The sequence below is a fragment of the Eleutherodactylus coqui genome, chromosome 8, assembly GCF_035609145.1.
Source record: "Eleutherodactylus coqui strain aEleCoq1 chromosome 8, aEleCoq1.hap1, whole genome shotgun sequence".
Lineage (NCBI taxonomy): Eukaryota > Metazoa > Chordata > Amphibia > Anura > Eleutherodactylidae > Eleutherodactylus > Eleutherodactylus coqui.
In genome coordinates this window covers 183,794,765-183,866,853 of record NC_089844.1, presented here as the reverse complement: position 1 = coordinate 183,866,853, position 72,089 = coordinate 183,794,765, and the positions used below count along the sequence as shown (strand labels likewise).

At 46.1% G+C, this 72,089-nt stretch overlaps 1 protein-coding gene across 1 annotated transcript; it reads right to left on the bottom strand.

Annotated features, from left to right (window-relative positions):
• Window positions 1-33,925: 33,925 nt before the first annotated feature.
• CFAP410 (cilia and flagella associated protein 410) lies at window positions 33,926-71,649 on the bottom strand. The gene is made up of 7 exons (XM_066577080.1): window positions 71,483-71,649; window positions 68,983-69,001; window positions 61,894-61,940; window positions 60,374-60,603; window positions 48,244-48,421; window positions 45,306-45,402; window positions 33,926-34,343 (listed from the first exon to the last, which is right to left on the bottom strand). The coding sequence occupies exons 1-7, from the start codon at window positions 71,557-71,559 to the stop codon at window positions 34,215-34,217; spliced, it is 777 nt and encodes a 258-aa protein (XP_066433177.1). The 5' UTR covers window positions 71,560-71,649; the 3' UTR covers window positions 33,926-34,214.
• Window positions 71,650-72,089: the final 440 nt, after the last annotated feature.

Sequence of the window (72,089 nt, the reverse complement as noted above, 5' to 3'; positions counted from 1 at the left end):
CACTGCTTGCAGGATTGCTACCTGGCTGGAGGTCCAGTACAGGGGTCACTATGACTACTGGGGCCACTACAGGGGTCACTATTAATACTGAGCCCACTATGGGGGGCAGGGGCATAGCTTAAGGCACATGTACAAAAGTTCAGCTTGGGCCCACCCTCTTACAATTTCCCTTCATATTTGGTGAAAAAAACTCTGAAAAGAACTTTATGCTGCATTGGTGTTTTAAGTGATCTATTAATGCAGCACTAGCAGCCAGGGATGATACTAGTCAGGGACATAACTATAGGGGATGCAGGGCATGCAGTTGCACCCAGGCCCAGGAGCCTTAGGGGGCCCATGAAGCCTCTCTTCTCTATATAGGCAGCCAAGTACTATGAATAAAGCATTATAGCTGGGGGCCCCGTTACAGGTTTTGCATTGGGGCCCAGAAGCCTCAAGTTACTCCTCTGATATGAGCGGTATGCTTTAACCCCCTTTCCTTACATACACACAGACACATACTTTTGTAGACAGATAAGACGGCATTCATGACACTGCGGGCTCAGATACACCAGCTCTGCCCTAGTATAACTCTAAATAATACATTTACAATATAATAGATAGCAGTTCTATGCAGTGATAGTGATTACAGTGCAGATACCTCCAGTGATCACAGGTGACATCTCTTCTAATTGGTGTTATTACCTTTCCCTTCTTGTAAAAACAATTCCTCTCTGCGCACTCTTATCATCCTGCTGCTCCTCCAATGCCTCTCAGTGCCTTCCTATAAAACAATGGTTGCTTTTCTATCCCAAACTGTACTGGTGTTCCATGTTGTACCCTACACAGAAGTAATGTCTCAATTAGAGATGAGCGAGCGTACTCGTCCGAGCTTGATGCTCGTTCGAGTATTAGGGTGTTCGAGATGCTCATTACTCGAGACGAGCAGCACGCGGTGCTCGACTCCATTACATTTCCTTCCCTGAGAAATGTGTGCGCTTTTCTGGCCAATAGAAGCACAGGGAAGGCATTACAACTTCCTCCTGTGACATTCCAGCCCTATCCCACCCCCCTGCATTGAGTGGCTGGCGAGATCAGATGACACCCGAGTATTTAAATCTGCCCCGCCCGCGGCTCGCCACAGATGCATGCTGACTAGAGATGAGCGAACGTACTCGGATAGGCACTACTCGTCCGAGTAATGTGCCTTATCCGAGTACCGCTGTGTTCGTGCTCAAAGATTCGGGACGCGCTGCGGAGCGGGGAGCTGCAGGGGAGAGCGGGGAGGAACGGAGGGGAGATCTTTCTCTCCTTCTCTCCCGGCCGCTCTGCCCCGCTCCCCGCTCCGACTCACCTGTCAGCAGCGGAGCGCCCCGAATCTTTGAGCACGAACACAGCGGTACTCGGATAAGGCACATTACTCGGACGAGTAGTGCCTATCCGAGTACGTTCGCTCATCTCTAATGCTGACAGAGATCAGGGAAAGTGCTGTCTTGCTGTAGCTGCTATAGGGAGAGTGTTGGGGTTCTTGAAGACGAATATAACACCTAACGGTCCTTCTTATGGCCACATCTGACTGTGTGCAGTACTGTTGAGGCTACTTTTAGCAGTGTTGCACAATTTTTATTTTTTTTTGTATATCGGGCGTGCAGACCATAGCGTCCTCAGTCTGCAGTCATTTTACATAGTATAGGGGCAGTACTGGTGAGGCAGGGACAGTGGTACAGGGAAAGAGGTATACTGGCTATATAGGCAGTGGGCTTTTTCAAAAAAATTGGGGAAAAATACTATATTTGGGCTGCCTGTGACCGTCTTCAGTTTACTGCGTGTCTGCTGGGGGTAGTAGTCGCTAATTAATACCCAGCTAAGCGTTACAGCAGGCTTGCGCATAATTGTTTCCTGGCTCTGCTGTGCCCGTTACATGACCGCCGTCATCCCGCCAGAGGGAAACAGTATACATAATATACGCTGCATACAGTGTCTGTCTGGTTTTTCACCTCACCATTTAAAAAAATAGAAGCAAAATACTTAAAGGGGTTGTCCGGCCATAAACATTAGATCTCATTACTTCTGTTTGCCCATTACCATGCACTTTGTAATATACATTGTGCATGGTAAATGAGGCAAACAGAAGTTATTGACTTACCTGTAGGGGTGCCCCCCCCTGTGTTGCTCCTCGGTCGTCCCTGGTTACGACAAGAAATCTTCTTTTCTTGTCGGGCCGGCTCCAGGTCTTGACGGGACGTCGGGGACGCGCTTCTCACTTCTGCTCTCTACTGCGCATGTGCAGTAGAACTTCAGCTGCTGGGAACCTCTCCCAGGGGGCGCGCGGCTGCTGGCATCTGTAAGGTAAGTGGACGGCCGGGCTCTCGCAGGGGGGGGGGAGGAGGCAGAGGGGGTGTGTGTGTGTGCGCTGCTGGTGGTGGCCGGGCTGTCAGGAGTCCCGGGGGGGGTGTAAGTGGACGGCCGGGCTCTCGCAGGGGGGAGAGGGGTGTGTGTGTGTGTTGCTGGTGGTGACCGGGCTGTCAGGAGTCCCGGGGGGGGTAAGTGGACGGCCGGGCTCTCGCAGAAGGGAGGGGGGGGGGGGGGGAGGGTGTGTGTGCTGCTGGTGTCGGCCGGGCTGTCAGAAGTCCGGGGGGGAAGGGGGGGGGGGGGGGCATGTGTATGTGTGTGTAGGGCATGCTTGGTGCTACTTTCACTTTCAATAGCCGACGATCGTCAGCTATTGAAAGTGCTGCTAGAGATCAGGATCTGCTCCTACAGCTCTGACAGGTGTAGCAGTAGATTATTTCATCTTCCCCAGCATGTTCCCTCATCACTGGAGGCTGTGACACTGCAGTGTCCAGTGATGAGGGGACATGCCGGGGAGATGAAGGAAACTCCTGCTAACAGCTGTCAGAGCTGTAGGAGCAGATCGCACTGCTCTCCCTGCTCTCTCATTACTTTGAATGGGGCCAGCCGGCTGCTGGCTCCATTCAAAGCAATGAAGCGTGCATGATGCCGGTCCTCCAGTCATGTGGCCGGTGTCATCGGGAGCGCGCACTGAGGAGAGAGAGGCAGCAGTGCATCATGGGAACTACCCAGCGGCGCCATCTTTGAAAAATCCTTCAGGCAAACTTTATAAGGTAAGAAAAGGAATAAAAAGGTGAGCAAAATATCGTTTTTCATGGTTAAAGCTGTAATGTGTGATGCTTCTCCACTACAGGGCATTCATTGGGGGAAAAAAAAATCAGTTTCGCCGGCGGACAACTCCTTTAAGGCCTAACACTGGCCTTTGGCCACTTGACTGGTTCTGCGCTGTGAATTCCAGTAGCTCAGTCATACGCACCTAGGTCTCACTACAGGCTCGCGCATAATTGTTTCCTGGCTCTGCTGTGCCCGTTACATGACCGCTGTCATGCCGCCAGAGGGAAACAGAATACATAATATACGCTGCATAAGGTGTCTGTCTGGTTTTTCACCTCACCATTTAAAAAATTCCTGGCTCTGCTGTGCGTTCCGTAAGCGAAGTCAGCCTCCAACCACAGGCCAATAAGCGGCACATTTAATTACAGCGTTCTGTTTCTGCTCTACTCGTAATACACCATGCTGAGGGGTAGGGGTAGGCCTAGAGGACGTGGACGGGAGCGAGGGCGCGGAGGCCCAAGTCAGGGTGTGGGCACAGGCCGAGCTCCTGGTCCAGGTGTATCGCAGCCGACTGTTGCGGGATTAGGGGAGAAGCAAGTTTCTGGGGTCCCCAGATTAATCTCACAATTAATGGGTCCACACAGTAGACCTTTATTAGAAACTGAGCAGTGTGAGCTGTCAGTGTGAGCTGTTGTGGATGGCAGAAAGTGCATCCAGCAATCTATTGACCACCCAGTCTTCTACGCCGTCCACAGCTGCAACTCTGAATCCTCTGGCTGCTGCTCCTCCTTCCTCCCAGCCTCCTCACTCCATGAAAATGACACATTCTGAGGAGCAGGCAGACTCCCAGGAACTGTTCTCGGGCCCCTGCCCAGATTGGGCAGCAATGGTTTCTCTCCCACTGGAGGAGTTTGTCGTGACCGATGCCCAACCTTCGGAAAGTTCCCGAGGTCCGGGGGATGAGGCTGGGGACTTCCGGCAACTGTCTCAAGAGCTTTCAGTGGGTGAGGAGGACGATGACGATGAGACACAGTTGTCTATCAGTGAGGTAGTAGTAATTTCAGTAAGTCCGAGGGAGGAGCGCACAGAGGATTTGGAGGAAGAGCAGCTGGACGATGAGGTGACTGACCCCATCTGGTTTGCTAAGCCTACTGAGGACAGGTTTTCAGAGGGGGAGGCAAGTGCAGCAGCAGGGCAGGTTGGAAGAGGCAGTGCGGTGGCCAGGGGTAGAGGCAGGGCCAGACCGAATAATCCACCAACTGTTTCCCAAAGCGCCCCCTCGCGCCATGCCACCCTGCAGAGGCCGAGGTGCTCAAAGGTGTGGCAGTTTTTCACTGAGCGTGCAGACGACCGACAAACTGTGGTGTGCAAGGTTTGTCATGCCAAGATCAGCCGGGGAGCCACCACCACCAGCCTCACCACCACCAGCATGCGCAGGCATATGATGGCCAAGCACCCCACAAGGTGGGACGAAGGCCGTTCACCGCCTCAGGTTTGCACCACTGCCTCTCCCCCTGTGCCCCAACCTGCCACTGAGATCCAACCCCCCTCTCAGGACACAGGCACGACCGTCTCCCGGCCTGCACCCACACGCTCACCTCCGCTGTCCTAGGCCCCATCCAGCAGTGTCTCTCAGCGCAGCGTCCAGCCGTCGCTAGTGCAACTGTTTGAGCGCAAGCGCAAGTACGCCGCCACGCACCCGTACAATAAAGCGTTAAACGTGCACATAGCCAAATTGATCAGCCTGGAGATGCTGCCGTATAGGCTTGTGGAAATGGAGGCTTTCAAAAACATGATGGCGGCAGCGGCCCCGCGCTACTCTCTTTCCAGTCGCCACTACTTTTCCCGATGTGCCGTCCCAGCCCTGCACGACCACGTCTCCCGCAACATTGTACGCGCCCTCACCGACGCGGTTACTGGCAAGGTCCACTTAACAATGGACACGTGGACAAGCACAGGTGGGCAGGGCCACTATATCTCCCTGACGGCACATTGGGTGAATTTAGTGGAGGCTGGGACCGAGTCAGAGCCTGGGACCGCTCACGTCCTACCCACCCCCAGAATTACGGGCCCCAGCTCGGTGCTGGTATCTGCGGCGGTGTATGCTTCATCCACTAAACCACCCTCCTCCTACGCAACCTCTGTCTCGCAATCAAGATGTGTCAGCAGCAGCACGTCGCCAGCAGTCGGTGTCGCGCGGCGTGGCAGCACAGCGGTAGGCAAGCGTCAGCAGGCCGTGCTGAAACTACTCAGCTTAGGAGAGAAGAGGCACATGGCCCACGAACTGCTGCAGGGTCTGACAGAGCAGCCTGACCGCTGGCTTTCGCCGCTGAGCCTCCAACCGGGCATGGTCATGTGTGACAACAGCTGTAACCTGGTGGCAGCTCTGCAGCTCGGCAGCCTCACGCACGTGCCATGCCTGGCCCAAGTCTTTAGTTTTGTGGTTCAGCGGTTTCTGAAAAGCTACCCACGCTTGTCAGACCTGCTCGGAAAGGTGCGCCGGGTCAGCGCACATTTCCGCAAGTCCAACACGGACACTGCCACCCTGCGGACCCTGCAACATCGGTTTAATCTGCCAGTGCACCACCGACTGCTGTGCGACGTGCCCACACGGTGGAACTCTATGCTCCAAATGTTGGCCAGGCTCTATGAGCAGCGTAGAGCTATAGTGGAATACCAACTCCAACACGGGCGGCGTAGTGGGAGTCAGCCTCCTCAATTCTTTACAGAAGAGTGTTTTCACTGGGGCAAATAAAGTCCAAAATGTTTTGTGCAACTCTTCACTGTTAGGACTCTAAAACGTAACGTTTAATTAACCAATTAAAATCTAAAATAGTGCTGACACAGACTGACACACAAAGTACATAAAAAAGATTATCTCTGAAGCTATATCTCAGAGAGTTTTTGAGTATGTAGATGCCACTATCTTTCTTTCTCGATATAGTGAAATATCAAAACAGATATCTCTCAGAGGCAACAAATGACTGTTTTTAAATGATGATACACTGATGGTCCCCAAGACAAAAGCTGTTTATACTTTGGTATTGTCACCAAGAAAACTCAGTCTATATTTGATCCTTTGGTCCGACGCGTTTCGCTCAACTCTTGAGCTCCTCAGGGACCTCTTATAAGTTTTAGGATATGCCTCTCGGGGTGTAATCCTAAGTGTTTGATGGCGAGATGGTAAGTATAGAGTTAGTCACAGGTGAGTATACATTTCGCGGATCAGATGTTGTCTGCGAAAATGCATAATACCTATTAGTATAGCAGCCAAACCTGGACTATTCAATGTTTGCCATGTAAAGTAGTCTCATATAGTTAGTGAGACAGTGTTACATGGAGACCCTCGCGTTACACGCATTACTGGGTGTACACACTGCTCGATCCACGGTATAAGGAGAACCTTTCCACTCTCATACCCGAAGAGGAAAAAGGTTCGAGAGTGATGCTATTCCACAGGACCCTGGCGGACACACTGATGGTAAAATTCCCATCTGACAGCGCTAGTGGCAGAAGGCGCAGTTCTGAGGGCCAGGTAGCAGGGGAGGCGCGGAGATCAGGCAGCATGTACAGCGCAGGCAGGGGAACACTCTCCAAGGCCTTTGACAGCTTTATGGCTCCCCAGCAAGACTGTGTCACCGCTCCCCAGTCAAGGCTGAGTCGGCGGGAGCACTGTAAAAGGATGGTGAGGGAGTACGTAGCCGATCGCACGACCGTCCTCCGTGACGCCTCTGCTCCCTACAACTACTGGGTGTCGAAGCTGGACACGTGGCCTGAACTCTCGCTGTATGCCCTGGAGGTGCTTGCTTGCCCTGCGGCTAGCGTCTTGTCGGAGAGGGTGTTTAGTGCGGCTGGGGGAATCATCACAGATAAGCATACCCGCCTGTCAACTGACAGTGCCAACAGGCTTACACTCATTAAGATGAACAAAGCCTGGATTTCCCCAGACTTCTCTTCTCCACCAGCGGACAGCAGCGGTACCTAAACAATACGTAGGATGCACCCGCGGATGGAAGCATCGTTCTCTATCACCATAAAAAACGGGGACCTTTTAGCTTCATCAATCTGTGTATTATATTCATCCTCCTCCTCCTGCAACCTCACGTAATCACGCTGAACGGGCAATTTTTATTAGGCCCACAAGGCTCAGTCATATTACTTTTGCAAACAATGTTTATACGTTTCAATTCTCATTCAAGCGTTGAAACTTGCACCTGAACCAATTTTTATTTTAACTGGGCTGCCTACAGGCCTAGTTACAAATTAAGCCACATTAACCAAAGCGATTAATGGGTTTCACCTGCCCTCTTAGTTGGGCATAGGCAATTTTTCTGAGGTACATTAGTACTGTTGCTACACCAATTTTTTGGGGCCCTCGCCTACAGTGTAATCCTAGTAATTTTTAGCCCACCTGCATTAAAGCTGACGTTACCACAGCTTTAAGGGCTTCGCCTGCACTCATGGTACAGCAAGGTGTGTGGGCTTGGCCTACACTTTTGCTACATAAATGTAACTGGGGCCTTGTCTATACTGCAACTACTGAAATGTGCAAGAGACTGTTATCTCCCTAAACTGCTGCAACGGGAATGTTACTGTGGCCTGTCTTGACTGCTACTACTACTGAAATGGAACTAAGACTGTGCTCCCCCTATACTGCTGCTAGTGATATGTTACTGGGGCCTGTCCCTAATGCTACCGCTGAAATGTTACTAATTCTGGGCTCTGCCTATACCGCTGCTAATGCTATGTCACTGGGGTGTGGAAACGGAGGCTTCCCAAAGACATGATGGTGGCGAGGCCATTTCCCACCAACGTGCTTACTGTTAAGGTGCATATAACCACGGACACATGGAGAGGACACGTGGCGCCTCAAAAACATCCCCCTCCTCCTCCAACAATGAAAACATTCTTGGCAAATAGCTTTGCATCGGTCCGTCTGGTGGCAGTCCAAGAATTTCACCTTTAACGACACAACAAGAGAGCCCCACCACCATCCCCCCGCCACGGCCCACTTAATCCTGGCCACATTCCGAAAACCAACTAAATAAAACCGCGCTACTAGGTCCGCAGTCGCCACCACATTCCAACCAACGTGCTTACTGTTAAGGTGCATATAACCATGGACACGTGGAGAGGACACATAGTGCCTCAAAAACATCCCCGTCCTCCTCCAACAATGAAAACATTCTTGGCAAATAGCTTTGCATCGGTCTGTCTGGTGGCAGTCCAAGAATTTCACCTTTAATGACACAACAAGAAAGCCCCACCACCATCGCCCCGCCGCGGCCCACTTAATCCTGGCCACATTCCCACCAACGCGGTTACTGTTAAGGTACATATTACCAGTCTGACTGGGGCATGCAGTGTGGGCTGAAGCCCACCTGCGTTTAATCTGACGTTACCTCAGCTGTGCTGGGCAATGCAATGGGATTTATTTATGTAACACCGGTGGCTTCCTGGGACCCACCCATGCTGTCGGACCACACGGAGTTGTACCTGCCTGTGTCTACTTATAAAGAACCCCAGTCTGACTGGGGCATGCAGTGTGGGCCGAAGCCCACCTGCATTTAATCTGACGTTAGCTCTACTGTCCAGGGCACTGCAATGGGATTTGTTTATGTACCGCCGGTGGGTTCCAGGGAGCCACCCATGCTTTGGGTCCACACGGACTTCACATTAGGGATTTGTACCTGCCTGTGTCTATGTATTAAAAAACCCCGGTCAGACTGGGGCATGCAGTGTGGGCTGAAGCCCACCTGCATTTAATCTGACGTTACCTCAGCTGTGCTGGGCAATGCAATGGGATTTATTTATGTAATGCCGGTGGCTTCCTGGGACCCACCCATGCTGTTGGTCCACACGGAGTTGTACCTGCCTGTGTCTACTTATAAAGAACCCCAGTCTGACTGGGGCATGCAGTGTGGGCCAAAGCCCACCTGTATTTAATCTGACATTAGCTCTACTATCCGGGGCACTGCATTGGGACAAACTACAGGAGCAATACAGCGCTAATGAGACGTGCACAGCTACACTAGCATTGGAGTCCGCTGTAGGCACGCGATTGCTGAGGGTTTGTGCTGAGGCCTATGTCCTGGGTGCAGTGAAAGTCCGCTTCCTGCCTAGGATTGCTGAAGCTGTGGGCCGAGGTCTATGTCGTGGGCGCGATGCAAGTCTGCCATGTTTGGCCGCTCAGATCAATTTTTTGTTCATGTCTTGGGCTTCCTAGAACCCACCTATGCTGTTGGTGCAAACTTAGTTCCCATCGCAGTGTTTGACCTGTCTGGCACAAAGACACTGACTGACTTGGGTAGAGAGCAGAGCGCTGACGGCTTTCCCCTTGCAGTGGGGATCGAGCTATGCGACACCTTGACAGAATGAATACTGTGTGGCACATGGATTCCCCATTGGTATGCCCACGTTTGCGGCTCCTGACGAAGGTGGCACAGGATTGGAGTTCTCATTGCTTCTGTACAGCATTGTGGGCTATCGCCCGCCCCTTTTAAAGAGGGTCGCTGCCTGGCCCTGCCAACCCTCTGCAGTGTGTGCCTCCGGTTCCTTCTCATGGCAGACGCACTTATAAATAGACATGAGGGTGGTGTGGCTATGAGGCCAGCGTGTAACATGAGGGCAGCTGAAGGCTGCGCAGGGACACTTTGGTGTGCGCTGTGGACACTGGGTCGTGCGGGGGGGGGGGGGGGGGGGTTGGGCAGCATGTTACCCAGGAGAAGTGGCAGCGGAGTGTCATGCAGGCAGTGATTGTGCTTTGTTGGAGGTAGTGTGGTGCTTAGCTAAGGTATGCCTTGCTAATGAGGGTTTTTCAGAAGTAAAAATTGTTTGGGGGGAAGGGGGCCCACTCTTGCCACTATTGTGGCTTAATAGTGGGACCTGGGAACTTGAGATGCAGCCCAACATGTAGCCCCTCGCCTGCCCTATCCATTTCTGTGTCGTCCCCATCACTTTCTTGGGTTTTCCAAATTTTCACAAATGAAAACCTTAGCGAGCATCGGCGATATACAAAAATGCTCGAGTCGCCCATTGACTTCAATGGGGTTTGTTACTCGAAATGAACCCTCGAGCATTGCGAAAAGTTCGACTCGAGCAACGAGCACCCGAGCATTTTGGTGCTCGCTCATCTCTAGTCTCAATACAGTAGAGTTATGTCCACACAGCAGAGTTTGCTGTGGAAAAATTCCCTGTGAACTTCACTTCTAAAATCTGCGCCTTTTGACTCGGATTTATGCATGAATCCACTTGCGAAATTTGCCGTTAACCCTTTGCAAACCAGTTTTGGATTCAGGGTTTCCCAGGGGGCTTTCTCTTTCTGCCATTATATAATGGCACCATCTGCTGGCTAGAGTCAGTACTGCAATATATAACATGCTGGAGAGGCCCCCGACGACAGAGCGGCCAGTAATCTACAGTAAGAATACCCTGCCAGACGTCTTCCGACATCGGAGCTGTACAGCCTTCAACCAGAATGTCTTTAGACGTCAGACAGTGGATTGGAAAGGGTTAATGGACTAAATCCGCATGTGGAATTTCAAAGCGTAAACGCCATGTAACGTCTGGTTGTGTAAACACCAGTGAGATTTGTCGCTTTAAAATTCCACACAAGGATTTTGCCCATTCCGTGTGCAGATCCACGCCGGATACCGTGGCAAAGGCAGCAGATTTTGACACGTTTCTTGATACCGACTTAACTGCTGAAATTTCCACAATCCAGTCTGCTGTGTGAACGCTCCTGAATGATACCTTCACATGCAGGGGAATTGCAGAAAATCTGTATCAATTTACACACCAAAAAACATGTCAAAGTCCGCACAAAATGGTATGGATTTGACTTAATTTTTGATGCTCATCTGCACCAAAATCATGCCCTTATAATTAACCCATAGTACCCACCAGAAGAACTAATTAACCTCCTGAGTCCTCCTCATTGTCAGGTGTGGCCTCCCTTCTGTGCACCCTCCCCATGCTCAGTGTGAACCCACTATGCTCCATGTAAACTCCTGCATGCTCAGTGTGGACTCTCATTCTGTGCTCCCCTTATGTGATCTCCCTTCTCCCTGATTTCACACAGCCCTGCTAAAGCTCGGACCAAGAAGATTACAGGCTGCTGTATTTCTCATGTTGCCACAACATAGCCTATCACAAAGCAACACGCTATGGAGGTCACTAGGACTACTAGGGGGGTCACTATTACTACTGGGACCACTAATGTAGTCACTGCGACCACTAACAGGGTTACTATTACTACTGGAGCCATTAAGGGGCTTAGTCTTACTATCAGGGCCACTAAGGGGGCCACTTACTACTGGGACCACTATTACTCTGTCACTTCTGCAGCGTCCGAGGAGCAGGCTCTCAGCCGAGGAGACAGCAGGGTAGAGAATTAACCTTGTCACGGCCTCCTCCCTAAGGGTGACTAAGAACCCGACCTCGTTACTAACTGGGAGAGATCACGCTTAGTAACCTGGGCTACCTTAAGTCCTGTTTTGTCACGATGATGCCAACGTTCCTTCTTCTTCGGTGGATCACCCAACTTGAATAAAGTAGTCCACACACAAAGAGTACTTTTCAAACAAGAACTGCGAACATTCGGTCCTGTTCCTTTATTTAAACATTTTGCAAATCAACAGAAGAACATTCTTGAACGTAGAAACTTGTACAGCACTGAAGCAGTGTTAGTAGCAGGCTTATATTTCTCGCCCACCTCCCTTTTACTCATGCAGTTGGGGTCTATCAAGGTATTACTTATCCACAGTTTCAGCTATCTGTAGGATCTCTCTCTCTTGGATGATACTCTCCAATGGACGGATTCTGAATCTCTTGCACACTTGCAGACAACATTAAGTAGACACTCACTTCACTCGCTTGATTTGCGGTTTCTCTGACTAAGGTACATGCGGTTCTTGCGCTCACACTCCTACACATATCCAACATGTCCTGGATTCCGCACCCCGTAAGCGCGTCTTCTACATGGAGGGTTCCTGGCATGGCTGAGCTCTAGCAGGAGCAGCAGACCACCTCTCCTCTTCCTCCATCTCTCCAGCTCCAACACCCACAACTAACTTCCTTCTCTACTAACTCACACTTCAAGACATCTCTCTCACAACACATCATGTGCACATGGACCAGTAGACAACTAGACAGATTGATACATTTTCCAGACAACACCAGACATTAGCAGACATTAACCCCTTCTTGCCAGCAGGTGGCAATACACATAACATTGACTCATACCACATTACAGAAAATGACAGAAGACATAAATTTAACAGACATTTACAAGTTCTAAAGGGGACCCCAAACTCTGGGCCACTACATTTCAGACAAGTCTCAATGGAATAAATGTGTGCTGAGTATCTTGTATATTGGAGTTTTCAATGCCTGTAAAATGATTGTGTTTTGCAGTGGAGGGGAGCAAGGGGGGCGCCATTCCACACTTTACCTCAGGTAACATAAAGGCTTGGGCTACCCCTGCGGAATAGCTGCAGAAATTATGAAACATGTACAGTACAAACCATGTGGAGAAAATTTCAAAAATTTTCTTCATGTGATGACTTTCCACGAAAAATCTGCAGCATTTCTGAAAACCTCAGCAGGATTGCGCTATAACTTGGGTAGCAGAAAGGGGGAGTGTGAAGAAACAAGTATGACTAAGAACTAACTGTATATAATTATTAACATAGTTTATATACAAATAAGGGAGATGTTCCATCTCCCTTACTTGCATATTACCCAGAGGAGCATGAATGGCCTTATAAGTCTCCTCACTCACCTTCTATGTGCTCTCCCTAAGGAGAAAAGATAGCGTTGCTAACAAAGTTAAAGGGCATCTGTCACCTACTCTTGAGGTAAGCTTATGAGCTGAAAGTAGGTGACCCGCTGAGTCCTGGGATGTAAGTCTTCTACCTACCTTCCCGGTGTCAGGTCTGGAAGCCGCTTCTCAGTGCATTAATCGGTGCAGCTAAGTAGTTAGTCAGTTCTAGCTTTACGATTGGTGGACTACTTAGCCTCACTGCTCAATGCACTGAGCAGCGGCTTCCAGCGCTCACACTGGAGGAACGAAGCCGAGTCCCCGGACTCAGCGGGTCAGCTACTTGCAATTCATTAGCTTAACTCATAATGGTAAAAGCAGATGACAGATTCCCTTTAAATGGAAACTTTTTGATGGCGGACAATCACCATCCACCGTTCTTGCTGTAAAATCACAGGCAGGTGCAGGGCGGAGCACGGCGGTGGCTTCTCTGTAACTTCCCTACATTATTCTGCATCATCTCAATGAATGAGTAAATAATTCCCAGGATATTCAGTAATCAGATTCCTATTGTTACTAAATGTGATGGAAGAAGTTAGAGGCTGAGTGATTGTAGGTTCTCGGCAGCCTCCTAATCACCGTCCTTGGGGATCTGTAATACGGAGCAGCGCTGTAGATATGGCGAGACGAGAAGCGCTGTCAGAAACCAACAAGGGAGAACAACATTCGATCATTTATCTCTGGGGCAGCTCAGGATATGAATCACGTCAGAGCTGACTGTCACTGGCATCTACACAGAAGTCCATAGAAATGTGATGCGGGAAGTAAACCATATTAGTGAGATCTTTTTAAAGTTTTCATTTACGCCGAGCAGCGCCATTCTTACATTACGCTGTCTTTATAATCACTGCACTCCAGGATAATAAAAATTGGTGATGGATGATAATTGGGCTCGGCAACACAGTGACCTGTAAAAAATAATTGCCACCTGTGAGTCAGCCGGGCCACAACCCGACATGCATTTAACTCACTTGCTCTGCTGTGATCAGAGTGAGACCCCTGACCGTCTGTGTTCCTGTATGCAGATGCCGATCCTTACACAACTGAACGGAGAAGTCATGGGTCACACTCTGATCACAGCAGCGGCTACTCCCGTCGCCACCAGGCCAGAACTACAGAGCTGGGGAGTTAAGTGCTTGTTGGGGTTTTGCCCGGCTAGGGGTTAATATTAATACTGAAGCCACTATGGGGGTCACTTTTACCCCTTAGGCCACTATTGTTACTGTTGGGGCCACTATTACTACTGAAGTCACTTATTGGGATCGCTATTACTACTAGAGCCACTATAGAGATAATTATTATTACTGGGGCCACTATGGGGTAACTATTACTACTGGGGCCACTATGGGAGTCACTATTACTACTGGGGCCATTAATTGAGGACACTATTATTGATAGAGCCACTAACAAGGACACTATTACTACTAGGGTCACTAATGGGGTCTCTATTACTAGTACTGCTCATCTAGATCAGCCGGGCAATAAAATTATCCAAAATCAAATCAGGTTAGTGGCGAAAAATCACAGGAAAGTCAAATGTCCTATAATGCGTGCTGCAGAGGTCAGTGTGCAGCCAATTAGCAGCCAGAGTGCCTCACTGGTGTCACCAAATGTGTCCTCTATTTTGCATATGCAGCAGTTTCATTGGACACCTGCATCACATGACCTAGCCATTAATAACATAGGCACACTGTAACCAGTGGCCAATTTTAGAGCTGAGCACAGGATGGAGAAGCTGCATCATGTTTCTATAACACGTGGTCTTTTGTAAGGGACAGATACTCTACAAAGGATATGGAGCATCCCATAGGGTGACTCTGGACACAGGGCATACGTTGAAGAGCTGGCAGAGTAGAGTGGACACTCGTCACTACGGCACTTATCAGACTCCTTCCTGGAGGGACAGACGTAGCCTCGGCCAGAGCAGCGCTGGGCCTCTTCCTGACACCTCAAGGAGAGGGATGGCTAATAAACATAAGAACGGGAGAAAGGGTTGTCACGGGTGACGCCACCGTTCCGTTACCCACCGGAATGATCCTCGGCTGTAAACAAAGGAGCCCCAGACTGTGTAATGTACCTCAGGTCCCTGGGAGCGGTCAGGGCTTGGCAAAACTTTACTGAATAACTTTGCAACACTACACGTCTTGAAATACTGGTGCAGGTAGACAGAAGATTCAAGGTCAGGGAGGAAGCTTAGGATAAAACTGGCCCTGCAGTCCCAGTTATCTGCTAGGCACTGCTCCTAGAAGGGGCACTCTCCAACGGAGGAGAGGGGTAGGGTCACTCCCTAGACAGAGGTACAGTACCTCTGCACAATGAATTTGGCCTTTTTGCTTTCACGCCCTCTCTTTCTCTGTCTCTCCTTCTTTCTATTCGGTTCCTGGCATTCGGATCCTCAGGGTACCTCTCTTCCTCTTCCATTCTTTTCACCACCTGAGGGTTGAAGGTACCCCCATATGGCCAGCGCTCTCTCTCAGGAACCCAGAAGAACAGAAGCTCTCTTCCCGCTCTCAGACACTCATACTTGTAATCACTCACATACCACATGACAGTGCATAGCTTGGTACATTTGCAGGCATCTCCCAGTCTCATGCAAACATTAACCTCTCATTTGCTGCAGCTGTGCAATACACATAACAAGATGACTAGACAACTTTGCACAGTGCATCTACAAGACACATGACATGTATGACACTCTCAGAGGGGCCAGCAACATAGACTTCTGGCCACTACAGATAGATTGCTGCTGGTGTGAAAGCTTGCATACCGGCAGAAAACCTAAACGAGGTTCTATTGGAGGGAGCAGAGAAAGTAGCTGCATGATGTTTATTTAACTATACGACAAGTAGTCTGTATATTGGGAGAGGGGATATTTCTGCTGCTGTTAATGTACATAGCCACAAAACAGACAGACAAACTAGGCTTTATCGTGGGGAATATTGCAGTTCTGTTTGTGGCATCAGACGTCGTTCAAAGTCATCGGTCTGGGCACTACGAATTATTTGTAAACCTTATGCAGCTAGCAGTGGGGTTTACAGAATTCAATTACACTGCACCAAACAGGGACACCTCAGAAGATACAAGCTATACTGCATGGCCTTCTGTTCTCACATATCGTGCCTCCCAGGAATTGCGGCTTATTTAGTTGGCGATGTTTTGTGCTAATATACATTCTGTGGTCCTCAGGGGGTTAAATCTTAGTGACTACTGTATGTAACTTCATGATGCTCAGAGTTCGGGTCAGGAGACCTGCAGTTGGGTCTGGACTTCCCCCGTATTTCGCACACATGAATACATAATACACTGGTGTGAGGCCGGCCTTGGTGCTCTTCTATATACACACTTAGGAAATGTTTTATGTCACACAGATCAGAAACTGCTGAATGCGAACTGAGAATTAAACAGTAATGTGGAGCCGATGGTTTCCCAATACATTAATCTTTCCGGTCAGTTAGGAGATTGGCGTTACGGTCCATTTACCAAGACAATCAAAACGGAGAGGCTGAGGATTGAAACAAATTACTGGAAGATGTTTATCAGCATTACCTTCAGGGAAGCAAGAAGTCATTGTCATCGGCTCAAGGAAGTCAATGGAATATTGACAATGAGAAACAGAGTAATTTCATTATGGGATCTTCTTCACTTCCTTGTAAAGTATTAAAATTAATGACTCCTCTCTAAGTTATCTATACCGACTGAATTCAGGCGTTGTCCCCCCATTCTGTCAGTCTTGAAACCAAAGAAAGTAAAGTCCTGGACTGTCGATTTCTTCACTGCGGATCTTTATGTTGCATTTTCTGTTTTTGGAGGTCATCATCACTTTCGTCTCCGTCTTCTTGATCCTTCATGATGAGTCGCTCCAGACTCCCTCTGCTTTTAGCCAGTAGGCTAGTATCATTGGCATACACGATCTGAGATTTTTTATGTTTGTCTTGCCAATCTTAATTCCACTTTTGAAGTCTTCTGAGATGTTTTTCTCATGACTGCTCCTGCATACTGGGTGAAGATGGCAGTGATAGAACACAGTCTTATCTGGTTCCTTTCTCTGCTGTTAAGAATCTCTCTAAAAGCTGTTAACAGCAGCTCAGGCAAAATGGCCGCCCCATAGTCATGTGCAGACAATAAAAATTAACTACAATCAGGACATAAAAACAGATTAGAAAACCGGAAAATGCTTTACTAGCTGCTTTACATTAGTAAAAAGATATAGCACATACATTCCCTTTAATCTCTTAAGGGCAGCGGACATAAACTATAGCTCAACAAAGAGTGTGTTCCCAGCATCCATGGGTAAATCACTCGTTGGCAAGTTTCATGGCCCGATATCACGCTTGCCAGTGTGTAGGAAGCCTTATATGGTGTACATTTTCTGCCGCCATCTTTTAACTTTTTTATCTTTCTGTTGACATAGATGAATGAGGGCTTGTTTCTTGTACGATGACAAGTGATTTCGATTTTTGATCACTTTTTACTAAAGTTTTTCTTGGAGACCAAAAAGGCGCAATTCTGGCATTGTTTTTTTCTGCCTACGGTCACCATGCAGTATAAATAATTATTTTGATAGATTGACTTTTACGGATTCGGCGATACCAAATATGTCTTTTTATTTATTTTTTTAAATTATGAATTCAGTAAAGGGGGCGGGGTTAAACTTATAGTATCTTTTATTTTATTATAATAATAAAAAAATAATAATTTTACACTTATATTTGCTTTTTTTTAAGTCCCCATATGGGACTTGAACTTGCGATCCTTTGATTGCCCATACTATACACTGCAATATGTCAGTATTACAATATATGTGTTAATTCTGCCTGGGGCCTGTACTAATAGGCAGAAATATATGGCAGCCCTGGGGGCCTCCAGAAGGCACTACTAGGCTGCCATGACAACCGAATGGCACCTGACAATCTCATTTGGGGCAATCCACTGCTTTGTCAGTGTAGGTTGTACTCCTGTGTGGTGTGATGCACATCCATCGCTGTCATCTTGGTATCAGTTCATACTGTGAGGATTAGGTTTGTCAGCAGTCACCCCTCCCCCACCTTGGGTTAAGTTGGGTGGCTGCTCATTAGTCGGTACATGGACACTTTTGCTCCTATGTATTGCAATCTGGCTTGCCGATTTATATGGTATATGGCGATTGAGCCTTTCCTGTAGTATATATCTTGTATCTGGCTGCTTTTTCTGTAAGTTGTCTTTGTACAAATTAAATTATGTACTAATATAAAAAAAATTGCAGTCTAATTACCAATTTTAACAAATAAAATGGGGACAAAAATAGGAAAAACCACCATATAAATGTAATTTTACCTCACAAAATGTACCAATTTCTGCATAATACTAGTATGTGTGCCAAAACTGCACCAGTTTGCATGCAGAAATATGTTTCATTTCAAAAATTTTATTCCTTCATCATCCACTAATATAAAATAATTAGTTGAATCAAAACCATCACAAAACCAAAAAAATGGGGTAAAAAAAAATCCTATCCATGTAGTTGAATTTGCGCCAAAAATTTACACCAAATGCCTCTTTATTCACACAAACTTTCATTATGTTTTATTAGCACCAGTTTCTACTAAGGGCCCATTTAGACACAACGATTTTCGCTCAAAAGTCACTCAAAGCCCTCTCTTGAGCGATAATCATTGTGTGTAACCACCCTTACATCATGCAGTTTTCGGTAAGCTGTCGCTCACCGTTGTCTTTTAGCATGCTGAAAGATCAGCCATCAGTTATCATGAATTCACAGCAGGATATAGCTGATACTATTGTTTTAGCTGTATCCCGCTCCCTGATGACAGGCGGGGTATAAAGAACAGAGCAGTCCAGCTGTGTTCTGCATCCCCGCTCTGAGCGCTCGGCTGGATAACAGCGGAGTGCTCCAAGCAGAGAACAGCTGGATGCAGAAGACAAACGGCCCCGCTTGTCTTAGGCATCCTCTGCTCGAAGCGCTCAGCTGCATAACAGCCGGGCGCTCCGAGCAGAGAACAGATGGATGCAGAAGACAAGCGGGGCCATCCTGCTTGTCTTCTGCATCCTCCGCTCGGAGTGCTTAGCTGTATAACAGCTGGGCGCTCCGAGCAGAGAGCAACTGGATGCAGAAGACAAGCAGTCCCGCTTGTCTTCTGCATCTCCCGCTCGGAGCACAAGGTGTTGAGCGATCACCTTGCGCTGTAAAAAGCACACAACATTTATCACTCAAAAATCGCTCAAAAGATTTCTTAAGTGAAAATCGTTGTGTCTAAAGCAGGCTTAACACTTTCTTGTAGTAATGCTTCATACATGTGTCGATAAGATTGACAGAAGCTGGCCAAGCCACTTTCGGGGGGAAAAAAAGGAAAGCTTGTCGGATCTTTTACTTCTTTTTGGCACAAACTATCTGTAAATTTGTCTAAAACTCTGTGCGCTTTTATTCTGGTGCAGTAAATCTGTTAGGGACACAATAAAGAAGGGACACGCTGAAATTTCCATTTTGTTGTTCCATTGAACAGAAGAATGAAGACACAGCATGCCGGATCTGTTGAGTGGCTGAAAGTGGGGGTAACTGATGAAACCCACTGGCTATATTGGGTTCAGTCCAGTTTCCATTATGATGGAAAGCCCTAGCTACAAATAAGTGCTCAACATCTCCCTCCCAATAGAAGGAGCTACTCGATTGGTCATGGAGATGAATACACTACTTAGGAATAAACATCCCACCCAACTCACCTCTAGAATTTAGGCAGAACTTCCTGCACCTCCCTCTAGTCTACTATTCTATTTGTGCTATATTAACTATTTCCACTTGCACCGCATTTATTATTCATTTATCTATGATTTTCTTTTATTCACACCTTCTACACCAATATTGAGTTTGCCTAGTTTAAATGGTAATGGCTTAGGTGGTACTCTGGGGCGCCTTGCATCCACGGGGCTTTCACATGGTGGCAAGTGTGATATCTGGCCAAGAATCACAGCCCGTTATTGGACTCGCCAGTGTGAGAGAGCCGGCAAAGTATGCTCAAACGGCAGATTCTGCCGCTGAATCTTTTAGTCGGAAGCCACCTATAAAACCACAGCAGGGGGCTAAGCAGGTATCTGGCAATGTAGCAGGGCTGAGAAGACTATGACTTGACAAGGATGGATATCACAAGATTGATTTGGTTTAGCAGTTCACAGGCCCACAACTAGGAATAAACTGCATTGATAGGGGTAATGCATGAATAAAGTCCTAAAGGTATAAATAGGACATCTAACCAGTTAAGTAGGAACCACTGATGCAACAAAGACCAGGAAGGACTAACAATTGAATTGCCACAGTGGACCAAGGCACTCTATCAAAACATGCTTGAAGGATCACACATTGTTCTGTCTGAGACCCCAGCGGTGTGCACATTCCTGGGGCGGCTCTGGACCCCTTCACACATATCCTGTCATTGCTCATTTTGACATACTCCTCCTGCCTTAGATTTTCTGGACACGCTGAAATTTCTGTATTAGTCTTGATGAAGGGCTTTTGCCCAAAATGTTGCTGTTGAAATAAAGCATCTTTGTGTGAAAAGAAATTCCATCCAGTCTGTGCGACCCAATTTATTTCTATTCTATGCATACGACGAGCCATTAGCAGTGTGAATCTGTAGTTAGCGCCTCGCCATTTCACCACACAGGAAGTGCTACTGCTTGGGTTTTTCACAGAAGGCATAGTAACATGACACAACGTCCGAAAGATGTAGAAAGCCAGCGCCATAATGTTGAGCTGCAAGGAGCTTTATGATTGGCGCAGTACATAACACGGGAGGTGGTGAGTTCTCCTTCAATGGAAGTCTTCAAACAAAGGCTGGACAGATATTTGTCTGGGATGATTTAGTGAATTGGACGCGATGACCCTGGATGTCCCTTCCAACTCTACAATTCTAGGATTCTATGTTTTTTTGTGTTGATGGCGTTTGTGTGCTTGTGAGGGGTGAATGCTGTACCTACATTTCTAATAGCTCTGACCTGGTGGATGGGCATCTAAAAATAGTAAAAGAACTCCAGTAGTTAACATCAAAACTTGGTGAAGGGGATCCATTCTCATGGATTCAATGAGAGTTTAGTTAAATGAGTTCCATGGTTCATTCCTTGATGGATTGTTGCAATAATTGTTCTTCTATTGACCTTATATGTTACGTTTCACCTATTTCTCTTCATTTTCAAAGTGTTGCTCTTCGCCTGTAAGAGCGGCTGTGTGATTTATGTGATAAATGTGTTTAATCACAAACTAAAGTGGGATAATAGATAAAGAAGATAATAAAGCTTTCACTACTAACTGAAGGACAATATATTGCGAGTCCAGGATATACGTATTCCTATGAACGAAATACAGTAAAATCCTCGCTCTCATGGCGGGTGATAGCAGTATGAAAATATATAGTACACTTACTTCATAGAGGAGTCGTTCCTGGATGGGACTCCTCGAAAATCAAAGTAGGTTCATAAAGATACAAACAAATGTTGTGGAAATCCAAATGTTTTCAGCTGATGGAGTCCTGTTCACAGTAGTGTCATCAGTGGTGGGATTCAGCTGGATGGGTATGGGCTTCTTCTTGGGCATGGCGAGCCTTGGCTGATCACAGTGCTCTCCAGCAGTTCGGTGATGACAGACACTCTCTTCCCTTCTGCATTCAGGGGGCGCAGTACATGTTGCCTCCAGTGCCTGCGATTAGCAGCAGCCAATTGGTGAAGCCCCAGGGATTGGAGTATTGGATACACATTTTTGTTCAAGGCCTACTTGTACTGGCGGTATGAACGCCTGTCATATGATGGGCGTTTCACATGAGGTGAGTCTCCCCTTTAATTATTTAATTGATATTAAATCCGTTGATTGGAGCTCTAGCCCCAAACATATTGTTGTCCCATATACTGTCTATATACGAGTTTGACAATTGCCTTGGACATTTACTGCAATAACTAAATGTCCTTCATGTAAGCTAATGTAAACAACTGCATTAGCCATGGGAGTAATGTTCTCTCAACTTACATAATTCAAGGTTTTGTTTGATCCACAAAAGTCCGTGTCTAACTCTTACCAAAACAATCCAACGGGACAAAGAATGCATTCATTATATTAACGCATCAATGGCTGGTCAGAAATGGGCCAATCTATATGTAAGGCGGTTTTAATCCTTCACCGCAGAATAAGGTATAGATTCTCTCGCTACCTCTTGGCAAGATTCTCCATGGCTCCGTATTCTGCTCTTTAATTTCTTATTTCTCTCTTTATAATATGTTGTATTTATTCTAAATAAACTTTCAAATCTTTCAAGACTGGATTATTGGGTATTGATTTTGCATAAGGCTGAGGGCTCTGGAAAACCAATCTATGGAAAGACATTGTTATTACAATGATATTACAACAAATCTTAAAGCGTGTGTGTGTGTGTTGTAATGACGTAAGGGGTAAAGTCCTGGATGGTGTGTATATACCACGGAGATTACTAAACTCCAGGATATAACCCCGGAGTTTGCATGAGACAGGGACTGTCCGGGTCACACGTATATTCCAGTCCAGGAAGTACCTGAACCTGGAACACAGCTGAAACCTAATTGAAAAAGGAGCAGGAAAAGCTCAGTAAAAGAGAGATTGTGGCAGAGTGTGTCCAGCCAGACCAGAGTGAGAGACTGTGTGCAGAGTCCCTGGAAAGCCGGGTGGAGAGAACCTGGAAAGCTGAGGGAAGCAAAACCCTGAGGAAAGGGTTAGGTGAGAATCCCTGCATCAGATTACAAAGACTGTTATTTTGGGTGGCTTATGGACATTATATGGCTGGAGAAAGCCTGTGTTTGTTTATGACTGAGAGTTTGGCAATAAACCACCCTGCTTTACCATCATCGGCCTCTGCTGCCGCCTGACTTCCTACAGTGGAAACATACCTGTTGTGGATCCTGCTTACAGTGTGTGTATATGTATGTATGTGTATATATATATTATGTGTGTGTATATATATATGCAAAAAAATGATAGTGGTTGTGTCGATAAGAATATAACTCTATAAGATAAAGAAGAGTCTGAGACATTACCGTATACACGTACTTTTGTAACTGTATTCACCTGTAAGCTTCCAGAGATCATTTGGCTGGGGGGGGGGGGGGGGCATAAATCAAGGTTCTCTCCACACTATTACTTAATTAACACAATAGTAACTACAACTATGTTTCAGCAAATGAAATATTGATAGAGCCTGTAGCCTAGACGGCGTTGAAGGGAACTGCGCTCGGTAATTGATAGTAGCTCATCTTCTCAGACTCTCTTGAAGCAGAGTCGTTGCCACAGGATTCGAGGGTGGCTTATGTCGAAACTAATATTTAAGAAGTGTAAAAATGTAGAATTGTGGTATGTAAAATATCTGGATATATTTTAAGAAGTGACATGCAATATGTTAAGGGAGCTGGCACACCGCTCGCTCAGATTGGCAACATAAATAATAGAGATACAGCATAATAAAACAAAATGGGAAAAAAATATATTTCCTACCCTTCTTTTTCTCTCTTTCTCCTCTCACCACCATTCCCACTCCGCACCCAACGTAATTAATTATCTGATTATATTTCAAGATGATTTTCATTTATATTGATAACCGACTACCTTGGTGGAACTTAGTTAACAGTTGCCTAGCCTCCTAAAGCTTTTTTAACCCAGTCCATGTTCAGTGCTCTCCAGTTAGGCTTTTATGATTAGGGTTTAAAAATGTACTTTCCTTTTCTTTAAGATAAATGTTCTCCCGAATTCTGTTCTGTGGTTAAGGTCTCTTAGCAATCATTCACAATTGTTAGGGTGTGCTGCTGGGATCTGTTGTTCTACATGGGTTTTCAGCAGCACAGCTCAACAGGTGGGGGTTGATTGAGATGGCTGGGTGTGGATTTCCCCAGTCAGCCAATCCCTCAGGTCTGCTGCTCATATATACTAGCTCCTCTGCTAAAGGCGGGTGGCCTTTTCCCTGTTTGTTCAGTATCTTCAGTGTGAACAGTGTCATTTTCCTGCGAGTCTGTGCATATGGCCGGACATGAGGTGCAAGCAGACATGTTCAGTGTGTGTTTTGATGCAATTAGTGTTATATTCCTGCGTGTCTGTGCAGTTTTCAGTATGTGTCGTGTGAACTGTGTCTTGCTGTAGATCCTTTATCATCTAGCATTAGGTATGTCTCTAGGTTCAAGCGGGAGGTCGTCCTGGTCAGGACCATCACCTCGCACGCAGGCAGGTTTCCTGTGGTTAGTGGACTAGTTAGAGTGGGACCCACGAGATGAGGACCGTTGAAGTCGGCGCGCGGGCTTCAGTATCTTGGCCAAAATACAACCTCATACCTCCTACATTCTATAGTTATTCCATCTGGCTATGTGTGGAAATATGCAGGTGAGTGTTTTTAGCACTTGTGAATTGTTGACTTATGTCTGCTTCTTAGTTATGTCAGCAAGTATTGAGGCAGTTTCGCAGTTGTGTGCTTTCGTCTAAGTTTGCCTGTCAGCAAGTATGAAGTCTGTTTCACAGTTCTGCAGTTCCATCTGAGTTCGCCAGTTTGTAGTTGTGAAAGACATAACACCAATTAGTAAAATAGTACTTATGAGATTAATCATCACAGAAAGCAGCCATATACTTACTGATATACTGATACAAGAGGGCAGGCATATATACACCACTTATCCGTCGACATCCCAGACTGCTAAACAGAGAAACAAGTAACACATGTGCAGGGCACTGATGAACAACCACTCACAAACCCTCCTTATATTGAGGGGGACAGTTGCTTAGAGTTTATTACTGCTTAAACCCTTAGTGGTCACGGTCAATAGTGACCATAGCATCTAAGTCTTTCAGAGGGAAAGAGCATACTCCATCAGCCCATTCACAGCCAAAGTGCTAACATGGGCCTCCAGCTCTGCCATGTATGCAAACTCTGTCTAAGGAAGGGCCTATTCGGTGGCCGGTTCTTCAACTAGTGACAGGCATAATACAGTAGTGTATTATAAAAATTATCAAACAATCGCATGTCCAAGTAAAGAAATATATCTATATACAGTGTTTTCCCGAAAATAGGTCCTAACCCGATAGTAAGACCTATCGGGCTTTCGGGAAAGGCTTGAAATATAAGGCCTCCGCTGAAAATAGGACCTATCTCGGGTGCCCCACAAAAAAAAATACTCACATGGCCCGCGGCGTCCCAATGGTGTCGGCGTCAGTGGTAGTGTCGGCGGTGGCAGCATCGGTGGCAGCAGCAGTGATGGCAGCGTCAGCGGAATCGGCGGCGGGAGCAGCAGTGGCGGCGTCCGGCATCCTCCTCCGTCTCACAGCTGCCTTCTGCTGGTGACGGGGCTTTGAATACCCCGCCTCCAGCAAAAAAAGCGCTGTGATTGGCTAATCGAGCGCAGGCATCATTCACAGCCGGCGCCCGATGAGCCAATCACAACCATTCGGTGAATGACATCACTGAATGGCTGTGATTGGCTCATCGAGTGCCGCCTGTAATTGGCTGCCAGCGCTCGATCAGCCAATCACAACGCTCGCTTTGCTGGAGGCGGGGTATTCAAAGCCCCGTCACCAGCAGAGGGCATCTGTGAGACGAGGAGGAGGCCGCGCAGCCGCTGGACACCATTGGGAGGCATCGGAACGCCGTGGACCAGGTAAGTAAAAGTGATTTAAAAAAAGTCACAAAACTCACATGGTGACAATGAAAACTACAACTCATCTTGCAAAAAAAAAAAAAAAAGGCCTCATGCAGTGCGTAAATGTTACAGGCCTCTGAAACATAAAATAAATCAAAATATTTCAGTAAATTATAGAATCAAGTTATTGTATTTTTATAGCAATGTGGTGAAGGCTATAATAACAAAACACAAAGGGCAATGCCGGAACTTCTGGGTGGTTTTTTTTTCACCCAAGCGATCAAATAATCACATGATCAAGCCCACCCCCCACTACCCCCCCCCCAAAAAAAATTTGTAACACAAAGTTCAATAAAGGTTTTATTTTAAAAATTAAAACAAGAAACAGCTTTATAATTTGTAAGTGGAACGCCAAGTTTAAGGAAAAAAGTAGCATCTGTAAGTGAAAATCATCCAGCCGTGCACCAGTAAGTGTGGAAACAGTGGAGCGCGTCCGTGCTAGTTTCACAGGACGTCCTCAGAAATCCATCAGAGCAAGCACAGAACTGGACGCCCCGCCAACTGTGTGAAAGATTCTGCGCAAACTTAATTCTACAGACTGTAATTGTTACCGACCCTGAAACCGGACGACAAAGCACGAGCAAGAGGATGCAGACTCTGATGGAAAGCGTTGGCTTCATGGAGTCTTCAGAGTTTAGTGATGAAGCCGCCTACAACCTTCCTGGGCAACAAACGTAATGCCAAACTTTGGGGATGGGGTTCACTCGTCTACGTGACTCCCACAAGGTGAGTGTGTTCTGCGCTATAACCTGTAGGAAGAAAGTTTTGCCCCTTCTTGCTCCATGAGTAAACAATCCCCGATGTTTTCTACCTAGACGCTGCAGATATGGCTTCTACCACAGCTGGAACAGGAGATCCCAGGCTTCATCTTCCATCCATCCCCCTCATTATAACAATGAAGTCAGAAGTGAGCGGTGACTACCAAGCAGATGGATTGGCCTACGCAGGTGGTAATGTTAGTGACCTTCTTCCTTGGCCTCCACGCCCCCCCAATTGCCCACCATGATACGCAGCATCCCAGAAGCCTTTACATCAGCCAGTTGTGATCTGCTACAACGTGTATGGCACGTACTTGTCTACAGGCTCCATGTGTTTCCATTGACAAAGGGCGCCACATTGATCACCGCTGATGGGGAGAACATTTTTGATGTTCTACAAAAAGCTTTTTGAGGGGCGGAGCCTGACCGCTGAGCAAGATGGAGTGCTGAATACAGAGCTCCGTCTGAACGGCACCTTCGGGACCTGATTTATAGCTTCTTTCAGCGCAGGCATGGGGAAGATCGGCAGAGAAAGAGGGGGAGACACTCGGAGCACCCCTAGACCGCACAAAAGTCAAGCAGACATGCAGAGATACCTCAAAGACCGGAGCACCCGCTCTCCACGAGCTCCCTCCAAGATGGCTCCGGCTCAGGAGAGCACTGCATACAACAGAAAGGAGGGGGAGGACGGGGCATCCACAGATGGGGAGGAAGGGGAAAACGTGTCCAGTGGACTTATGAGAGAGCTGTTCTCTCAAGCACTACATCCCTTAAAAACAGACTTGGGAGAAATTAAAGAAGACCTCCGACACATGGGGCGCAGGGTAGAGGAATTGGAGGCGGCGGCCACCTCTATAACAGCTCACTCACTTGATATGGAGAAAACCCTGAGAGAGCACCATGACCAGATTAACAAAGCCCTGTTACAGCAAGAAGACATCGAAAACAGGAACAGGCGCAATAACATTTGCATTAAAGGGCTCCCAGAGTCCTGGGCGCCAGACTGCCTAATGAAAATAGCTAAAGAAATTTTCGGTCTGCTACTGGGTGAGGATAAAGCTACTGACATCGCCATTGAGCGCATTCATCGAGCGCTCAGACCCCCTCCCCCTCCCTCGGACCCTGCTAGGGATGTCATTTGTAAATTGCTCTCATTCCCTGACGCAGCGGCAATTCTAAAGGCAGCAAGACAACACAAAGATCTTCGCTACGCGGATGCCCCGCTACAATTTTTTCAAGATTTGGCCCCTTCCACCTTGCTCAAAAGGCGATTAATGCGCCCCCTTCTGGAGGTCCTCAAAGAGAAGGGAATAAGGTACGCGTGGTTATTCCCCTTCGGACTGGGGATAACCCATGGGGGTCAAAAAATCAATATCCGTTCTCCCGGAGATCTCCAACAGTGTTGGCAGCTATTGGACATTCCGCCTATTGAAATCCCGAGTTGGTTGCCTATACCCGACCTCCCTAGATTCTCTAGCCTACCCGCTACAGAAGGCTGGACACCGGTCAGCAACCATAAATCACCTAAAGGGAGAAAAAAGACCAGAGAAGACCTGGACACGATGGACACTTGAATCTACCTGAGGTTTCCGACTCTACTCCATTTCCAAGTTGTACCAGTTGAGGAGTTGGAACTGTTCATGTATGAGAGACGGTGGAACCCGACCCCTCTGTTCTCCCCAATCTGATTGGGTTACTGAGGAGGCTGGGACACGCTTAACCTCTGTCTGAGAGATTGAGGAGATGACTCCTCTCTTACTCCTCACAGTTACCCACAAGACCTCTCCAAGGTCACCAGTTAGTTAAAGTTTCTGCTATAGTTATGTGTAACGTTTACTTCTAGGTTGCGTCTACCTTTCTGCTCGATACCTGCTCTTCCTGTGCTGGTTTTGAACCAGCTCCCTGCCTGTTTTTCCATTAATAGCCAGGGTCCACGACCGTGCTTATCAGGTCAGGCCGTGTGTTTTTTGTTTTTTCTTCTCCTTTCAAGTTTTTGGGTACCGCTGTTGCGCTACTTTTCTGGAGCTCGCCCACCTAACAAGGAGAGTCTAATATTCACATCTAACTCTCTATATCATATATTGCATCATTTTATTTGTCTGTCTGTGTAACAACCGTTTACCTTAAGTGTCCCACTTCCCAGTGTATACTTACCTCTTGTTCCCATCCCCACCCCTTTCCTTACTTGTATCCTATACCTTGGGTTTGAAGATGGATTTTAGCACAAGATCAGGAATTGTACTAAGTAACTTCTTCTCTCATTCCTCTTCCTTATAAGCAGTGCGACATGGATGACTTGCGGATAACCTCCTTCAATGTTCGAGGTCTCAACACGCCCGAAAAACGTCACGGAGTGGCTCTACTCCCTAAAAGACACGCCACGAAGATTCTCCTTCTTCAGGAGACCCACTACAAGGGGGACAGGTGCTTCGCGTTGCCAGGTAAACAATTTGCCCAGAGTTTTCACAGCACCTACACTGCCTCGGCCTCCAGGGGGGTTTCAATACTCTTTCACAAAACCGTCAGTTTTATCTGCAACTCGCAATACACTGGCGGTGAGGGAAGGGTTTTGTTCCTAAAGGGGACCATTAATAATAAACAGATCACAATTGCAAACCTGTATGCTCCCAACACCGACCAAGCCTCCTGGTTAATCTCTCAGCTAGAAGTGCTCAAACACTTCGCAGTGGGACAGATCATATTAGGGGGAGACATTAACGCCACCCTCAATCCCATTCTTGACTCCTCCACCGGGCGATCCCAGTTACCTTGATTGAGACTGAGGAAGCTCAATAAATGCCTACAGGATATGGGCTTAGTTGATGCTTGGCGACTTTTATATCCAACAACGAAGGACTACTCCTTCTTTTCACAGGTACACTCATCCTACCAGAGGCTTGACTACCTGTTTATTTCCTCCGAGCTTCTCACGGAATTGGTAGGAGCCGAGGTGGGTTCGGTGACAGTCTCCGACCACGCACCTGTACACGTAACACTCCGCTCTCTGCAGCGGGTCCCCAAGGAATGGAGATGGCGGCTCAATGCTACATTATTGGATTCAAAAGAAGAGACCACAAATTTAACTAGCCAAATTGAAGAGTATTTTCAACTTAATGCGGGAGGAGAGGTAAAATTGCCTATGGTGTGGGAGGCCCATAAGGCGTACGTGAGAGGCCTGCTGATCGCATTGGGCTCTAGAACTAAAAAAAGAAAGCAAAAAGAAATAGATGATAAACTGGCGCAAATAGCCAAGATAGAGCAACTGGCAAAGCTCTCACAAACTAACTCCCTCCTAGGTAAATTGTCAGAACTAAGGAAGGACCTGCGATTGTGTCTCGACTCTAAATTCAATAAAAAACACCTTTACAGGAAGCATATTGTCTACGCACAAGGCAATAAAGGTAGTAAATATACAACGTCTTTAATCAAGAAAGCACGGGCCAAAAGTACAATTCACGCCATCAAAACTGGGTCCAATACAACAGTAACTTCAACTAAAGACATTGCCAGACAGTTCCAACTTTTCTATACGGATCTGTACAACCTACAGAGACAACCCTCAGAGGGACTGACATCTAAAGTTGAAGAACAAATTGACTCCTCCTTAAGCCGATTCACCTTACCAAAATTAAAAAGGGACGAAGCACGAGAACTGTTGGAACGGGTGACACAATCGGAGATAAAAGATCTAATAGCCTCCTGCCCACCCAATAAGAGTCCTGGACCTGACGGTCTAACCCGGACATACTATAAAGCCTTTGAATCTACTTTGATTTCCAGACTGACAGACTTGTTCAATGCACTTCTATTAGGGGCCAAACTGCCTAAACAAGCGCAGGAGGCGCATATAGCATTAATACACAAAGAAAACAAGGACCCTATGCTTTGTGGGAGTTACAGGCCCATATCTCTTATTAATCAAGATGTTAAACTGTGGGCAAAACTCCTAGCCAAAAGGTTAGATAGATTCATCCCAGCTTTGATTAGTGGGGAACAGGCGGGCTTTGTGGGGGGAAGAGAGGGCAGAGACAACTGCCACAAACTCCTCTATGCAGCACGTTATGCACGGACCCACAAAATCTCGTTAGCCTTTGTTGGAACCGATGCCGAAAAGGCATTCGATAGGGTCAACTGGAGTTACATGAAAAGCACCCTACTTAATTACAATTTCCCAGAAGAATTTGTATCAGCTATTTTTTCTCTGTACGAGTGTCCCCACGCTAGACTCAGGGTCAACGAATTGCTATCACTCCCGTTTGACATCAAAAACGGCACTCGTCAAAGCTGCCCTCTCTCCCCCTCACTCTTCATACTGACACTTGAGCCTCTCCTAACACAAATCAGACACGATCCTGACATTAAGGGCCTAAGCATAGGAGAGGACACTGTCTACAGCGGCTTTTGCGGATGACATAGTCTTCCTCATAACCAATCCTGAAAAGGGCTTTGCCAGGCTAGCTGAGATACTAAAACGCATTTGGCGCAATCTCAAATTTTAAAATAAACTTTAATAAATCCACGGTTCTCAACATCTCCATTCCCGTCTCCCGTTGCGAGATACTTAGGACAACGTCCCCTTTTGCGTGGTCGGAGACCTCCCTGGACTATCTTGGCATAAAAATACCAAAGAGAATTAAAGACATATACGCAGTAAACTTTGTTCCACTGTTGAACCAGGTCAAGAAGCTCTTAACCGAATACGATTTGCCAATCATATCCTGGTTCGGCAGGAGGAACATTTTGAAATCCTATATCTTGCCAAAAATATTGTACAGGATCAGGATGCTCCCTATACATCTTCTTTAAATCTCTACGCTCAGCTTTCGCGGCATATGTGTGGAGGCATAAAAGGCCAAGGCTGGCGTACAGCCTTATAATAAAGAGGAAATCAGAGGGTGGCATCGGACTCCCTAATATAATCGATTACTATAAAGCCTCACAATTGAGCCACTGGTTGGACCTAGTCCTTCCGACTAAGGACAACCTGCTCCCTAAACTGGCCTTAGCTCGCAATAACGACGTGCGCCTGGAGGATCTATGGTATCCGAGCAGAAATAGCTATAGCCAAAAAGATTTCTGTCCCCTCCTGAGAGGACCATGTGAGGTGTGGGACACGGTGAGAAAGGAATTAGCCCCAGACCCATCTCCAATTTTCCCGCTAAGCACTATTCATAAAATGTTAGACTTGCCACCTGATCCATGCACTGCATCGATTTGGATGAAATTCCGAGATCTCAAAATTGGAGATCTACAGGAGCTAGCTCACATTCCCCCCTCAGAGATCTTACAAAGACTGTCACCAAATTGGTCCCCCTCCTTCCTCACTCTAGCCTCAGTGACCAAGACAATAGGGGACTTCCTCAAGAGTCATGGCACAGCCAGACCCTTGACACCTTTCGAACGAACCCTAAAACACATCATGCCAAGTACCAGAAAAATCTCCTTGATAAGGAAGCACTTCATCATCCCCCATAACCCAACAAAACCTACTTTCATCAACTCATGGGAAAAGGAACTAAACCTAACTCTCTCCCCTAGTGAAATAAAAGCGATCCTGAACACCTCACTCCGCCTATCTCCCTGCATTCTTGCACAAGAATCTCACTATAAACTCCTGGTCAGGTGGTACAGGACTTCGCAATGGCTCTCAGCACAAATTATCCCCTCAGGACAGCTGTTGGAGGTGCAAGGGGGATGTGGGCTCATACCTCCACATCTGGTGGACGTGTGAGAAATTGAAACCCTTCTGGAGAGGCGTGGGGGAGGTCCTGGAAAAGATAAAACCGGGATTCTCACTCACACCCGACATGGTGTTCCTCTGGAGGCCATCCCCATCATTCCACCCTTCTAGGGATAAGTTGATAGCTTTCCTAATAGATGCTGCAAAGGCTCTGATTCCTCTTTGCTGGCAACGCGAGGCACCTCCCTCTGACACAATGGAAGGATAAGGTAGATATGATCTACAATTTGGAAGAGCTTTCCAGCTGGCATAATAACTCATATGATAAGTTCATCAAAACCTGGTTTTCCTGGCGTGACCCGAGACTCCTCGATATCTTCTCCATTTAGCTCGCTTACATATTTTCAAGGCAGAACTTCCTCCTGCCGCACCCCTATTAACCCCCTCCCTCCCTCCTACCTCCCCCCATCCCCTCTTTTCACTCCCCTTGTCTTCGTCCTGTTTGTCTCAATGCTCTATACTGGATAGATATCCTTTTATTGTTGTCGCCCTTGTTAGTTAGACCACCACTCTAGCCTTACAAACAATCTGTTAATATTCAGGATGTATCACAGTCCTCCGACTTGCCTTCTATTCTTTGAATTGAAAATTGTGTATTTACGATCTGTGATTTGCCTAATGGTGTTCGATGTTGTTGGTATATTGCAAGACTGAAAACCTTAATAAAAAAACAGATTTAATAAAAAAAAAAAAAAAAGCTTTTTGCGTTTGTTTTGATTGATATCAGATTTATGTTTTTGATTGTCAGTGAATGGAAGTTATGAGAGGCTCACATTGGGAAAATCACTTGTAATAATCCTGTATGAGTCTGCTGGTATTACATTGGCTAGCTTTTTCTTTTTATTTGAAGTCCTTTGTCCCAGATGGTCACGTGATATTATCGTGACCACCTGCGAATTACTTCGCCTTATGTTCTTTCAGAAGTCAGTTTTTTTTCAGTCAGTAGCATTTTTGTGTGATATTCCATGGACTGGACCAGACAAGCTCCTCCTGGGAGGAGGGTCAGAAACTCCTATCACAGCAACTGATGATGATTAGAGCCTTCTGTCACCCAGTTAGAACGAAGGAGATCAAAGCTCATCCTCCTGCTGTATACTTGTAGATCCGTAGCTTATTCAGGTGAATTTAGAGAGTAATGATAATCATACAGTCCTCTCAGCAGACAGAGATGGTACATAGTGTTGCTCATCGTGATGATTGGCCACACAATAAAACTGCACTGATTTTAGCAAAAAATAAAAATTGCCAAAATATTAGCTCTCTGTAAAAAGGATGGGCGTGTTGGCTTAGGTGTGCTGGAGTTCTAGGTTTAAATCTGACCTTGAAAGGGTTGTGAACCTGGGACCCCATCAGTACAAAGCAGCAGTGTTAGGCACCACTCTTTGAAGGTCAAATTGAAGAACCCAATTTTTACTCCTAGTGATTTAATGGAAGTCGTTATCAGGAGTCCCGATTCACAATTATTTTTTAATATCGGGTTGGTCACTGAACACTGATGGTATAGTCTCTAGTGTTCTCTAGTGATGCTGTGCTGATGCATCATGGGAGTGTTAGAGCAGATAGAAATGTCAGCATCAATATGGTACCTGATAAGGATCAGGCAGGAGGTAAAGGGACTGCAATATACAGGAGGCGTCCTCCGGAGAGTGACAGCCAATCAAGTCATGGGGCAGGGAGGGAAAACCGTGCTTTTGTCGGAGTTGCCCTTTACCAATATGGCTTATTGTACAACTCCATCCAAACAGTTGAAGTGCTGTAAACTCTCCACACAGGGAATACATTTCCAGCCTGCACATCAATGCGGTGTTGATGAATAAGCAATGAGCCCGGCCGCATCGCCTTTAATAAATTCTTTTTCAACTTGAAGCATCAGTGTCTAAAAATACACATCTGTTAACCCTTTACAAGCGCAGATCTCTCTGCAGACATTTTCCCATCATGCATTGAATATTTAATGGAAACAAGTAGCAAAAGGATTTGTTCCTACATAGTGCTGTACATAACCGTAATTAACTCCTTAGTCTCCCAGACTGTGTTAAGTGTTCATCATGCACTAGAGTGCAGTGTGGCACTGGAATGATAGTTCCCAGCATGCACCTGTGCCCGGGATACACTATCTGTCCTGCTGGATCTCCTTCCTCTGTAGCTGGTGAATCCGATTCTCGGCCGTCCTCTGAACCACCTCCAGCCCTTCAGCGTCCAGGTCCTTCAGAAGCAGCAATATTGCATTTAGGACGTTGTTCTGAAAAGGCAGAGGGTGCAAGTATTATTTATAAGCGGTGAAGGAGTAAATTACTTAATTTCCAAAGAGCACAGAAAAATACATGACAAAACAATCTGTAACCAACACTTTCCCCTCCTCACCTCCAAGAGTTGCAGTGGTTTAGCTCCTTAGTGACACGGTCTACTTTGGCCCTAACGATGCAATGATTTTTGGGGGGGGATTTCTATCTCCATTTTGCAAAAGCCATAACTTTTTTTTTTTTACTTTTCCGTCGACAGGGCCGTAGGAGGGCTTGTTTTTGGTTTAGTAAACTTTAGTTTTCATTGGTACCATTTTATGGCTATATGTGTTGTATAAACTTTTTTATTAATTTTTTTTTTGAGGGTCGGGAGGAAAACAAAATAATCACATCAATTTGGCAATATTTCTTTTAAACAGCCTTAATCATGTAGCATAAAAAGGTAATGATAAAACTCTTTCTGTGGGTCAGTAGGATTACGACAATACCAAAATTATATACCGGTATTAGAGATGATCGAACGTGTCCGTTACGGACACTTACGCACCCGGACACCGGCTTTCCCGAACACTTCAGTGTTCGGGCGTAAATGTTCAGGGGCCGCCGGGGGGCGGGGGTCGCCGTGGCAGCGCGGGCGGCAGCAGCGGGGAACAGGGGGGAGCCCTCTCTCTCTCCCTCTCCCCCCCCACTCCCCGCCGCACCCCCCCGCGCTGCCACGGCGACCGCCGAACATTTTTCGCCCGAACACGGAAGTACTCGCAAAGTTCGGTGTTCGGGCGAAAAGGGGCGGGGCCGAACATGTTCGATCATCTCTAACCGGTATATGTTTTTAAAGTTTTTTTTCCCACTTATTAGAAAATTATATACTTTTTTTTGGAATTGTTGCATTCAAAGTTTCATTCATTTTTTCTTTTGCCATGGATGCAGCTCTGCGAGTCTTGCATGTTTTTTGTGCGACGAGCTATAGTTTTTATTTGTAGCACTTTAGGGTACATATGGCTTTTTTGATCACTTATTGTGTTTTCTTGGAAAGCAAAATGAACAAAACAAAAAGCATTTTTTTTAAATGGCATTTCCTGTGCAGGATAAAATTTGTACTCAATTTATTATACAGGTCATTATGGATGTGACGACACAAAAGATGGGGTCTTAAAATTTTTTATTAAATAAAAGCGAAAAATGTTTGTTTTACTATTTTTTTACCTTTTTTTTAAACTATTTTTATGTCCATGTGAAGGACTTGAACCTGTGATTCTATGATTGCTGATATTACACTGCAGTACTGCAATGTATTATTGCTAATCATGGTGATCACAGGTATGGCAGACTCAGTACCATTGTCTGGCACCCTGTTGCCATGGCAACCCATTGTCACTCCGTGATCCCGTGGCGGAGGGCCATTGACGTTAAAGAGGAAGCGTCCACCCTCTGTGAGCCTTTCACATGCTGCAATCAACATTGATAACTACTTGTAAGGAGTCAGTCACAGCCAGCTCCTCCTGCAAATGGTGTAGGCTGTGAGGCCCACCATCCATAAGGCATAAATGTATGTCCATTAACCCTTTGCAATCTAATTTCGGATTCAGAGTTTCCTAGGGGGTTTTCTCTTTCTGCTATTATACAATGGTGCCATTTGCTGGCTAGAGCCAGTACAGCGGTGTGGGACATGCTGGAGATGCCCCCCGACAACAGAGTGGCTAGTAATATACAGTAAGAATACCCTGCTGGACGTCTTCCAACATCAGAGCTGTACAGCCTTCAATCAGAATGTCTTCAGCCGTCAGACAGTGGATTGGAAAGGGTTAATAGGAAGTGCTTCTCAGCTAGGACATAGATTTACACCCTGGGATGGGAAGGAGTTAAACTTTGCACCAGCTCTGGGGTTGCCACTGTTGGGTCTAAAGACTTCTGTGCATAAACATCCTGTCATTTGACTTCCATTCTTATGGATGCGTTTGCATAATTTGGTCCGTATGGATAGCCATATCCAGGCCGAATTCTGTTACCTATAACCCCAAATATCTTCCAAGTTTCCCCATATGCGTGGTAAAGGGCATTTGAGTCCAAAACATTGCCTTATGTGCACATCTGAACTGTCCAAATACATTTTATGAGCATTCAAAAAACCTACAGTGTGTCTAACCGTTTATTTCTGATACCGATAGAGTCTGGGACTCTGCACCGCATTCGACTTGCATGATGGAGGGCTGCCAAACACAGTTTTAGCCAGTGAAGCTGATCGGCTGCCTGACTGTCTCAGGACCTCGCACAGCAGTGGACTGGTATACAACGCCAGCCAGAGGGCAGTCCGAAATTTACAGCAACTATGTAGCAAATTGTTTAGAATAGCTTCATATTATAGAAGGCAAATATTTGCTAAAGTGAACCAGAGTTTTTAAAAATTTTTAGAAGCCGCTCCGGTCCTCATTGGCGCTGTTATAGGCACCAGTTAGAGCTCTACGAATTCAGTTTTCAGTGTAGTTTTCTGCTGCCCTGCTGTTTGCATCAACTTGGGAGTGTCCTAAGCAGACATTCTGTCAGTACTGCCCAGGACTTCCTCTCCCTCACTTCCCAAGCTGCCTCCCATAGCCTGCTCCAATCAGCTGCAGGGCAGCCTCTGAACGTCCGCCCCTCTGCTGCATGTAGTAACTAGCAGTGTCCCTTTTAGAAGAAATGTCAAATGCCTAACACTGGATTGTAAAGGTGCTGGATGGGAGCCCCTAGTGGTGGTCACTGCAAACTGCATTTTCTCACCTTTACCTCTTCAAAACTCTTTATTTCAGTAAGAACATAGTTAAACATTTATTTTATTTTTATCAAACTACGTATTTTGAGCCGCAGCAAATCGTAAAATATGTTTAACAATTTAGAAAAAATTAAAAAGTTCAGCCCCGCCTTTTCTATTTAGAAAATATCTTGGCAATGAAAAGATATACAGAATTGGAGTAACTGCATCCATAAAAGTAGGTATGATTGTAAGTATTGCATTATTTATTTCAGTCAGTGATTAGAATAAAATAAATGTACATTGCCAGAATTGACTTTTTTGGGGTCATTCCAAATCTATAAACAATCAAAGAGTTATATGCAGCCCATAATGGTGCCAATATGAGCGACAGCTCTCCATGTAAATACAACCCCTCACACAGCCCCGCTGGCGAAAAAAAAAAACCTACGGCTGTCAGAATAAAGAGGTTTTTTTTTTTTTTTTTTTTTAAAGCAGTAAAATATTTTTTAAAAAAACAAAAAACAACCCTATATAAATGCAGTATCGAACTGCAAAATGAAGTTAACGTTAAGTGGTTTTTACTGCACTGTGAACGCCATTCGAACTAAACACAAAGAATAATGTAGAAATTGCATTTTTTTCCCATTTCACGCCACTTAATTTTAAATTCTTTTAATAAGGTTTTCACTACATTATAGGTTACATTCCAATACAATTTTTCTCAACAAAAAAAGCCCTCAAATGGCTGTGTTACTGAAAGAATATAAGGAAAAGTTATGGTACATGGAAGGTGGGGATGAAGAAAAAAAATACAAAATATAGCTGTGGATTGAAGGAGTTTTCTAGAATATTTTATCCAATCAGTGGGATAATGAATTGGTTAAGAATGATGTTGAGAAGGCCGAACTTTTAAATTCCTATTTTGTAACGATTTTCGATCAGAAAGTAGATGGAACATCAACTGATCTTCCCTGTACTATTGGGGGAATAAAAGAATGCAGGCTATCTGTAAGCAGAGAGATGGTGAGGGAACACATAGCTAACTTAAATGAATTCAAGTCTCAGGGTCCAGATGAATTACATCCTAGGATACTAAAGGAAGCAGCAGAGGTAATTGCTGAACCACTCGCCATAATCTCTGAAAATTCCTGGAGAACAGGAGAAGTCCCAGAAGAATGGAAAAGGGCAAATGTTGTCCCTATCTGCAAAAAAGGGAAGAAGCTGGATCCAGGAAACTACTGGCCTGTGAGCCTGACTTCTATACCGGGAAAGATCTTTGAACAAATTATTAACCAGCATGTATGCAAGTACTTGGATGAAAATGGAGTAATTAACCAGATCCAGCATGGGTTTGTAACAAACAAGTCATGCTAGACTAATCTAATATCCTTCTATGACAGTATCACCGACTGGGGTGATCAGGGAAATGCGGTGGATATAGTATATCTTGACCTTAGTAAAGCATTTGACAAAGTATCTCATACTATAGTTATTAAAAAAATGACCAAATATGGGATTGACAAGGCAACTGCTAGGTGGATTCACAACTGGCTGAGTGATTGTACTCAAAGAGTGGTCATAAATGGCTGCACATCCAAGTGGAAGAATGTATCAAGTGGGGTACCACAAGGCTCTGTCCTAGGCCCAGTGTTGTTCAGCATTTTTATAAATGATCTGGAGAAGGGAATTGATGGGAAACTGATCAAATTTGCAGACGACACAAAGCTAGGAGGGATAGCTAACACTAGGGAAGAGAGGGAGAGTATTAAAAGCATCTAGAAAAGCTTTAACAGTGTGCTTTATTCTATGGTTCAGTACGATACCAAACTGGTAGTGTTTTTTTTTTTTTTTTTGCTGAACTACTTGTTTTTTTTTTCAAAGATATTTAATTTGTTAAGCACAGTTGTGCGAGGGCTTATTTTTTGCGGGACGTCCTGTAGTTTACGTTGCTCTGAGGTTTCTCCAGGTCCTGCTGTGAAGTGGTATTCCCACCTCAGGCTGTCAGACACTGACTCCTTAGGAGCTGCATTTTATGCCCCAGTAACGGGGGTCAGTGCCTACAGCTGAGCTTCCTAAGGACTATGGTGAAGTTGTGGACTGGACCGTCACCCTGTCCAGACTAAGAGCCTGGCAGGAGATATACTCCACCCACAACTTCACCCTTTAACTGCCTAATATATTTTATATACCTATATATATAAAATTGAATGTATGCGTGTCTGTCTGTCTGTGTTTGTCCTTTATGCGCTACTACACCATTCATCCGATCGCCATGAAACTTTGGGAAGTTGCCGAGTACACTCCTGGGAAGATTATAGGCATAGTACATTTATGCCATGATAAATGGCGCGCGTGCGAGCATCGTCGACAGTTGCGCCCCCCCCCCCCCCAAGTAGATCGTTTGATTTCCATCACTGCCACTAATTCTCTCACTTCGCGATGTCATAGAAACTTGAAATTTGGCACGAGCATTGATTCTGTCATAAATAAGAAAAGTTAATGGGTCCCAACTCAATTATTCAATTCTAAGCGCCAAAGAATTTGCGTCCAAATTTTACGTACGGAATGTAATTCTCTCACTTCCCAATGTCATAGAAACTTGAAATTTGGCACGGGCATTGAATATGTCATAAATAGCAAACGCTAATGGGTCCCAACTTGATTATTCAATTCTATGCGCCAAAGAATTAGCGTCCAAATTTTACGTACGGAATCTAATTTTCTCACATAGAAACTTGAATTTGGCACGGGCATTGAATATGTCATAAATAGGAAAAGTTAATGGGTCCCAACTCGATTATTCAATTCTAGCGCAAAAGAATTAGCGTCCAAATTTTACGTACGGAATGTAATTTTCTCACTTCCTGATATATATAAATGAATGTATGTTTGTCTGTCTGTCCTTTATGCATTACTACACCATTCATCCAATTGCTATGAGACTTTGGGAAGTTGCTGAGTACACTCCTGGGAAGATTATAGGCATAGTACAACTATCCTACGATAGGTGCCGCGCGTACGAGCATCGTTGACAGTTATGCCCCCCAGACAAGGATCGTTTGATTTCCATCTCAAGCACGAAAGCAAAAGGCATTACGAGCAACGGGATGAGTGTTCAACCAGAAAATGATGCATCCGCCGAACGTTTCGCAAGACAATTGCTGGATATTGAGAATGCTGAGGTAAAATGAAAGCTGTGCTGTAATTGGCTGCTATTTCTTATACTGCTGAGGTAACATGAAAGCTGTGCTGTGATTGGTGGCTACTTCTTATACTACTGAGGTTGCATGAAAGCTGTGCTGCGATTCGTTGTTATATATTATACCGCTGAGGTAACATGAAAGCTGCGCTGTGATTGGTTGTTATATTTTATACTGCTAAGGTAACATGAAAGCTGCGCTGTGATTGGTTGTTATATATTATACCACTGAGGTAACATGAAAGCTGTGCTGTGATCGGTTGCTATTTCTTATACTGCTGAGGTAACATGAAAGCTGTGCTGTGATTGGCGGCTACTTCTTATACTACTGAGGTTGCATGAAAGCTGTGCTGCGATTCGTTGTTATATATTATACCACTGAGGTAACATGAAAGCTGCGCTGTGATTGGTTGCTATTTTTTATATTGCTGAGGTAACATGAAAGCTGCGCTGTGATTGGTTGTTATATATTATACCACTGAGGTAACATGAAAGCTGTGCTGTGATCGGTTGCTATTTCTTATACTGCTGAGGTAACATGAAAGCTGTGCTGTGATTGGCGGCTACTTCTTATACTACTGAGGTTGCATGAAAGCTGTGCTGCGATTCGTTGTTATATATTATACCACTGAGGTAACATGAAAGCTGCGCTGTGATTGGTTGCTATTTTTTATATTGCTGAGGCAGAATAAAAGTTGCACTGTGATTGGTTGTTATTTCTCTTACTGCTGACGTAATATGAAAGCTGCACTGTGATTGGGTGTTATATATTATACCACTGAGGTAACATGAAAGCTGCGCTGTGATTGGTTGCTATTTTTTATATTGCTGAGGCAGAATAAAAGTTGCACTGTGATTGGTTGTTATTTCTCTTACTGCTGACGTAATATGAAAGCTGCGCTGTGATTGGTTGTTATCTAGATATATAAAAACAAATGAATGTATGTCTGTCTGTCTTCGCAGCAACGCGCGACGGGTAAGCTAGTACTGTATATACTCGAGGATTAGCCGACCAGAGTATAAGCCGAGTCAATAAGTTTTCACCACAAAAAAAACTGGTAAAACCTTTTGACTCGAGTATAAGCCGAGTATATACTAGGTAAAGAAAAAAAAACCTCCATACTCACCTCCCAGCCTGTGTCTGTGTCCCCGGCGCAATGATCTCCCAGGCAGTGCGGCAAACTGCTTGAGAATTCTCCCCGCTGTCATCTTCCTGCTCGCCTTTGAATTCCCCCGCCGTGTCAGCGCTGTGTAAGTAAGCGCTGTGATTGGATCGAGCGCTAAACAATCACAGCCATCAGCCATACATACACACACAGAGATAGATATCTATTATATATATATTTATTTGTTAGAGATGAGCGTGCGTACTCACTAAGGCAAACTACTCGAGTGAGTAGTGCCTTATGCGAGTACCTGCCCGCTCGTCTCTAAAGATTTGGGTGCCGGCGGGGGAGAGCGGTGAGTTGCGGGAGTGAGCGGGGGTGACAGAGATCCCCCCCCGTTCCTCCCCGCTCTCCCCCGCCGGCACCCAAATCTTTAGAGACGCGCAGGCGGGTATTCGCTTGATTGCCTTAGTGAGTAAGCTCGCTCATCTCTATTTAATATAAATAAATATAATAGAATATATACATATGCACACATACATATACACGGCAAGAAGGTTTCTTTTAACTTTTGGGGCTTCTATATGCTAGCGCGTTTTTTTTGTTTTTTTTTAATGCTGCGATATCGCTGCGCTTTTCTCAATGGGACTTTCTAATGTTAATATCGCATCGCACAAAAATCGCGATCTTCTCTCAGGAGGGCCATACGCGGCCCACAAAAGTGAGTCGAGGATTTAAATGCCGTTGACAGAATTGACAGCGGCATTTAAAGTGTTAAGAGCCCCGATCAGCGTTCCAGTGAGAATCTGAACGATTGACAGTGTAAATACATGCAGCGACTGATTGATGAACAAGAACTCGTTCACTCTTTAGTTTCTGCATGCAGAAAAGTGAACGACTGCTCGCTTACTGTGAATTGAGGCGGGTGGCTTGAGCGAGCCCCGCCCACCCCACCTCCATTCAGTCAGCGGTCACCGCAATGATTATCGCTCGGACGACCTATCTGGCATCTATGCCGGAAATATTGTTCCGTGTAAAAGCACCCTTACTCTGACTGACAGAGTTCACTAAGACTTCAGACCTCCAGTGCAAGCAAAGAATCAAACAGTTAACCAGTGACAGAAAGTCTTCATTTCCAAAAACAAATTGATTAAATTAAAAAAAAAACTGCAAAGGTGTACATAGCCTTTAAGGGGGCATTATTACCATCAAAGCAGCTCAAAGGAGGCATTATTACTTTCTGCCGACACAACACTGGGCATTATTACCATGTGGGGCACAAGAGGGGCATTAGTTCTGTGTGGTAGCCCAAAGGGGGAAATATTACTGTGGAGGGTGCCAAGAGGAACACTATTACTCGGTGGGTACCAAAACATGACATTTACTGTCGCATGGTATTTGGCATTATATCTGACACTATTGTTTTCAGGGGTGCTGTTTGTGTAGCACTATTTTTTGGGAGGGGCAATGCCAGTTATGACTTTGTATCTGAAGCATGGTGCCACACGGCACGTACAGTTATGGGGCGGCAACAGGCACAGAATTGGGAGTAGAGGCAGGATGGAGAGTTTGTGCAGGTCAGGAACGAATTGGTGGGAATTCTTGAAAAGTGAGGAGCCAAAAAGAGGTCTGTGTTGCAGTCTTTGTAGAGACAAGTTGTGGTTGGAAGAAGTTATCATGGTGATCTGAGCCAGATGGGAAAAGGCGAGTAACTGTACTATAATCACTTATACAGTCTGCAAGGCACTTATGTAGAACTGGTATCTGCCACTATATGGTGATATTGGTCTTTGTAAACCACGAGGATTAGGATGTGCCCCTGCAGTTGTAAATGCATTACCAAGGTTGGGGACAAACGCTGCATGCCCCCCTTCCCGTGCTGAGCCCCTAGCTACGTGCGCAGCTAGGGGTTTGTGGGGAAAATGTAACATGACTATATAGGTGTATACAGATGGAGCAGCCATCCTTATACTTCTCGTGTAGACCGCCAGGCATCGCTACGTTACCGTGTTTGCATTGTGTGGCTGCTGCCTTTCAGTCTGAATGGCAGCCAGAGCTGTGCTCCATTATCTCAGTAGCTGGCTGACACGGGCTGCGCTGGCAGCACTACATCTGTATACTGAGTGCTCCCAGTCAATTGTGTTTGCTCTTTGAACTGGAGGAGTCTTCCATTGTAGGAAGCATCTTGCTACGGGGTCTCTCTTATCTTTGCAGAGCAGTGTCCCTTTATCTCTGCAGTCTGCCCAAACTGATTGAGAGGAAGCCAGATGCAAATTGTGCCATCCAAAGTAAGCAGCTGTCATCACCAGCTGAAGGGAGGAGGTAGAAGATGGACTGTTCAATATTCATTGGGTTTGCTCCTCTTTACCTGGCTTGCCAGCCCTAGACCAGAAATTTCCTTAAAGGGGTTATCCAAGGTTAGAAATGCATGGTTGCTTTCTTCCAGGCGATTGGCTGAAGGACAATTAGTCTCAGTGTGCCCCTTGCGTGTAAGGTCCTTCACACCCATCCACCGTCGCCTCCATTCACAGTGGTATCGTGAATAATCAAACTAGACTGCTAGGCTTCACTTTGGGTGCTGACGATGGTCGTGTTCGTGTCTGGATACCTGGGGATGAGCATCTCAATCCTGTCTTTGCTGTGGAGCAGCACACTGCCCCCTGCTGGTGTGATGGTCTGGGGGGCCATCGCATACGACAGTTGGTCCCCCTAGTAGTGGTATGAGGGACAATGACAGCTCAGTGATAAGTTCAGGACATCCTGAGGCCACATGTGTCTCTCTAATGGAAGCTTCCAGCAAGATAATGCTCGGCCGCACACACAAGGAAGTCACAGGAAGCCCCCACAACATTGTCACACTTCCGTGTCTTCCCGATCGCTAGATTTATCAACATTGGAACATGCATGGAACCATCTGCGATGCCAACTTCAACAGCCTACGAGTTTGCAAGAACTAGAGGATCAGTTACAGCAAATGTGGAGCGATATGCTGCAGGATACCATAAAGAACCTGTATGCCTCCATGCCCACCTGTACCACATCCTGTATCCAAGCTAGAGGTGGCCCAACAGGGTACTAGAGCCTCTATGCCTGCCTGTATCACATCTTGTATCCAAGCTAGAGGTGTCCCAACAGGGTACTAGAGCCTCCATGCCCCCCTGTATCACATCTTGTATCCAAGCTACAGGTGGTACAACAGGGTACTAGAGCCTCCTCATATTATCCTTGTGTTCTGATATTGTAATCACTTGCTTATATCACATTTTACAATCACACAGTTCCCTTAGCTCTACCAGTATTTTGGGGTGTGCTAGAGTGCAATTTATGCTTGTAACCCGGGTGAAAGGTGAGAAAATTTGATAGATGACCCCCCTGCAGTGGCACCCAGGTCACATGTTGGGAGAGTGCGTACGTGACAGGGTAGCATTTCAATCTGTCATACAATCTGTACTGTGTCCCCATCCCAGCTGAACAAGGTAGATGTACACTGAATGTGAGTACCTGGCCGCTGTGTGCAGCGGGAACTTGGCAACTGTCTCCGAAAAATACATGCTGCTTGTGTCTGACAAGTCTTCACACGGTAGGGGAACCTTTCTACTGGACGGGTGTCGGGCGCATTAGCGACCATCACTGCTGAGCTTTATGCAGGAGCCGCAGTCATTCCGTGAATGGAGCCGAGCATGCCGGGGATCGGTACGGCAAACCAGTAGTAGCTCAGAGATTGAGCGAATCCCATTTACACGGGTCGATAGTCTCTTGGCTTCAGTTTAGCTAAAAACCAGGTGACTCCTCGCTCAGTGCCCTGTCGGCGGCCGCTTGTACATGGGACAATTATCACTCAAATTCGCTGTTCCCAGTGATAATTTGGGTAATAATCCCCCCATGTAAAGGTACATTAAGTAAAAGCATTGATATAGCATTGTAATACCTTCTTCTTTCTGTTTCCGTAGGGCTCCACTGGTGATAAGAATGGTGAGAACTTGTCTCTTGGAAGCGGTTTCATGCCGAGCTGTTCACGGATTTTGCTAAAAAGAAAAAAAATTATACCTTCGCACACAAAAGTCAGAAGATGATGGAAGAGGATGCAGACCCTTCTGGGAATTATATAGTTAATAGATAAAGGGACAGAACTTTACTTTTCAAATGCCATATACCATTATCACAACTAAAGTAATCTGAAGGGGACCCCGAATTCTGGTTTCACCTCTTCCAGCACATTCAGCGCTGGTAACCAGCAAGCGAGACGGCGGGAGAAGATCTCTAGAAGGGCTTGGCACCGAGAAACAGAATATCAGTCTACTGATATACAGATGCACAATGAAGCATAATGGCATGCGAGGACAGCACACAGATCCCTACATGGGGCTCCGAGCTACAGAAGCCCACCTCGCCACGCAAGGAACTTCCAGTGTGTCAAAATAAGGAAATTCCCAAGCATCATGATAAACCTCTTCATGACCACCATATGCTTTTACACTGACCTAACGGGCTTTAAACCTGCACATACATCTTTTTATGTCCTTCTACTGACAGCCAGGCTCCTGCTCTATTAATATAGTATGAATGGAGACCTCAGGATTTCTGCAGCGGAATTACGCGATCGCTCGTGGGCACTCCCAAGGTGGAAATCCGCCAGCGTATCCCGCTCCGTCCATGGACACGAGGCCTTAGAATGCGGCAATGCAGATTCAATTGTTTATGTGAGCCGGCTCCATACAAAGCGGACACATATCTGAGGTGCATGCATGTTAGAGGTCACCAGGAGCCGAAACAAGGGCTGCCATGGCTACATGTTCAAAGACAAAGCCTGTCCGTTTGCTGGTTATACTGAGTATACCAAAGGAAAGATCAGACAATCGCACTGTGACGTCTCCTGGCGGGACTAGGAAAAAAAACCTAAGCAAAGTTATAATTAAAATAAATAAATAAAAATTTGCAGAGTAGAAAAAAACTAAACTAAAAACAAACCAACACAAAATAGAGCCATTTATTCAGGTGTTATCTTGCAAAAGCGCTTTTCCCATTGGAGACATCAATGTATGTGCGCAGGGCTTGACCTGCTCCATATATGGCAGGTGTCGGCTTTGACAGCCAACACCCGCCCGCAAGAACCATAACAGTAGCATGTTAATGCCCCAAATGACATTTAAATGTCCCCAACAGTACCCCATCATCTCATCACAGGAGCCTGACTGGCTGTAAAGGCAACTGGAAGCTTCTGAAGGCCCCTGGAGCTGCCATGAATGTTTGCCTATTAAGACCTGCCTGTAGCACATCTTATTGGAATACCTTTCAAAATACAGAATAATGCAATATTAAAGCATTGCAGTATACTGTATAGGCGATCAAACGAGTGCAAGCTCAAGTCCCCTATGGGAAGTAAGAATTTTTTTTATTTTTAATAAGAAAAAACAAACGTTTAAAGAAAACCTTTTTCCGAATTTGTGATACAAAAACATTTTCCCCAGGTCACGCCACTTAAAAATCTTTTAAAAGTTTTTCAGTACAACCATACATTAAATGGTACAACTGGAAAGTGCAACTCTGCCTGCAAAAGACAGGTCCACAGAAAACTACACCAATGGAAAAATGGAAAAAAAAAAAATTACATTTTTTTTTAAAGTGGGGAGGAAAAAACTAAAATGGAAAAAAAAAATCTGTGTCCTTAAAGGGTAAATAATAGAGATGAGCGAACGTACTCGGATAGGCACTACTCGTCCGAGTAATGTGCCTTATCCGAGTACCGCTGTGTTCGTGCTGAAAGATTCGGGACGCGCTGCGGAGCGGGGAGCTGCAGGGGAGAGCGGGGAGGAACGGAGGGGAGATCTTTCTCTCCTTCTCTCCCGGCCGCTCTGCCCCGCTCCCCGCTGCGACTCACCTGTCAGCAGCGGAGCGCCCCGAATCTTTCAGCACGAACACAGCGGTACTCGGATAAGGCACATTACTCGGACGAGTAGTGCCTATCCGAGTACGTTCGCTCATCTCTAGTAAATAATAAAATGGTATTAAGTTACGTCTCTTAGATTGTGGCAACAACATTTTTTTTTACATGAAATGTGTGACTGTCGTGCAGAAGCAGTGGGACATTACAAAAAAATATATAGATATTTGGTATTGTCTTAATAGTAACGATCCACTGAAGAAAGGGAATACATGGTTTATACTACAGGGCAAATGCGTTAAAAATTCCCAAACTTTTGAGGAATTGCTGCTTTTTTAATCTTAATTCCCTCCACAAAAAGAGTGAAAGCAATTGTCCTGTTACATATTGATGGCCTATGTGCAGGGTAGGCCATAAATAGCAGATCAACAGCAGTCTGCCACCAGGGATCCCCAGTGATCAGCTGGTTGTCAGGCCTGTGTGCTCATGCACGGATCTGATTTCTGCAGGAAGTAGAGAGCTCTGTTTCCATCATAGTGACCAGGCTTGGTATTACAGACCACATTCTCATTAAAATGAGTGGGAGCATAATCTGTAATACAAAGCCTGTCCACTTGAGTGGGAACGGAGCTGTCCATGTACTACAGAAATCAGCAGAGTGAATGAATAGACTTGCTTGGCAAACAGCTGATTGTCAGGGATTCCTGGCAGCAGACCCCCACCAATCTACTATTTAACTACTTAAGTAGTTTACAACTGGACAAGAGCTTTAATAAAAGTTATGGTTATATATACCCAAAACGCTGCCACTGAAAAATGTGACTTGTTTCATAAAAGCACGAACTCACAGCTATTTTCAACTTTAAATTAAAAAATATATATTATCGAATGCAGAGACGCAAAAACAAAACCATTCCTTCGATCCCTAATTCCAAAATAGGCTAGGCTGTGAAGGGGTTAAAGACCATTTTCATTAAAGACTCACTTTGTTTCTTCCATGCTGAAGTTCAGTAAATCATTCTCGGACTCGGTCGTCACCTCTCCGCAAGTGTGTTCTGTTGTAGGCTGTGGAGAACCGTTTTCTGCACTCAAGAGTTCTGCTGGAGGCGCTGCGATTTCTTCCCCCTCCGTCACTGCACAGGAGACCTCCTCTGCCGTCACAGCTGGCAAAACAGAAATGTGGGGGGGAAAAAAAAAAAATCCTAAATGTCATGAGATGCTTTAAAGAGACGGTTACCTACTTTTAGTACTACCAGCTAAGCTTTTGTGCTAAAAGTAGGTGGCCCGCTGAGTCGTCACCCCAGTGTGAGCGCTGGAAGCCGCTGCTCAGGACATTAAGCAGTGCAGCTAAGTAGTCTGGCCGTTCTACTTTAATAATGGGCGGACTACTCAGCAGCGTCGCTCTACGGACTCAGCGGAGGCTTCCAGCACAGACACAGCGGGTTACCTATTTTTAGCTTAGCTCATAGGGTTAAAGTAGGTGACAGTCTCATTTTCAAGTTGAATGATGGAATATTTTTCAGATTCCGTTCTGGTAATTGTGTGATTGATAAATCTGCTCATGGCGCCTAATAACTCCATCACAATTTAATAGCTGTCTGCAGAGGAAAAACCTGCAACTTGTCCACCGTCTGCAGAACCGTGCGTCTAAAGCCAGATACGAGAAGGAGTTAAAGTGATCGAATACATTCCTCAAATTCTGAGAACTACTTGTGGCAGCCTCCATAAGAATAAAATGATATATATTCTGAATGGATAGGCAACCTGCCTGTATTCCGCTTGTGCAGAAAACAGCAAGATAGCAGCATACCCACACCATAACAGCTCCGTGAATAAATACGGTACCAAAACCAAGCACAGTACATAAATACAGCCTCAGAACCAAAACTTGCATCATAAAGAAAGCACAAACAACTTCAGAACATAAATACAATACCAGAGGCAAGCTCATATATACCAGAACTAAGCAATCATGCTGCGGGGAAGTCAGTGGGCTAACAGTGGGATTTTGGAACGTCAGAGGGGAGAAGACAAGAGCCAAAAGGTGGAGGATTCATGTAGCTCCACAAGACAGAGGAAGATGATCATCTGGCCAAGTGGACATAAGGGGGCGGCGATGGCCCCCAACCTACAACCACCTGTGCCCCCCCCCCTCCACCCTACAAGCTGAAGACTGGTGCCCGGTGCGAAGGTTGCATGTTGCTAAGGCCAGCCATGGCGAGTCTGTTCTAAAGACGCCTTCATCTTCCTGCCCACGAAGTGCAGCCTGATCTCATGGAATCAGCTCCAAGAAAGGGCAGAGGACATAGATTCTGACTGGCGTGCACCAGCCATATGGCCTATCTAACCCACCTACTGACAGTACATCTACTAGCTGCAGACACTCTTCCCCTGCCAAGAAATTGAACAATTAAACTCTCAGATTTCCTCCAACCTTTTGTGGTAGTAAGATGGAAAGATATTGGATGCGACATGTCTTAACATCTAGGCAGCGAAAAGCTCCCCCGCTTCTTGTGAAGCTCCGATACCACTTGGAGGACAACGGCAGGTCAGGATCTCATAACTACAATATCGTCTGAGATGGAGTGAGGAGGAAATACAGAAAGGGACTGAATCTCGCTGACACTACATGCAGACGTAGTAGCCAGCACAAAGGACACCTTAAGAGACCGCTAAGGGTAAAGAACTGAGGGAGGACCGGTCATGGCTGAGAGTACAAGGTTTAAAACCCATGGGAGAACAGAAGGTTCTAAGGCTTAAGGGCCTTCGGCCGCAGATGGCCAGCAGGTCGTCCCAGTGATACCCATTCCTGTGCTTTTACACTACTAGAATTTATTGTCCCATAGCTACTGGACTCTCGCTACATTGTTTAATAATGCTCTGTTTAAACATTTAACTGGTTAACAGCCGCAATCAGAATTATCTCAGATCCTGGGTGTTGTAGGTGGGCGTTGTCTGTGAAAGACAGCCGACACTCGCTCTGTATGGAATGGGGTCCACTTCTCAGTCTGCTCCATACAAACCTACACAAATCTGATGCATATGTACATTGGATGTCGGCAATGGTGTACAAATATTCGTGAATTAAGATGTGTTGGTTACACGGCCATAGGTTTCCATATGATGGACAGGAGGGCTGTCCAGGAGGCTGGCTATGGGGAGAGGAGGTAGGGAGTATACAGTAGCTAAAGCAGTAAAAGCTATTGTGCTGAAATGTTTTGTCAAGTGCGGTAAGGACAAGGGATCGCCGTAGCCATACACTGGCCTGGTATTGGTGTATATATACAGTTATAGGGGAGCGGCAGGTGACGGCCACAACTGGGGATTGGTTGATGTGTACTCCCTGGGTGGCTCCCATCAGCACTCCTAGGGCTGCTGTAACTATTTTTCCCTGGTGGACTTCCATCTGAGCTTCTTGAGCTGCTGTCACTGCACCCCCCCCCCCCCCCCCCCCCCCCCCCCCCCCCCCCCCGGCAGACTTCCATCTCCACTCCCGACCACGCTGTTTTCACTGCTCTGCCATCTTCTCCCCCCGGGTGACTTCCATCTCCGCTCCCGACCAAGCTGTTTTCACTGCTCTGCCATCCTCTCCCCCTCCTCCCCCCCCCCCCGGCAGACTTCCATCTCCGCTCCCGACCACGCTGTTTTCACTGCTCTGCCATCCTCCCCCCCTCCTGTCACACATACAGCAGTTCAGCCTTCTCCACTCCCGGCTCCACCGCTCACACTACCCCGGCGTGCTACTTCATCTCCTCTCTGGCCTCCTGCCATGCATGCCGCTGTCCTTCCCCGAAGTGCTCCATCTCCTCTCCAGCCTCCTCTCATGCATGCGGCTGTTCTTTCCTGCCTCCCGGCTCCGCCGCTGACACTGTCCCCGATGTGCTCCATCTCCCCTGCGGCCTCCTGTCATGCATGCCGCCGTTCTCCCTTGTCGGCCCCTGGCTGGGAAGTAGGGTCAGCGCTGAGGTACCATCGGCTACAGGAGGACTAGCTGCTGGGGAACGCAGGGTAGCTCTGGTCCCTCGTCAGCCAATCCGGAGCTTTGAGGAGCGTTAACAAGGCATGCTGTCACTCTGCAGGTCTCCACCCATTTTTCTGGTGGAGACAAGATACACCACTGGCCTCAGGGGGAAGTGCTGTACTTACCGGCACCAGGAAGGGGGGGGGGGCTACTAAAGCATTGGCGAGGGAGCAGCAGGGGATTCAAGAGGGGTGTATTGTGTGATTTTACATTTCAATTAATAAGTTATACTACATTTACAAATTTGCTCAGTAAACACCTTGATAAACGTATTTTGTGACTCTATATTACACATTCTTTAACTATCTTCACAGTTGGCAACAGTAACAAATCTGTGTGGTTTTTGTTGACACTCATAAAACAATTTGTTAAGCACCTCCAGTAATCAGCATATTCCCAGACAGCTATATCAGCACTTTACGGGGAGTGATCTGGCATTAAAAACGAAAGGGCAGATGTTTCATTTAAAAGGTTTCTCTCCAACATATTATCAGATAACCTTGTCATGCAGCATCAAATGGGCCTTAAGAAATAGAAAATTTCAAATTTTATAGTTGTCTGAAATTCTTGTCTAATTAGAGAGGCAGCTGTGCGCTCCCTACTGGTGCTCCGATCCTGGTAGTCTGCTTAATTATATTATAATATATTATATACCTCGTGTGGTGCAAAGTATTAAGGCAACAGAAAGCAGTCCTAAGCTCTCGCTCATGACCTGAATGTTGCATGTAAGTGATCCCTGTAGCAACTAAAAAAATTTAAAGAACAAAAAAAACCGGTATAAATTGTATGACCACGAATGCAAGAAGTCTGATCGGTAAAGTGGGTGAGCTTGAAGCGAGAATAACTGATGAAAACTATGATATAGTCGGAATAACAGAAACATGGCTTGATGATAAGTGCGATTGGGCGGTGAATTTACAGGGTTACAACCTCTTCAGAAGAGACCGTGGGAACCAGAAAGTGAGAGGGGTGTGTCTGTATGTTAAATCGTACTTAAAGCCAAGACTACTGGAGGATATAGGGGTAGGAGATGAACAGGTGGAATCTCTGTGGGTAGAAATACAGGGAGGAAAAAATAACTAAATCCTGATAGGGGTCTTCTATAGACCACCAAAAGCAACAGAAGAAACTGAAACCTTACTACTAAGGCAGATAGAAGAGGTGTCAAACAGCAATGAAGTAATTATCATGGGGGATTTCAATTATCCAGATATAACATGGGAGAACAAAACCTGAAAATCTCACAGGGGTGATAAGTTCTTGAGAACAATTAAAGATAATTACCTTATCCAACTTGTGCAGGAACCAACGAGAGGGAGGGCCACTCTGGACCTAGTACTAACCAAAAAACCGGACAGAATAAACGGGGTACAGGTTGAGGGGTACTTGGGGAACAGTGACCATAATATAATCAACTTCCAGCTGTCATTCAATAGGAAGCCTTATCAGGGAGAGACAAAGAAACTAAACTTTAGTAAAGCAAAATTTGATGAGCTTAGAACTACTATCGGTAACATTAACTGGGACAACATCCTCAAAAATATCAGTACGGAGGACAAATGGGAAAAGTTTAAAAGGATCCTAATCACCTCATGTGAGCAGTTCATTCCCTTTAAAAAGAAAAGAACTTCAAGTAAAAGAAAACCAATGTGGCTCGACAAGACGGTAAGGGAGGCAATAAACGAAAAAAAGAAAGCGTTCAAACTACTAAAGCAAGAAGGCAGCGAAGAAGTGCTAAAATCGTACAGGGAAAAAAAGAAAATATGCAAAGATAGGAACAAAACTGCCAAGGAGGAAGCAGAAAGACTGATCGCCAAAGAGAGCAAAAACAACCTGAAACTATTTCTCAACTATATTTACAGCAAAAGGATTTGCACCGAGATCACTGGCCCTTTAACAAATAATGCAGGAGAAATCATTGAAGATGATGGAGGGAAGGCAAACCTAATAAATAGTTTTTTTTTCAAGCGTATTCACAAACGAAAAGGAAATGCCACACGAGATGCAGGGGAATAAAATGAACCCCTCACAAAATATCTCATACATAACGCAGGAGGAAGTGCGGAAATAGTTAAAGATGATTAAAATCGATAAATCGCCAGTTCCAGATGAAATACACCCAAGGGTACTAAGGGAACTAAGTGATGTGATAGCTAGGCCGCTATATCTATTTCTAGACACTATCAAGACCGGGGTTGTACCATTGGATTGGCGCATTGCCAACGTGGTTCCAATTTACAAAAAGGGGACCAAAAGTGAGTCTGGAAACTACAGACCGGTAAGTCTCACTTTCGTAATGGGAAAAATATTTGAGGGGTTTCTGAGAGACACCATCGAAGAATACCTCAAGGAGAACAACGGAATAACTCCTCACTAGCATGGATTCAGGAAGGCTCGATCAAGTCAGACAAATCTGATCAGCTTCTACGATGAAGTAAGCTCTAGGCTGGACCTGGGAGAGTCTATTGATCTCGTATATCTGGACTTCTCTAAAACATTTGACACTGTGCCGCATAATAGACTAATATACAAAATGAGACAGCTCGGACTGGGCGAAAACGTGTGTAAGTGGGTAAAAAATTGGCTCAATGATAGAAAGCAGAGGGTGGTAATAAATGGCTCATACTCTGATTGGGCCGTCGCTAGTGGGGTGCCACAGGGTTCAGTATTAGGCCCCACTCTGTTCAACATATTTATCAATGACCTGATAGAGGGGCTGCACAGCAAAATATCAATATTTGCAGACAACACAAAATTATACAATATAATCAATGCAACAGAGGACAATGTGCGGCTACAAAACGGACCCAGATAAGCTAGGGGCCTGGGCAGAAAAATAACAAATGAAGTTCAATGTTGATAAATGTAAGGTTATGCACATGGGGAGGAGAAACGGATGTCACCAATATACACTTGATGGGGCACTGCTAGGGAAAAGGGAAATGGAAAAAGACCTGGGGGTACTAGTGGATTGTAGACCTAACTGGAGTAACCAATGCCAGTCAGCTGCTGCAAAAGCTAATAAAGTCTTGGGGTGCATTAAAAGAGGTATAGGGGCGAGGGACGAGAACATTATCCTCCCATTATATAAGGCACTTGTCAGGCCCCACATGGAATACTGCGTACAGTTCTGGTCACCGGTGCTCAGGAAAGATGTTACAGTACTGGAGGGGGTTCAAAGACGGGCAACTAAACTAATACATGGAATGACGGGACTGGAATACCCAGAGAGGCTATCCAAATTGGGATTATTTACTCTAGAAAAAAGACGGCTAAGGGTTGATCAAATAACTATGTATAAATACACGAGGGGACAATACAAGGATCTCTCCCAGGATCTGTTTATACCCAGGACTGCGACGGTAACAAAAGGGCATCCGCTACGTCTAGAAGAAAGCGGGTTTCATCATCAACATAGAAAGGGGTTCTTTACTGTAAGAGCAGTGAGTGTGGAACTCTCTGCCTGAGGATGTGGTGATGGCAAAATCCATAGAGGAGTTTAAAAGGGGACTTGATGTCTTTCTAGAGCGGAAGGATATTACAGGATATAAATCCTAGGTTAATTGTTAGTCCGGGTATACAGGCAGGTAGGAACTATTAGGGGTTGATCCAGGGAACAGTCTGATTGCCATTAGGGAGGCGGGAAGGAATTTCCCCCCCAAATTGGCTAATTGGATACTGCTCTTGTTTTTTTTTTTGCCTTCCTCTGGATCAACAACACAGGAGGATAAATAGGCTGGACTAGATGGACATGGTCTTCATTCAGCCTTACAAACTATGTTACTATGGGTGCTTTCACCCAGGCGGAATTAGGCTGCAGGATGCACTCGAGGCCGCAGTAAATCCCGCACGGCTGTGTGGTTTGACGCTGAATTGAAAATGTCCGAATTCTGCCAGCAACTCCACATCAAAATTTGCAATAAGACTTACAGGTTTTGGTGCGGAATGCGCAGTGGTGGATTAAATTATAGAATTGGGTACTTTGGACTAATTGCAGCCTGTGTAGGAGCATCCTAAAGGAGTACAAGAGGGGCCCAGACTCCTTTCTTGAGCATTACAATACTACATTGCTTTAGTCACCGATTACTTCAGAAGGATCGGTGATCCGGGGATTATGCTGATTGCAGATTGTAGTGATACCCACTATTTCCACAAGCCCTAACCACCACATATAGAGCTGGGCTGAGGGCAGTAATAGGGAGACAGCTGTCAATCAGTGACCCGAGGGCGGAGCTAACCTCACACCACATGAATAATGAGCACTACTTTCTCCCAGTGCTATATGTGCACTACAACTGACAGAATGTTATTTTCAAATAAACTACCTTACAGACACTTATAACAGACGTGGGGAAAATCTATTAGGCCGGTAGTGCAAATCCAGGAGCAGCTCGGCAATTAGAGCCAAATCAGGAGCGTCAGTGCGGCTTGTGTAACAGCACCCTAAGATTAGGGCTACACAGACTTTTTGTAGCGAGACTTTAAATGGGGTTTTAATCATAAATGCAAGTTGTTCCCTACCCACATTGCTGAGACCCCTGCAGATCTTGAGATCGGAGGACCCGGACTCCTTCCTGTAGGGTTACTGTACTCCCTGCTGACTAGAGTGCTGGTCGTACAAGTACACTAATGCTCCATTCACTTTCAATGGGACTGCGGAGATACCTGACAGAGTGCTGCTCGGCCATTTCTGTCAGCCCCATTGGAATGAATCGAGCGCTGATCGCGCATGCTCAACGAGCGCTTCATTCACAGTGGCGTGACGTGGTAGTCCTGTTCTTGGGATCGGTGGGGATCTCAGCAAGCTATCCTGTGGACAGGCATAACCTGATATTCTAGTACAACCACCGTAACATTGTGACTATTACTCGGCAGCTGCCGTGCGCAGGAGCGCAGTAGAGTGTATACAGCCCGCTGCGCTCCTCTGGACTACAGCTAGGTACAATGGGAAGGTCTCACTACAAAGAGTCTTTTGTATAGCCTCCGTCTAAGAGGCGGCCGGCTAAGACTAGTGACATCTCTGTCCCCTGGCTGAGACGCAGGCGACTACAGGATGGGATTTTATGTCCTCGTTTTTACAGATCCTTTCGAGGTAAGACTCTGATCATTGGGCTGTATATAAAGACTTGACCCACAAAGCAGAAAACAAACATAACTATTGATTGCTCCAGTTTTATGATGCCATTGCACACAATGTACGAGAGGAGAACAAAACATGCCGCCGCACTATGGAGCGCACGACAGTAAAATCACAATACGACAAACTGTACGCTGCTGCCACCTGCAGGCGGTTCTGAAACAGCAGAACAGCACACAATTAGATTGTCTACCTGGAAAGGCACGGAAATCTAATATTTTATGTGCTACCAAACAAACACTCAAGAAGTCTCTAAAGTTTCCGGTAGAAAAGATTACATTTACCTTAACCCTTTGAGGTCACAGATACTTAAAAAAATAAATAAAATAAACTTTATTTTTCCGTTGATGTAGCTGAAATGAAAAAAAAAAACAAACACAATTGTGCCATTCTGGGGGTGTGGGTGGGGTGGGCGGTGGAGGCATGCACACTGCAGCGAAAATGACAACTTTATTCTTTAGGTCAGTACAATTAGAACACTTAACATTTTGCATTAATTAAAAAAAAAAAATCTTAATTTTTTTGTTCCAGGCTTCAGATTATAACTATTTTTCCATCAATATAATTCACAGAGGCAAAGATACAAAATGTGTTTTGTGTTTTTTTTATTAGAAATCTGGGAAAAGGGTTTTCAAAACTTGGTTTTTGTAATCACTAAAAAAAAAACAAAAAAAAAAACCCTGACTTTATATATACTTATTTTAGTCCCTTAAGGAGACTTGAACTTACAATCATTTGATCGCTAATATAGTATACTGCAATACTACAGTATTACAATATACTGAATCAAGAGACGTAGCCACATAGAAGCATCTGACAGCGTTCCTGAGGAGTCTTACCTCATTCATCATGGGCAATGGCTTACAGCTCACAAATATTCCTGTGTGCTGCAGTCACCATCTTCGAATCTCAGCAAATAGTTTAAGGGGTTCAAGTCAGGTGACTGGTGACCATTCCAGAATCTTCTACTCTTTGTAAAGCAAAACATGCATTGGGGTATTTGTCCTTGCATTTGGTCAAAGGACACATTTCTTTAATGCAGTGTTTCTCAACTCCAGTCCTCAGGACCCCAAAACAGGCCATGTCTTCAGGATTTCCTTAGTATTGCACAGATGATGTAATTATTGTCAGTGCCTCAGACATTGCTACCAGTGATCTTACTATAGGCCATCTTGAAAACATGACCTGTTGGGGGTCCTGAGGACTGGAGTTGAGAAACACTGCTTTAATGTAACACAACGCTCAGCAGCCAATACGTGGTTAGATTTATTAATAAGGTTGCAAGCAAAACAATACAGGAACAAACTCAAATCTTTATTATATAGTTGCTGCCAGATGCATAAACAACCCTCTCTACCAACTGCAGAGCTTCTCCCTGCCAGCTTACAAGCAACCTTCTGAGTCTCACACAGACCAGCTTTCTGTGTCCCCAGACAGAGCAGCCAACTGTTCTCCTAGCTGCCCTTAAATATCCAGCCACTGAATGAATGTATCAAACCAACAAGCAGGTGAGACTCTCTCTGCTACTCTGCATAGGAGCGAAATCTAGGGGACCTATATCTCCCCTTGGCAACCATTCCTGTAATAGTGTGATAACATCTAACAAATGAAATTCATGCTCTTAAGGATTTGGGATTGCCACGATGGTGGAGTTGACTTAAAACTTTGGTAGGAAAGCAAGATCAGCCCGGAGAATGATTCTGTCTTAAGACCTGTAGCAACGGGTCACAGCAGATAAAGCCTGCAGCTCTCCAACTCTACCTGCAGATGGGATTGTCAACAAGGATACAATTGCAAGAGTAATGTCCTTGACAGAGGCTCAGATGGAACTTTAGGGAGTCCATTAAGGACTAGATTAAGGTCCGAAGGTGGAATACTGCATCTGGATACTGGAAATGTACTTTTGTTAGCTTTGAAGACTCTACCTTTCCATGGGTCTGCAGCTAGTTTTACGGCTCATTCACACGGGCCGTGTATTTTGTTACAAATTGTTTTTACAAATGCTTGTGTGAGACTGCAGCAGGCTTTAACCCCTTATCCGCACCTGCCTGGAGGAGGTCTAAGATTTCACTAATATCTGGTTTATCCTATATAATGGGAGATATTGATGCACACTATAAAGTGTGGAGAAAACCACAAAACTAAAGCTCAAAAACATACAACCCCTCCAGTTTGCAGTTTGGCGCCTCTTCGGGTTTTGCAAGCAGTTGCATACTAAGGGTTCGTCAGAAATAGCACCCATTTATCTGAATGTATGCAGCACACAGACTTTTCTACTCGGATTGATAATTAAGAGTTAGGGGGAGAGAGAAAAAAAAAAAAAAAAAAAAACCCACCCCACAGCATGTCCTGTTTTTGGAGTGCTGTCTGATGTGACTCACGCCCAACAATCTCGGGCCCAACCTTTACATCACCCATGTGCATGTACTGGTATTTCCCCACTATTTTCTATGTTTTATACGATATTCTGGTTCGCGCTGTTGCCCATCAGCGCTGGGGTCCTGGGTTCAAATCCCACTAAGGACAACATCTGCATAGAGTTTGTATGTTTTCTCCATGGTTGCGCGGTTTCCTCCGGTTTACCCTCACACTCCAAAAACATACTAATAGGTGGAGGTAGACTCGCCAAGTGATGTCCAGTGCTCCGGGATAAGTATACGCTGCATGAATGTATAATACACAAGGAGAATGGTTGGGATTAACTCCTTCACACCCAAGAACTCTAATTTGGGATTCTAGATGCTGCCGTCAGACTGACAGTGGCATTTAAAGAGTTAACAACCTCGATCACCATGAGCGCTGATCGTGGCTGTCGCCGGCAGATGTGAGCTGTCAAAAACAGCCAGTACCCACTGTGTATGGAGTGCAATCAGCTCATGATCCTGCTCCATACAAACATGTATACCCAAGAGGGTCATGGGAATAAAATTATCCATTTTGCCCTTCCCCTGACCAAACAGCTAGGTCTCCTCCTCGGGATGGGAGATCACTAGGGGGAGAGAAGAGGAGCTTCTTTACATCCAGGCTTCTTGTTCCTAAGGAGGAAGCCCTCTGTCGTAGTGCCCCCGCAGGTGAACGGAAAATAGTCATTTTGTGGACAATATTCAATACCGGAAATACTATAAAAACTTCGAGTCCCCAGAAGGCTTGTGGAGGACCATGCTCTTGGTAAGCCATGTAGCCCGCTGCACGAGGAAACCACCCACAAAAGGCTTGTGCAAGGGACCATGCTCTTGGTAAGCCATGTAGCGCGGTGTACGAGGAGACCACCCACAGAAGGCTTGTGTGGGGGACCATGCTCTTGGTAAGTCATGTAGCCCGCTGTACGAGGAGACCACCCACAGAAGGCTTGTGTGGGGGACCATGCTCTTGGTAAGCCATGTAGCCCTCTGTACGAGGAGACCACCTACAGAAGGCTTGTGTGGGGGACCATGCTCTTGGTAAGCCATGTAGCCCGGTGTACGAGGAGACCACCTACAGAAGGCTTGTGGGGGACCATCCTCTTGGTAAGCTATGTAGCCCGGTGTACGAGGAGACCACCCACAGAAGGCTTGTGTGTGGGACCATGCTCTTGGTAAGTCATGTAGCCCGGTGTACGAGGAGAACACCTACAGAAGGCTTGTGGGGGACCATCCTCTTGGTAAGCTATGTAGCCCGGTGTACGAGGAGACCACCCACAGAAGGCTTGTGTGTGGGACCATGCTCTTGGTAAGTCATGTAGCCCGCTGTACAAGGAGACCACCTACAGAAGGCTTGTGTGTGGGACCATGCTCTTGGTAAGTCATGTAGCCCGGTGTACGAGGAGAACACCTACAGAAGACTTGTGTGGGACCATCCTCTTGGTAAGCTATGTAGCCCGGTGTACGAGGAGACCACCCACAGAAGGCTTGTGGGGGACCATGCTCTTGGTAAGCTTTGTAGCCCGCTGTACGCGGAGACCACCTACAGAGCCCTCACCTTGGTTGTCCAGTTTCTGGAGGTCGGGAAGGTTCCTCAGAACAGTCATTCTGTACTTTTGGAGGTCGGGGCTGCAGCAGGGATTCTCAGACAGCCACAAGATTCTCAGCCTTGGCAGTTGCTTCAGGTAGTAAAGCTCAGCCAGACTGGAGAGGTTATTCTTCCTCAGGTATAGTTCGGTCAGGTTCTGGCAGTGGCTGATTGGTTCCAAGGTGGAAATGCTGTTTGCACTGAAAAAAGTGTTACAAATATTAAAAACACACACCTGTATGCCAACCCGCCCCCTGTACTCATCCATGTAGGACACCAGTTGTAGCACAGGTGAGGGTGTGGGACACTATAGTATGATACTTGTATTGGGAATCCACATGTGTATAAGAAAAAGGGCCAATCATCCAGAACAACAGTAATTCAAAATTATATTCATACATACACACACGCTGTTCAAAGACATAGAGAATGTTTATAGCAGTTCATAAATAAAGAGAATCCATCCACACTAGTCTGAAGACAAGACAATGAACATATCTATACGAACAGTATTTTGTTGCTGAGGGGTATATACAGGGCACCATGATGAACGGCGCCATACTAGTAACAAAGGGCACTGCGCACAGGCCGTTATATAGCTAGTAGGCGGCTGCCATCAGTCTAGCCGAGCTGGCGGCTGCCATCAGTCTAGCCGAGCTGGCGGCTGCCATCAGTCTAGCCGAGCTGGCGGCTGCCATCAGTCTAGCCGAGCTGGCGGCTGCCATCAGTCTAGCCGAGCTGGCGGCTGCCATCAGTCTAGCCGTCTTGTTTTTTTTCATGTGTTCAGCTAAAAACTTTGTTTGCTACTGATATGAAGCCAACATAACATAATAAAGTACAGTCCGATCATAACGCGTAAAGAGAAGTGTCCGGGTCGTTATGCGCAGAAAGTTGAAGTCTCGCCAGTGGCGTCCCGAAGACATAATTGATATCTCCTTTTGTATTCCGATTTTTTGCGAATATGTCGAGAAGTGTAGGTCCCAGAGAGCTGAGGTATATTCCACTCCACATATACACATGTGAGGTATATACATATGTGTGTGCGGTGTATAGTTAGGTCTGTTGGTTGACTGCAGTACATGGAGCCCCTGTCATGGTCCGGAGGAGGACAGCAGGGTCTGAGCAGCCGGCACAGTTCTCATCAGACTGCTTTATTACTACAGTATGCAGAGAGGGTCATAACCAATCAGAGGCTGGATGCAAATCCCAGCCAATGAGAGAGAAGAGAGGAACCTGTTAAAGTGTATCTGTGTGTGACGCCGGAATACGTTGGTAAGTTTCAGCATCAGATTTATTGTGAATTTGTGAAAAATGGTCAGTCCTAAAGAGCTGAAACACAGTTTAAAACCTTTCAAAGCGCCCGATTTACCCACGTGGCTATTGGGGGCCGATTGTTCTTTATGGATGGCCAACGACTGACCAGACAACATGAGTTCGTATTTGTTCCCTACAGGTATATATAAGCACGACAGGAAATGAGGATCCTTTACCTTAAGGTCATAACTTCTACATTTGGAAGCTCCTGGCAGATCGAGATCTGAAAGAACAAACCAGATTTATAGAAGACATTAGTGGATGGAAGATGAATTCCCGAATTTTCAGTAATGTCTGCGTGTATTAAAGCGATATTACTCTGTAGCAGAACACTTTGGTGGCTTTACACACCCTTTTGTACAAGTCTTTGGATGGGAGCATTAAAGGGGTTCTCTAGTACATTGGAGGCAGTGTGAACCCAGTACTTCCCTCCTACTGCCATGATGCTCCTCTACCGCGGTCTCCAAGTCTTCTGTTGACAAGCGCTGCAGCGGTCATGTGTTTACCTATGTGACCACCGTAGCCAACAGAATGCCCAGTGGGGACAGTACTGATGACATCCCGTAAAGCCTCCTGGGGCTTCTATGTTAGCAGCCAACGTTACAGCCCTACAGGACATGGGTCCACCTGCCAGATGCCACAACGTCTCGGCAATCCGGCGTCGTGGCGAGTAGATTTATTAATATAGATTTGGGCAGTTGTGAATTCTGTTGAGGCCTCGGAGGACCCACAGGTGTAACGGCAGACCCCCAGTGAGTACCACCTGTACACCCTCTGGGTTCGCCTTCATTGTTTACCACAACCATACTACATAGGGCACGGTCCATTTTTCTAAACTCCTTTCTACAAGACGGCTAAGAAAATACAGAACCGTTGTGTCTACTTTTTACTGTAGAAACAAACAAAAAGCGCTCCCTAGAGTAGCGATCACGCAAGGTAATAACGTAGGCTATATATAAAGCAGCTGCTCCTCTGGGGTCCGTGTGATAATAAGCTCATCCCAGCTGCCACGTCTCCCGGGACGGAAGGAAGGATCCTCAGAGAAGAGCCAAGAGACAAAGAAGAAACTTCCAGAAGGTGTTCAGCACTTCTGCTTTGAAGGACTTGATTGGCAATGAGGGTTTTTGACAGTGGACAGTTTTATTAGTTACACGTTTCAGCACTGAACAAGCCCCTTCATCAGACTTTATACAACAAAACTGCGTAAGTGACATTTAAAAGAACGGGGGCGCGTGATGTCATAGAGGCGACGGGCTCAAGACCACGTCATCGTTCAAGTATACAGAACAGGATTTTTTTTTTAACCTATCAATTCATAAAATTGCAACCTAATATTAAAACCAAACACTTAAAGAAATAAATATAATTTTTTTCCCCCATTCCTACAGTTCTTTGGCCGCACACGGGCGTCAGCATCAACCCTCATGTAACAGAGAAGACAAAGAAGAAAAATACATCTGAAAGCAATGATGCTTTCAGATGTATTTCAGTGCGATAAACACTTCAGGTTAACCCCTCGTGGACCGTCCACAGACTTTAAACATCCAGGCGCTCTGCAACTAACTGCATGGGTGTTTTAAACTGTACTGCGGTGCTTTGATGCCGGCGTCTCTCTCACCTTCCTCTGACCACTGAGATCATGGAGGTATGCAGAATGCAGCGGGAAAAGCTCCTGCTGTTATTGCTATGATAGCCAGCAATCACATGACCAGAAACCGCGCCAAATGGTCTCCGGGCATGTAACCGCTGTGGTAGCTGTCACAGCGAGCAAAAGGAGGTTCTCCCACCCCTCTACATTGGGGCTCCGTGACTCTGCTGTAAAGACAGCTTAGCTCGCCGACCTTGGCATCAATTGTGATTTTCTGTTCGCAAGGGCCCCCCCTTCGTGGCTTCCTGTGACCCCCTTGTGTATGCGGCCAGGCATTATCCTGCTGGAAGCCGCCATGAGAGGAACACATGTGGCTGCAGGATGTCCTGAACATATCGCTGAGCTGTCACGGTCCCCCCTACCACCACTAGCGGGGACTGACTGTTGTATGTGGTATCCTTCCAGAACATCCCACCAGCAGGGGGCAGTGTGCCGCTAAACAGCAAAGACAGGATTATCGGAATAACGATCCGCGCCACCATATAATAAATAATGGGAGTAACTCAGGAAGAATTTAAATTTATTTGCAATAGGAACCCAGAAATGCCATATTTTTACTTCCTGCCGAAGGTTCATAAAAACAGTAAAATACCACCTGGGCGACCGATTATTTCGGGGATCAATTCCATTACCAGCCCATTATCTGAGTATATAGATAAGCACCTTCAGAGATACGTAGTACATGTACCTTCTTATGTTGAAGATACAGGACATATTTTAACCCTTTTGAGAGAACTCACTTGGAAGAACACCTATGTATGGTGTACCTTAGATGTCTGCTCCCTATATACAAACATTTTACATGAATTAGGAGTAGAAGCGATCTCACATTATTTGAAAATGGACCCACTAATGCCACCGAATCAAAGAATTTTTTAATTGATGCTATAAATTTTATATTAAAAAACAATTATTTTACATACAATGGGACCTTTTGCATGCAAATTAACGGTACGGCGATGGGAACAAAATTCGCCCCAAGTTACGCCAATCTTTTTATGGGATATTTTGAACAAATTTTTTTTAATGATCCAAGAATTGTATTTTTTAGACGCTTTATAGACGACATTCTATTTATTTGGGAAGGTGAAATGGAAGATCTTAAAAAAATTTGTTTTAGAGATAAACAATAATTCTTTTAACCTTAAATTTGAACATAATATGAGTAAGACAGAGGTGATATTCCTAGACCTAGTGATATCCTCAGATAAGGGTCACATAGAAACTAGTACCCATTTCAAAAAAACTGATTGCGACAGCTTTCTGAAATTTTCGAGCTGTCACAAGAAAGAATGGAAGATCAACATTCCTTACGGACAATTTAAAAGAATCCGTAGAAATTGTTCATCAATAGAAATGTATTCTTCCCAATCCCAGGTTTTAAAAGAGCGTTTTAAACAAAAAGGATATCCTACCAATTTAATAGATGCTGCCTACGTAAAAGCACTCAATGAGTCCACCGACCCAACTAAAATCCCCTTTGAGATACAGACAGAAAACAAAAAAAATAGACTCTGAAAAAAATGTGTTATTCATAACAAAATATAATTCCCAATCAACTATGATTGAAAAAATAATGAGAAATAATTGGAATATTTTATTAAAAGACCCAATTTTAAACAAAGAAATACAAGATAAACCTAAGGTAATTTATCGCAGAAATAAAACCATCCAAAACGCACTAGTCCATCAAACCCGCATAAAAAATTAAACAAAGAAGTTTTGAAGAAACCCATGGTGACAGGAGTTTATGGTTGCGGAAAGAAAAAATGCAAGTGTTGCAGCAATATTACACAGGGTAGAAAATCAGTATATTGTCCAAAAGAACAAAGACATTAAAATCAACCAGTTTTTAAATTGTTGTTCTAAATGAACACCCTAACTTCTTTTGGTCTGATCGAGGTTTTAGAGAAGGTTTGATATTTATCTATTGTTCATTATTTATTATTTTATATCATCAACTGTCATTTATTTTAGGATGTAGTTTAAAATATGTATTTTTTCTGATAAGATATTATGGTTTTACCTACTTATTAAGTTTTATATTAATATTGGGTCTATTTTAGGTGGATTTTTCATTAAGCTTTTATTGGCTCATTCTTACATTTTTACACATCATTCATAATGTATTGATAATCTATATAATATTCACTATTTATGTATGCATGCATCTGTAAGTTTTAGTAGTATAATCCCATTATATGGTTTTTATATACTCAATCCTTGTACTAATATTGTCCACCTTCTTCAATTAATTGATTTAAATCTTTTGTATAATTAATTTGATGCAACACCACTGCATTGCTTCCTCTGGAGGTCGGAGCTATTCCTTTTAAACACGAGATCGGGAGCTATACATTTAGCGTCCCTCCCTTCTAGAATACGGATTTTACGTTTAGTACCAGCGCATACCTACGCTGGAACACCCTCTCCGTTACAAGGTATGACACTTAGATACCGCGCCGGAGCGACACGATACGGAGGCGCACATCAAGCACCTGAAGCTCCCAACTCCATAAGGTAAGACATGCTATTGAAAGGCTGTATTCTAATCTATTTTTATACTTGAGAAAGGCGTCTTAGAACGCCGAAATGCGTTGTATAACCATTGCTGCAAGATTTCCACTTGCATGCAATCTTTTTATTTGGAAATAAATTTATTAATATATATATATAAAGGCTGTCTGCCACGACAGTATATCTTGTGTGCCCTCACACATCCACTGGTCCCAACACCCCCTAACAGTCTGGTCAGATGCTCCTCTCTACTGGTGGTCTGTAGGGGGCATCCTGAGCCCGGTCACCTTGTGTGTCCTCACACATCCACTGGTCCCAACACCCCCTAACAGTCTGGTCAGATGCTCCTCTCTACTGGTGGTCTGTAGGGGGCGCCCTGAGCCCGGTCACCTTGTGTGCCCTCACACATCCACTGGTCCCAACACCTCCTAACAGTCTGGTCAGACGCTCCTCTCTACTGGTGGTCTGTCGGGGGTCCTGAGCTCGGTCACCTTGTGTGCCCTCACACATCCACTGGTCCCAACACCTAATAGTCTGTTCAGACGCTCCTCTCTACTGGTGGTCTGTAGGGGGGGTCCAGAGCCCAGTCACCTTATGTGCCCTCATCCACTGGTCCCAACACCTCCTAACAGTCTGGTCAGATGCTCCTCTATACTGGTGGTCTGTCGGGGGCGTCCTGAGCCCAGTCACCTTGTGTGCCCTCATCCACTGGTCCCAGCGCCTAACAGTCTGGTCAGATGCTCCTCTCTACTGGTGGTCTGTAGGGGGTGCCCTGAGCCGGGTCATCTTGTGAGCCCTCACACATCCACTGGTCCCAACACCTCCTAACAGTCTGGTCAGATGCTCCTCTATACTGGTGGTCTGTCGGGGGCGTCCTGAGCCCAGTCACCTTGTGTGCCCTCATCCACTGGTCCCAGCGCCTAACAGTCTGGTCAGATGCTCCTCTCTACTGGTGGTCTGTAGGGGGTGCCCTGAGCCGGGTCATCTTGTGAGCCCTCACACATCCACAGGTTCCAGCACCTCCTAGCAGTCTGGTCAGAATGGCCGTGTTATGGAGGTGAAAATTCCCCAAAAATTGTTGCATCCTTAGGACCAAAATTGACCAGGTCCCTAAGGGGTAAAAAAGTTCCAGAAAACCCGTTTAATATGGACAAACATTCATATAATTACATAAATATGCCGTGACATAGTAATGGGAACATATATAAAGTATAATGAAGGTGCTTATTCAGCACTGAAACGCGTAATTAATAAAACTGTCAAAACTCCTGATGTAATCTTTCAGAGCAGCAGCGAGTCTGAGTCCACCTCCTTGAGTCCTGAGTCCACCTCCTTGTCTGCTTGACTTTCTCCATGCAGCCGTACAAATGGCCAATACAAACAATGGGAAGAGATGAACAGAGCAGACGGCAGATAAAGTGGCGCGGCACTTATTGCGCTTTGAGACAGTAGTATTATTGTTCAAACGAATGAAGGTGAACGCCAATCGTTTGGTCTAAGCACGAGCCAACAATGGGCTGAGGGAGCCCATGCACAATCTCCAGCCTCAGCAGTCATAGTACACTCACCAATGAAGCCTGGGATTGGCAATGCAGTTATGCGCATGGTGAACGGCACTTGACCGCAGCTGGCTACAGTGCACGGAGACCTGCGCTCCAGTACTGGGTGACGCCACTAAAGGAGGAGACTGCGACTTTGTTCCTTCATGAAATTCCACTGATGCATTTTTTTTTTTTATTTTAGTCCCTGAAAATTACTTTCTAGTAAAGAAAACCACTTATTTTCCTTTATCTCCCGGAAGGATGGATGTGATTGGCTACGGAGATCGACCACTAGGGGGATCTTATAGTGATGGCTCACACCTACCGATTCCTAGTTTTACTTTACCTTGTATATAGTGTGCAGCTTGTTACTTTCATTTCTCTGACTTTGCATAGCAGTGAGTATGCAGAACTCAACAAAGTAGTTCTCGTAGCGCCATGGCAGATAAGTCTTCAGAATAAGCTGCCATGTGTACATGAGGAGTAACACTATTTACTGCATTATATGACTTGCATATAGAATTTCTTTTCACCAGTTGTTTTCCTCTGCAGGCTGTATATCTAATTGCCAGTTCTCCCTGAGCTGATGGGGGGAGACTAGCTGCTACGGTGTCTGCCATTAACCGCACACACAGAGAAGATGCTTCTCTCTTATCTCTGTAGCACATTTTCAGACATAGCAGCACCACGGGGGGCATCATATAGCAGTACTGAGCAGTGCACCTGTAAATCAAGCACTATGGGAAGATAGAAAAACGTACTAGAACCTGCAGCCATGTCTCCGTGTCTTTTTCTGCCTCTTTCACTCTGCAACTGCTGCCTTCTACCTCCTCCCTTCTCCATAGACTTTAGCTTTTTTTGTCTGCCCTTCTTTCACCTGATCATCTAGAAAGGTCATCGGCAGTTGATGGACGCTGGTCCGCCACATGGAACCCACGTCCTTCAGCGGTACAGTGAGCCGGACATGGTTATCAACGGTCAGCACAGGAAGTGGGAGCGCTGTCTTCACTCCCATTGAAATCAGAGGGAACTGTGTGCTGCTCTTCCACTTCCTGCCTCTTTCCTGGTCAAGATGTCACATCCAGTCCTGACCACGAGAGAAGCAGGAAGTAGCGCTCCCAGTGATTTCAGCCAGAACTCCCACTTCCTCCTCAGACCAGTGACTATGTCCACCGACTGCACTGACAGCGGGCCGGACAATCAGCTGATGGACAAAACTAATGCACTTCCTGCCCAGGACAGGATGTCAATAACAGGAACAAGAAGTGGAATGGCATCATGGCGCTCTCATGGATTTGAATGGGAGTGAGCCAATGCTCCCACTTCCGCCCCCAACTACTGATGACAACAGGCCAGATGATCAGCTGATTGACGGGGGTCAGCTGCTCAGCATCCCCCTGTCTATCAACTACTGATGGCCTATCTAGAGGAAATGTCATTAGCTGAAAAGAGCCCAAAATACCCTATAACTAAATTAACAAATTAAAAGCTTTTTGCAGGCATTACCACTAATAACCCAAACAATCAGTGAAGGACCCCCGCGGCGTGCGGATACTTACATCAGTAAGACGGCTGCCCCTGCAAGGAAGAAAGAGCAAGAGATAAGCATGATTACAGTCCGGAACAGGAACACAAAAATCAACAACTACCGTACATCGGATTGTAATATCTGAAACAGCGTGGAGGGAAGCCCCTCCAGAGCCGCGCACCGCTGCGGGGGCCACTACTACTTGGTTTGCATCGACAGATGTGCCTTGCATTCCACCCGTTAACGACTCTTTCACACAAGCTGAAGATTTCCAAATTCTTCAGCTAAAAACCCTAAAAATTCTGCACCAAAATCCGCCTGTATACGAGCGACTAGTGAGGAGAAAACAGCGAAATGTGGAAATATTCCGTCCACGTGAAAGGGCCCAACAGAGAAAGCCGTGAGAAATACACGCAACTTGTATACATTGTAATCAGTGGGAGCGCCGCTACACATAAATAAATGTGTCGCGCCAACTTATTCCGCAGCGCTTTTAGGTCATTCATTTATTACCCACCAAGTGGGTACTTATTTTACTGACCTCAGGAGGATGGAAGGATCAGTCAACTGAACCATGCGCAACCTTCAGATCGTGAGCTTAGAACTGCCTTAGCACGCTCTGCCACACTTCCTGTGCGCCTTATGAACAGGCGAGGACAAGATGTCCGGACCACGAGAGAAGCCGTAAGTGGAGTAGTGCGACTGATTCCAATGGGAGTGAAGCCGGTGCTCCCACTTCCTGCCATGACCACTGATGACAAGGACCGTCCCCGCTGCACTGACAGTGAGCCGGGCAACTAGGCGACAGATGGGGATCCTGAATGGCAGACCCCATCCATCAACTACTGATAATCTATCAGAAAACAGGTCATCGGTTCCAAAAGCCCCAAACCCCCCCCCAGTGATCGGCCTACTTCGGCCAGAATGATGCAGGGATTTTTATCTCAATTTTCAAAGCCCATAACTTCTGCTGTTCCGCCCACACGCTTGTTTTAGGGCGTGAGCTATAGTTCTTATTAGTACATATTATGCATTATACACCTTTTATTAACTATTTTTGGGGGGCCAGGAGAAAGCAGAGCAGCGATTCTGCCGTTGGGTTTAGGCTTTTTATTTGCATTCACAGCACCGTGGACTTTATTTCCCACCGCTGGAGCGCTGTGACAGTTGGTTTTTGCGTGACGAGCTGTAGTTGTTATTGCTACCATGTTGGGGGAACATACGACCTTTCTGATCCCTTTAAGGCCCCCTGTCCACAGCCGAGGGGGAGCAGGGGGATCGCTGTCAGGTCTCCGAGGTCAGCCTGTCTGACAGATAGTCTCACCGTGGAGAATCCCAGCAATCGCAGCATGCCGATATTTAAATCCTGTGAGCGGAGATTCGCTACGATTCTCCGCTCGTGGACGCCAGCGCAACGCTATGGAAAGCGTCAGGGAGCATGATCAGGTCACCGCCCGTGGACCGACAGCCTTAAGGTGAACTGCGTAATAACGTCATTCTGGCTCCGTTTTTTAGGGGCGGGCCGTCTCTCACCAGCCGCTGTGCTATCTTTCCTACTTTCTTATGTCCTAGCAGAGGACCCGTACCTGCGATCACATTGATAATACACTGCAGTACTTCTGTACTGCGATGTATTATTGCCATTAAGAGCCATTAAAGGCCATGGCAGACCCGGGCGTCATCATCTCCGCGATGCCGTGATAAATGGGCGCTGGTTCCAGGGGTCATGGAGTAGCGGGCAGTATGGCGGTTTGCAGGGCATGGCACGCCACTATGTTACCGCTCTGTGTGTTGGTGGCGGCATTACTGCACAGTATATGGGACGGGATTTGTGTGCCAGGTCTGTCTTCCAGCGCCCGCCCGGACATCACACACTGCCGCCTCACAGTCGCCAGGCTTCATCATATATCGGCGGCGTGAAAACAGACAGGCAGGAAGGGGAAAAGATGGATCCTGTACAGTTGTAGACTTTGTGGCCAGACAGGTCTTCCCCACAAGACATCCCTGTCATGGCAGAGGGCACAAGGACTGGCACAGCAGAGGGTACATGCATGCAAGCACAGTGGAGGGCGCATGCATGCAGGCACAAGGACTGGCAGGGCGGAGGGTACATGTATGCGGGTGCGGCAGAAGCACGAGAAACTGTGCAGGCATGTGGGTGCAGCGGTGGGCAGAAGCACTGACACAGTAGATGGCACTTGTATGCGGGCACTGCAGAGGGCAAAGCATTGGCACACATATGCGGGTGCTGTGGAGGGCACGAGGACTGGCACAGCTATGCAGGCACAAGGATTGGCACATGTATGCGGGCGCAGCAAAGGGCAGGAGGACTGGCACACATATGCGGGAACAAGGACTGGCACATGTATGCGGGTGCAGCTGAGGGCACAGGGATGCGGGCACAAGGACTGGCACGTCTGAGGGCACAATGATAGGCATAGCGCAGGGCACAGAGGAGGGCACGAGGACTGGCACAGCGGAGGGCACGGGGACCGGCTCAGGTATGGGCGCTCCATCACCCCGGCACTCACCAGCAGTTCAGCTTCCTCACGCTCTCCAGCTCCGACGCCTTTGCCCGGGACAGCACCTGCTTCCGCGTCAGCTTCATTCCGGCAGCCAGTTGCTGAGGACGGGGACGCCGCGGCTGCCGCTTGGTCGGTCGCTACGGGAACAGTGCGGGGGAGGAGGCAGCTGCGCTCCAAGCCTCGTTCCGGCGGAGACCGGAAGAGAGGGCCGGCCGGTAGGTGGTGTCTGTGCGGCGCCATACTGTTATGGCTGGAAGGCTGCCTGTTGCCCCGAGCAACCCATCCCAGCGCAGCTTACATCACTTATACTGCTGAGCTGAAATGAAAGCTGCGCTGGGATGGGTTGCTCGGGGCAACATAAGTGTTTGGCGGGCTACTTACAGTGCGTATCCATGGCAACTACATTGTGTGTGTGTATGAACATTCCCAGCTGCGCCTGCAGTTTGGGTCTACTTCAGACGCGGCGGCCGCCCGGACAGACCCCAATGACTATATTTGGTCCTTCTTGGATTCTGGACGCCATGTTCCTGGCTGTAATAGTGCGGAATGCCGCATCGGGGGCCCCGAGTGGAACCTTCCCTGCAGCCGGCCTTGGGGTCCGTGCACAGCCGCT

What these genes read in the sequence shown, in the direction of transcription:
- CFAP410 (XM_066577080.1), bottom strand. Translation starts at nt 71,559, where the DNA reads ATGAAGCTGACGCGGAAGCAGGTGCTGTCCCGGGCAAAGGCGTCGGAG. An exon ending in GTAGAAGTTATGACCTTAAG is followed by an intron (nt 60,604 to 61,893) that starts GTAAAGGATCCT and finishes CACTTTTTTCAG; the next exon opens with TGCAAACAGCATTTCCACCT. An exon ending in CCAGAAACTGGACAACCAAG is followed by an intron (nt 48,422 to 60,373) that starts GTGAGGGCTCTG and finishes CTGTTTTGCCAG; the next exon opens with CTGTGACGGCAGAGGAGGTC.